The 72089-nt window shown below is 38.0% G+C and overlaps 2 protein-coding genes and 1 non-coding gene across 3 annotated transcripts; 1 reads left to right on the forward strand and 2 right to left on the reverse strand.

Moving 5' to 3' along the window:
* Positions 1-25875: 25875 nt before the first annotated feature.
* LOC140831398 (uncharacterized) lies at positions 25876-34041 on the reverse strand. Its single transcript, XM_073195151.1, has 11 exons — positions 32538-34041; positions 31905-32363; positions 31545-31790; positions 31096-31421; positions 30806-30951; positions 29837-30196; positions 27453-27588; positions 27001-27230; positions 26850-26914; positions 26125-26267; positions 25876-25935 (listed from the first exon to the last, which is right to left on the reverse strand). The coding sequence occupies exons 1-11, from the start codon at positions 34039-34041 to the stop codon at positions 25876-25878; spliced, it is 3675 nt and encodes a 1224-aa protein (XP_073051252.1).
* A 3716-nt stretch (positions 34042-37757) lies between these two features.
* Positions 37758-37863, forward strand: LOC140833198 (small nucleolar RNA R71). Its single transcript, XR_012118331.1, has one exon. It is a non-coding gene; the product is annotated as a small nucleolar RNA R71 (small nucleolar RNA).
* Positions 37864-38279: 416 nt separating this feature from the next.
* On the reverse strand, positions 38280-53456 carry LOC140831399 (uncharacterized). Its single transcript, XM_073195152.1, has 4 exons — positions 53242-53456; positions 52721-53124; positions 51906-52212; positions 38280-38403 (listed from the first exon to the last, which is right to left on the reverse strand). Exons 1-4 carry the CDS (start codon positions 53454-53456, stop codon positions 38280-38282), a joined length of 1050 nt encoding a protein of 349 aa, XP_073051253.1.
* Between the last annotated feature and the right edge of the window lie 18633 nt (positions 53457-72089).

The following is a 72089-nucleotide window of genomic DNA, read 5'->3' on the forward strand; positions in this document are numbered from 1 at the left end:
ATTTATTAAATAGATTATTTAAGGGAAAATATTCTCTTCTTTTGATTTAAAATCAGGATTCTACCAGATTCTTCTAAAAAAGGAAGATAAATATAAAACAGCTTTTACTGTACCATTTGGCCATTAAGAATGGAATGTAATGCCATTTGGATTAAAAAATGCTCCAATGGAATTCCAAAATATAATGAATGAAATTTATAATTCATATATAGATTATATTATCGTTTATATAGATGATGTTCTTATATATTCTGATAATATTGATCAACATTTTAAACATCTGAATATATTTAATCAAGTTACTAAAAAAGCTCGATTGACAGTAAATCAGAAAAAAGTAAAACTTTTTCAAACTAAGATAAAATTCTTAAGACATTATATTGAAAATGGAATAATAATTCCTATTGAAAGAGCAATTGTTTTTGCTGATAAATTTCCTGATAAAATTACTGATGTAAATCAATTACAAAGATTTCTTGGAAGTCTTAATTATATAGGAGATTTTTATAAAGATCTCGCTCAAGATTGTAAATTATTATTTCAATGGTTGAAGAAAATCCTCAACCATGGACTGATAGTCATACTTTAGCAAAACAGAAAATAAAAGAAAGAGTTAAAGAACTCCCTTGTTTATCTATTGCTAATCCTGAAGCATTCAAAATATTTGAAACAGACGCCTCTGATATTGGATATGGAGGAATACTTAAACAAAAATTAGATAATACATCTAAAGAAATTCTTGTGAGATATACTTCTGGAACTTGGAATAATACTCAAAAGAATTATTCTACAATAAAGAAAGAAATTCTTTCAATTGTTAAATGTATTACAAAATTTGAAAGTGATCTTTTAAATAAGAAATTTTTATTAAGGGTTGATTGCAAATCTGCTAAAGATATTCTTTTAAAAGATGTTAAAGTAATAGCATCTAAACAAATATTTGCTAGATGGCAAGCTATATTAGCATGTTTTGATTTTGATATTGAACATATCTCTGGAAAATCTAATTCTTTACCAGATTTTCTAACCAGAGAATTTTTGCAGGGATCAACCTTGGAAGACGGTTCTAAAGAGACCAGCAACCGGAAAAAAGCCGATGAACAAACCACCCTTTAAAAGAGGGAATGTTGTTCCTCAGCCTAATATGGCTTCTACAGAAGAAGAAATATTTGATCCAATTAAAGAATTTGCAGATGATGATACTGCTTATGAAATTCATTACTATCATAATGCAATATTTGCTTTAAAGGGTTCAAAAGAAGATTTAAAATATCCCTATTTAATATCAGGATGTCTTCATTGCTGTCCTGTTGATAAAGACCTTAAAGGTCTATCACCTATTCATATAGCTCAAAGCTATTTGATTAAAGATTTACAACCCATATTGGGTAGAAAAACCAGAGACTATTTTGAAACAATTTTAGTAGAAACTGGATCAGTGGAAATTCAACATATGGATCGCAATCGCGATTATGCATTTTCTAAAATGATAATAAAAAAGATTATCCCAACCGCTAATTGGGGTTTACCTCTTAGCCAAGCTAGACAATTAAACACTTTTCAGGCAATGCCTAATATGTTTAATTATCATGATTATATCATGGCTTGGGATACCATTGTATTATATGAGAATTCTAAAAAAAAACACTCTTGGTGGATAAAATTCCAATTAGACGATATTCATCAATTCATACCCACATGGTTCAAAACATTTTTCTTTTCATGGGGGGTAATAGCTCTTGGAGTTGCTAGAGAAACTATGAAGAATTTGAATCATGACACTCCAACCCAAACCACTTTGTTAAAAGAACTTTTTCAACATCTGGACAAGGATACCATTACTTCTATGTTTACAGAAGTTTTTCGTGAAAAATCAAATTTACCCACTCAAGAATCAACTTCCTCAAAAGGAAAGGAAAAAATAGAAGACGATACACAGATGACTGATCAAGATGATATACAAAATGCTCAGGACCCATATTGTAGGGACCCGGACGCTAATCATCTTCTTTAATCGTGATTGGGACTAATTAATCAATTATAACAAACAGGGTCTAATTTTTTTTTTAAAAAATGCGGAAGGTAATGGAATCAAACTCCTATACATATCAGTATAAAAGTATAAATCTGATAAAATATACAATCATACATACTCAGGTTCAACAACTACTATCAAGTGTTTAAACCCTAGCTCTAGTCCAAGTCCGGTATCACCACTCTAATCTCAGTCTGTCTTCATCTCTGTGACCCTGTACCTGTCCCACCTGTTGTCATGCACACATACAAACAAGACAACAGCCGGATAACTCCGGTGAGATATAAATATCCCAGTATAAACAATGTATTAAATGCAATCATATAAAACATATATAAAAGCATAAACAAACATCGAAGCATGTATCTAATCTGACTACATGAATCAATGACTTGTGATCTAATCTTATCTTATCTTAAATCTAGGGATACCAATCTAATTTAGACTTTGGCATGTTGTATCGAGTGTCTAAGATACACGTCGATCTACATCTAAAGCTCTTCGATACACCGTAAGTCTAGAGTCTTATCGGTTCTGAGAAAGACTCGGCGGTTCTGCCCTAGCTAGGCTGTCTGCCCTAGACTCGAACTCTGACTCTGTTCTAAGTCGATATAGCAACATATTAATCTGATAATCTGCAAATATCAATGCAATAAAATAAAGTATGTGATTTAGGGAAACTCAAGTCATACCTAACTCGAGTTGTGCAATCCCGAATCAACATTTATTTATACCTTTCTTGCTGTCGATCTGATACAATCAAAGTCTTGATTCAACGTCTGTCACTGTTCAATCTGGCAATGACAATATCAATATTCTATATCAATATTCTAATCAAATCACAACATCTCTGTTTTATCAAATTCTGACAGTACAACCGTACAATCTGGCGATACTGATAATACTATATCAGTCTATACCAATTCCAAACATTTACAATCAATCACCATACAAATCTGATATCAATTCTAGTCAATTTCCTTCTGAAATTCATAACAATTCCATGATCAGTCTGTTTCTTAATCTGACTTCGATTCTACGCTGTCTAACATGTCAAAAACAACATATATGACGTGTATTCAATTCCAACAACATCATAATTCCAAAACATGTCAAAACGTAATAAAACTTACGTCCTGTAGTAGCCTGCGTTGCTATGAACACAGTACCCAAGTCTGATTTAAAATCTAACGGACGGATTTCTCACAAAAGGCGTAAGGATTTCTTCGAAAGTTTCTCTGAACCTTTCCTCGATTTCCCTTCTTATTTGCTGAGGAAGGAGACGTGATATACATATATATATCAAGTTTGCATGTATGAGAAACGTGGCGTTTTTTTCATCAATTGCAGTCGGCGCTCGAGCGGTCGATCTTTACCGCTCAAGCGCGGAACCGTCTGTCCGTGATTTGCGCCCTTGGCGCTCGGGCGGTCAAAAACTACCGCCCGGGCGCCACCTCTTCTGCCCGAGATGTTTATTTGATGAACACTGGCGCTTGGGCGGTCACTTCCTACCGCTCGGGCGCCAGACTTTCTGTCCCCAAATGGTATAAATCATATTGGTCCGATTTGATCTCATAATGGCCTGGTTATACTCATAATATCTTAACTCCAATAATCTCATGTTAATATAATTAAAATCTCATATTAACAGAATCAAGATCTTGTCCCTTACATTTCTCCCCCCCCCCCCCCCCTAAGATACGATTTCGTCCTCGAAATCACAAGCATTTAATCGTATTCATAAGGATTATATATACAAAACTGTATAAGAAATTTACATCATCGAAACAACTCTGGGAATTCTTGTCTCATATCTGATTCAGTCTCCCAAGTTGCTTCTTCTACACCATGACGAGTCCATTGCACTTTTACAAGTGGAATCATCTTCGTTCTGAGCTGTTTTTCTTTGCGATCAATAATCTGAATCGGTTTTTCAACATAGCTCAGAGATTCATCCAGCTCGGCCTCGTCTGGTTGAATAGCATGTGAAGCATCAGGAAGGTACTTCCTTAATAACGATACATGAAAGACATCATGTATCCCGGATAATGAAGGCGGTAAAGCGAGTCGATATGCACGATCTCCTATCTTCTCGAGAATCTCATAAGGCCCGATGTATCGTGGAGACATTTCCCTTTCTTGCCAAATCTGACAACTCCTCTGAAAGGTGAAATCTTTAAAAATACTCGGTCTCCTATGTCAAATACCAACGGTCTACGTCGAACATTGGCATATTTGGCCTGTCTATCTTGTACTGCCTTCATTTTCTTTCGAATTAGCTTTACTTTTTCTGTCATATCTCTGATCATATCTGGTACAATCTCAGGCACTTCAGAGATATCATCCCAATACAGAGGGGATCGACATTTCTTTCCGTACAACGCTTCAAATGGTGCCATCTCAATACTCGTCTGATAGCTGTTGTTGTACGAAAATTCGCAAAGAGGCAATGCATCTTGCCAATTAGTGCCAAAATCTAGCACTACTGCTCTCAGCATATCTTCCAACGTCTGGATAGTCCGCTCTGACTGTCTGTCGGTCTGTGGATGATATGCGGTACTCAGATGTAACTTCGTACCGAGAGCCTGCTGTAAACTCTGCCAGAAGTGCGAAGTAAATCGAGGATCACGATCTGATACAATCGACTTCGGCACTCCATGCAATCTGACCACCTCTCTGACATAAATCTCTGCCATCTGGTCAAATCTGTACGTCATCTTGTACGGAATAAAACATGCGGATTTGGTTAATCTGTCAATCACGACCCAAATCGCATCACAACCTCGGGAGGAACGCGGCAACTGCGTCACAAAGTCCATGGAAATGTGATCCCATTTCCATTCAAGAATGGACAAACTCTGTAATAAACCTCATGGTTTCTTTCTTTCTGCCTTCACCTGCTGGCAATTCAGACATTTGGAAACAAACTCGGCGATATCAGTCTTCATTTGTTTCCACCAGAACTGTCCCTTCAAATCGTTATACATCTTTCTGCCACCAGGATGAATACTAAATCGACTGTTGTGCGCTTCTGACAATATTTGTCGTCTCAAATCTGAAACATTCGGCACAACCAGACGATTATTCACATATAAGACGTTATCACATACCTGATATTCTGATCGATGTCCTGTTCTAACCATCGATACTGATTTCTGTACATTCTGATCACCTCGCTGAGCTGCCTTAATTCTCATAATCAGCTCTGGTTCTACTTGCACCGTATAAAGTCTCAACGGTCTATAATCTGTTTCAAATTCTAATCCAGACAAACAGCAGTCTTCTATCAAATTTGAAACACCAATCGTCGATAAGGATAACGAACATACCTTTCGACTCAGTGCATCAGCTGCTGCATTAAACTTCCTGGATAGTATTTGATTTCACAATCAAAATCTTTAAGCAAATCAAGCCATCTTCGCTGTCTCATATTCAATTCAGATTGTGAAAACAAATATTTCAAACTCTTATGATCAGAATATATCTCAAACTTTTCACCATAAAGATAGTGTCGCCATATCTTTAATGCAAAGACAATGGCTGCCAATTCTAGGTCATGAATTGGATAACGAGTCTCATGTGGTTTAAGCTGTCTTGAGGCATAAGCGATCACATGCCCTCGTTGCATCAGCACACATCCCAACCCTCTGTGAGAAACGTCGCAATAAACCACAAAATCACCAGTACCGGATGGTATAGTCAACACCGGTGCACTGGTCAACCTCTTCTTTAACTCCAGAAAACTGGTCTCACAATCTTCAGACCAAACAAATGGAGCATTCTTCTGAGTCAGCTGAGTAATTGGTTTAGCTATACTCGAGAAATCTTTAATGAAACGACGGTAATATCCCGCTAAACCCATGAAACTGCGAATTTCGGGTACTGACGTCGGTCTTGGCCAAGAAATCACGGCTTCCACTTTACTGGGATCAACTGATAAACCATCTCCAGATATAATATGACCCAGAAATACTACCTGTCTCAGCCAAAACTCACATTTCGACAGTTTAGCATATAATTTCTCAGCTCTTAAAATTCGCAACACTGTTCTTAAATGTTCAGCATGCTCACTCATATTCTTTGAATAAATCAAAATATCATCGATGAAAATAATCACAAAATCATCGAGATATTTCTGGAATATACGGTTCATTAATCCCATAAACACAGCTGGAGCATTCGTCAGACCAAACGGCATGACAATAAATTCATAGTGTCCATACCTGGTTCTGAATGCCGTCTTTGAGATATCAGAATCTCTGACTTTCAGCTGATGATATCCCGATCTTAAATCAATCTTGGAATATACTGAAGAACCTTGCAACTGATCGAATAAATCGTCAATACGAGGCAAAGGATATTTATTCTTTATCATTGCCTTGTTCAGTTGCCGATAATCGATGCAGAGTCTCATCGAACCATCCTTCTTTCTTACAAACAGTACTGGAGCACCCCAAGGAGAAACACTAGGTCTGATGTACCCCTTGGCCAGTAAGTCTTCAAGCTGGTCTTTCAATTCTTTCAATTCAACTGGTGCCATTCTGTACGGAGCTCTAGAAATCGGTACTGTACCTGGCATTAGTTCAATGCTGAAGTATATCTCTCTAACTGGAGGTAATCCCGGGATCTCATCTGGGAAGACATCAACAAACTCACGTACCAATGGCAGATCTGCCACTGCTGGACTCGACATCAGTAAATCTACTGAATATACAAGGAATCCTTCTGCTCCTTTCTATAACAATCGAGTCATAGATAATACGGATACTAAAGGAATTCTCGATCTCGAACCCTTACCGTAAAATTTCCACTCTTCAGCCATATCTGGTCTGAATCTCACTATCTTGTGGAAACAATCAACTGTTGCTCTGTACTTGGTTAGCATGTCAATACCGACAATACAATCAAAGTCAGACAACCCAAGTAGAATGCAATCTAACTCAATCTCATGCCCGTCATACTTTAGTACACAATGGTTAACCGAATTCACGGATATTAAACCCATCCCCAACGGAGAAGAGACAGACACTACAGTAGCTAAAGACTCTACAGGCAATGCATGACTTAATGCAAATCGTTCCGAAATAAATGTGTGTGAAGCACCCGTATCAATTAATACGTAAGCAGAGTAACCACATAAAGAACAGTTACATGCTACAACGTCATCTGGTGCTTCCTGGGCCTGCTCCTCTGTCAAAGCGAAGACTCTGGCCTGCTATCTAGGAGGCTGACCAACTGTCTGGCTTCCTCCTGGCCTCTGCTGTGACTGAGCTGGCGCTGGCTGGAATGTATGAACAGCAGCTGATCGTCTCTCAGTCTGTGCTGCTGATCCCGATGACTCGGCCCCCTGAGTTCTCTGCAAACCTTTCTGTGGACACACTTTAGCAAAGTGTCCCGGCTGTTTACAGAAGTTGCAACTACCAGTCACTCCCTTGCATTGATCGGTAGCATGTCTTCCTCCGCAAGTCTTGCAATAAACTCCAATGTAACTCTGGCTCTGTCTGATCCCACCGGAGCTGGAAGAACTACTGCCAAATTTCTTGAATTGCTTTCCCCTGGCTTTCAAAAATTATTTCTTTCCTCCACTATTGCTGCCACCCTCAAATCTGGGAGGTGGTTGCTGTGGTCTCGGTGCTGGAGGCACAAATGAAGTCCCTTTCTGTCTCATCAGACCGGCTTCTGCTCCCTTGGCTCTGTTCAGGGCATCAGTAAAATTATCCGGTCGCCCTATGTTCACCAATGTGAAAATGTCGGGGTTCAGGCCATTGATGAACTGGTCAGCAGTAGCTTCTTCGCTGTCAGCCACATGTGGAGCAAATTTCAGCAAGGAGGAGAACTTTGACACGTACTCTTCTATGTTCATCTGTCCTTACTTTAAATTGGCAAACTCCGCCCCCTTATCCTTTCGGTACGACACTGGAAAGAATCGTTGATAGAATTCAGTTCTGAATATATTCCAGGTGATAATCGTACCTCTATGCTCCATGGCTCTCTTCCTCGTGATCCACCAGTCTTTTGCAGCATCGTGCAGCTGATGTCCAATTAATTTCACCCTCTTCTCATCTGTATACTCCAAGGATTCGAACAACATCTCTATATCATCGAGCCAACTCTCGCATTCCACAGCGTTCTCTGTGCCTTTCAGGGTTGGCGGATGAAATGACTGAAATCGTTTCAGTAACGTTTCCATTGGAGTCGGTGTGACATCCATTGGAGGATTGGATGTACTTCCCTGTTCTGGTATTCGTCTCGGAGGCATATCTAATAATCAAATAGATTAGTAACAGATACCACAATTCTGTTGCAATCCTCCTCTGATCATCTTACTGCTGATCTAGAATCAGTACTGATCCAATCTTAATAAAACATATTACTATATCAATCAGATAAACAAGTAACATGTAATAAAGCAGTAAGACATGCTAGCATTCAAAAGCAGGAAAGAAAACCTCAATCTACCCCGCTCACTAGCCTCTTCTATCTCAATCTAAAGGATCTATCGCTCTGATACCACCTGTTGTGGGGACCCGGACGCTAATCATCTTCTTTAATCGTGATTGGGACTAATTAATCAATTATAACAAACAGGGTCTAAAATTTTTTTTTAAAAATGCGAAAGGTAATGGAATCAAACTCCTATACATATCAGTATAAAAGTATAAATCTGATAAAATATACAATCATACATACTCAGGTTCAACAACTACTATCAAGTGTTTAAACCCTAGCTCTAGTCGAAGTCCGGTATCACCACTCTAATCTCAGTCTGTCTTCATCTCTGTGACCCTGTACATGTCCCACCTGTTGTCATGCACACATACAAACAAGACAACAGCCGGATAACTCCGGTGAGATATAAATATCCCAGTATAAACAATGTATTAAATGCAATCATATAAAACATATATAAAAGCATAAACAAACATCGAAGCATGTATCTAATCTGACTACATGAATCAATGACTTGTGATCTAATCTTATCTTATCTCAAATCTAGGGATCCCAATCTAATTTAGACTTTAGTATGCTGTATCGAGTGTCTGAGATAGACTTCGATCTACATCTAAAACTCTTTGATACACCGTAAGTCTAGAGTCTTATCGGTTCTGAGAAAGACTCGGCGGTTCTGCCCTAGCTAGGCTATCTGCCCTAGACTCGAACTCTGACTCTGTTCTAAGTCGATATAGCAACATATCAATCTGATAATCTGCAAATATCAATGCAATAAAATAAAAGTATGTGATTTAGGGAAACTCAAGTCAAACCAAACTCGAGTTGTGCAATCCCGAATCAACATTTATTTATACCTTTCTTGCAGTCGATCTGATACAATCAAAGTCTTGATTCAACGTCTGTCACTGTTCAATCTGGCAATGACAATATCAATATTCTGTATCAATATTCTAATCAAATCACAACATCTCTGTTTTATCAAATTCTGACAGTACAACCGTACAATCTGGCGATACTGATAATACTATATCAGTCTATACCAATTCCAAACATTTACAATCAATCACCATACAAATCTGATATCAATTCTAGTCAATTTCCTTCTGAAATTCATAACAATTACATGATCAGTCCGTTTCTTAATCTGACTTCGATTCTACGCTGTCTAACATGTCAAGAACAACATATATGACGTGTATTCAATTCCAACAACATCATAATTCCAAAACATGTCAAAACGTAATAAAACTTACGTCCTGTAGTAGCCTGCGTTGCTATGAACACAGTACCCAAGTCTGATTTAAAATCTAACGGACGGATTTCTCACAAAAGGCGTAAGGATTTCTTCGAAAGTTTCTCTGAACCTTTCCTCGATTTCCCTTCTTATTTGCTGAGGAAGGAGACGTTATATACATATATATATCAAGTTTGCATGTATGAGAAACGTGGTGTTTTTTTCACCAATTGCAGTCGGCGCTCGAGCGGTCGATCTTTACCGCTCGAGCGCGGAACCGTCTGTCCGTGATTTGCGCCCTTGGCGCTCGTGCGGTCAAAAACTACCGCCCGGGCGCCACCTCTTCTGCCCGAGATGTTTATTTGATGAACACTGGCGCTCGGGCGGTCACTTCCTACCGCTCGGGCGCCAGACTTTCTGTCCCCAAGTGGTATAAATCATATACTTGGTCCGATTTGATCTCGTAATGGCCCGGTTATACTCATATTATCTTAACTCCAATAATCTCATGTTAATATAATTAAAATCTCATATTAACAGAATCAAGATCTTGGCCCTTACACATATGATGGGGACGACATATTTGCATTATTAAATGCATGAGATAATGGATGTGTAAGCTGGAAGGCACGAGATGAGCTTTGAGAACTGTGTCTAGACTAAAAGTCATGCATTATTGTTGTGTATTATTAAAGTTTGTGCATTATTAAAGTTTGTAATATGTGGCAAGTTTTTATTCGTAAGTGTACTGTAGATAGTAGTGGTATTGCTCTATTTAAGGAGTCGACTCCCTTTGTGATCGACACACCAAAATTCTCTACTACTTTCTCAGAATAAAAGTTTCGAAGTTTTCTCCAGTTCTTGAGTTCCGAGTTTCGAGTTTCATCAAAATTTATGTAAGTTTATGTCATACGATTATATTTATGATCCTCCATTTGATTACATTATGCCGTCTGCAAATTATTTGAAAATCTTAAAAAAGAAAATTAAATTAATCAATAATCAAATTAAAGAGCTTGAAGATCGTTTAAAAGATCCAGAGATAAATCCTGTTTATAAACAGTGGTTTGTTTATCCACATTTGGAAAGATCCAAGATTACCTTAAAGGCATTTGAGAAGCAGAGCTCACAGCTTGCTGCTTAAAGCTGAAGATTTGAAGATTAAAGATTAAATCTTTACTTGTGATTTATTTGAGATTAAATCTCGTGTAAGTCTCGTGTGATTAAATCTTTACTTGTGATTTATTTGAGATTAAATCTCGTGTGTAAGTCTCGTGTAAGTGGTATCAGAGCCATTGTTCTTAAAGAACTCTTCAATAAAGTTTTATTCTTATAATATATCATATTCTTTTATCTTATTAAAGAAGATAGTAGCTCTACAAGTCGGGTACCATAAATCCTGTAAAGCCGAAGGGTAAGGTAGGGATAAATCCTGTACCGTATCTACTAAATTCTGGAATGGATAAAATAATACGATCTTTTAATAAGAATAAATCTTCAACTAGTAATACTAAAAATAAAGAATTAATTATTTCTGAAAATTTCGAGAAAAATATTCAAAACTGGAAATTGTCAGTATCTTCTAATACGAAGATATATAGATCTAAAGGATTTAATTTTAAATCTGACTATGTTATAAAAACTACAGAAGACGCTATTCCCCTAAAAGGAGGATATGATTCTTTCAGTTTATTATCTCAAAATCTTATAAATATTCATATGAAATCTTATAAATTTATGCATCTGGGTATGATTCAAGTATGTTTAAAACCTCTTACCAGATTAGGTTTAAATACTTCTGCCTTAATTTTAGTACGAGATCAAAGGCATAATAAATTTGAAGATTCCCTATTAGGAATAATAGAGTCTTCATTATGTGAAGGACCAATACATTTTAGTTGTTTTCCTAATTTCCCAATCTCTCTTTCTGATCCAAATATCATGAAAGCCCTCACATTAAATATAAAAACTGAAGGCTTTGATATGATAGATGGCACAGAAAATGTTGTTCTATTATATAGAATCTGTTATAAAGTTATAATGAATTCTACAATTTCTAATTTCAGAATTAATACTAATCAAATTAGTTCAAAAAGAGGTGAAACTACACTCTTTATAACTGATATTAATAAAAGTAATATTATGATTCCAAAAACAATAAATTGGAATCAAGTTACTTTACCAGAAATCTGGAAAATGGAGAATATTGCTCCTACTATCAAAGAAGAATCTAGAAAACTAGAAAGTATAATTCAATATGTAGATGGTAATGTTGAAATAAAATTCTCATCCCAAAGACATTTAAGAATTAAACTCCCAGAAGAAAGTAGAAATTCTACTTCTTCTATATCTGATTTTGAAAAAATCAGTATATCTGGTCTTCAAAAGACTAAAGATAATATATCTCAACCAGAATATAAGGTTGATCTTCCTGAATCTAGCACTTCTCGTTTTCAAAGAAGTTATTCTGTTAATAATAGAAAATCAGATTCTCCTACTTTTTCTAATATGGGTTATAATGTTATGGTTATTAATTATAATAATCCTATTCAAAAAAGTTTAGAAAAGGTTAAAAATTTACATAAGAAAAAATGGTTTTTAAGTTGCTTCAACTCAAAAAAACAAGATTTATATTCTTTAAGATATAAAGAATGGGTGGAAGAAAGTAAATTAAATTTAGATTTTTTCAAATGGTTAGAAAATTTATATTTTCCAGCAAGAAGTAAAATATTTCCCAATTTTACTGATGAGTCTTTTATAAATACTCTTGAATCAACATATAAATTATATGTTCATGAAACTGGAGAAGAATCTTGTGAGATTCATCCCCCTTTTACTACTTTACAAATTAAAAAGAGAAATAAAGAAATTTATGCTACTCCCATAAAATCTGAAATAGGACATGGTAATTTTGACCATATAATTCAGCAAAATAATTTTACTAATCTCACTTTACATTCTTTAAGAAATCAAACCACTAGGATAGAAGAAATTCTTTCTAAACCTAAACAAGAAATGTCTAGAGGAGAAAGTTCTAAAGCCTTGATGATAAAACCTCCCCCTAATCTTAAGCAAGAAAATTTCTTTTAATCTCTAAAAAAGATGAGGATTTTATGGAAGGTCTAATAGACCGATTACAAAAAATTAATATTAAAAAAAAAAGGTTCTATTTCGGTAATTACCAAAGATGAACAACTTGAAAATTTTTCAAGTTCTTCTGAATACGAAATGCAGATTAATAAAATGCATAAAGTATCAATTGTAAAACCTTTTTATAAAAAGGCAACACCTATAGATCTTCAAATTGAAGAAAAGAAAGATTATGTTCAGTTTAATGGCGAAGCCATTACTGAATGGAATATAGATGGGAAATCTGAATATCAGATTAAAACTGTTATTAAACAAATGTTAATATACTCTTCTGCCGCAAAAATTAAAGGTAATAATGATAGGCAGATTGCTCAAGCAATTATTACCGGTTTTACTGGCCAACTTCAAGGTTGGTGGGAATTCTATCTTTCAAAAGATGCAAAGAATAAAATTCTTAACTCTTCTATAATTGATTTAAATGGAAGAGAAGAGTTTGATGCGGTTAATACACTTATTTATACTATTCTATCTAATTTTATTGGAGCAAATGAACTTCAATTAGATAGATCTCAAGAACAATTAATGAATTTAAGATGTCCAACACTATCTGAATTCAGATGGTATAAAGATGTTTTTATGACAAAAGTTTTAACTAGAAATGATTGCAATGCAAATTTTTGGAAAGAAAAATTTATTTCTGGATTTCCAGTTCTTTTTGCTGAAAGAGTTAAAAATAGATTAAAATCTAAATCTCCAACAAACTCTATAGATTGGAGTATTCTTACTTATGGAGATTTATCTGCAGAAATAACTGCAGAAGGTATAACTTTTTGTAACGATATCAAGTTAAAAAGGCAGCTTGATATGCAAAAAGAAGAAAACCGAAATATTATTGGTGATTTTTGTGAGCAAATAGGCTTTCAACCAATACAATATCCTAAAAGAGATAAGAAAAGAAAAAGATTTCCTTTTAAAAGGAAGAAACATTATCTAAAAGATAAAGACAAATCTAAAAAATATTCTAAGAAAAAATTTAAAAAACCTATAAAAAATGATTCTACTAAGGTCCAGTATGCTGGAAATGTGGCAAAATTGGACATAAGGCTAATAAGTGTTATGTCAAGAAAAAGATTAATAATCTTAATATAAACAATGATTTAAAAGAATCATTGATAAATATTCTTCTTAATAAAGAAGAAAAAATAAAACAAAAAGATTTTTATATCAATATTATTGATAATGAATTCTCTGAATATTCTAATAGTAGTTCAGATAATGACTCTGAGATATCAGAAAACAAAATCTGTGATCCAGATTGTGATTGTGATACTTGTCTCATAAATTTTATGGGCTTAGAAATAAATGTTATATCAAATGAAGAAACTTTTATTTTAGATCTCATAGATCAATTAAAAGACCCTATAGAAAAAAGAAAAGCTATAGAACATTATTTAAATATGGCAAATCACAAGCCTACTAAACTTGTACAAAATACTGTACAAGAACATGAATTATATTCTTATAATAAAATATTAGAAAAGGCAAAACAAAAAGAAAGAAAACCAACTATCTCTGAATTAAAAGGAGAGATAGATCAGATAAAATCTGAAATAAAATATTTAAAAGAAAGAGTAAATACTCTTAGTATCAATAATGATCATATTTGTGAAAAAGATTCTACTTCTGATGATTTTAGAAAAAAAAATTCTAGTACTTTTTAAGCAAAACGAATAACAGACATTTTAGTTAGTATCAGAGCAAAGGTCCTGTAAAGGTTTGTTCCACCATCAGCGCCAGAAAAGATCAGTCGTCAAGCCTCAGATTTGTAAGTTTTACATGCTTTATATGATTTAATATGATGTTACCTGTATGATGACATGAACAATATATTTATGTTACATGTTTACAAGTTTTTTGAGTGTACATGCTTCACATGCTTAAATTGCTAAATGAATTAGGATATGTCACATGATTAGAAAACTTAGATTTAAACGCATGTTGGTTACGTTAGAATTTGGAAAACGTTCAGATAAAATGACTCTTCGACGTTCCCTTATTAATGAGAACCGAGTTGAGAACAGTGTGAACCAACAAGGGAATGCACCCCGACCTCCTAATGGGAATGCTTCTACTCATGCCTTAAAGGGGATGGCTCGTTTCTTTGAGCAACAATTACCGCAGCAGCATTTACAGCAGGCACCTAGGCCATAACATGGCAGATATGATCAGTTCAGAGGCTAGAGCCGAAGGAATTTTCTGGCACCACCGATCCCTTTGCTGCTGAGATTTGGATTCGTTCACTCGATGTACACTTTCGTTATCTGGATATGGAGGATGCAGACCGTGTGAGGTGTACCACTTATCTGTTTAGGGATGATGCTTCTTTATGGTGGGAAGGAGCCGAGCATGGTGTTAATCTTGCTACACTTACTTGGGTTCGATACAAGGAGATATTCTATGAGAAATATTTTTACTGCTGATGTTAGAGAGCGATTGAAGAGGGAATTTATGACTCTCCGTCAGGGAGACGCTTCTGTTGCTGATTTTGTGAAGAAATTTGATAGGGGTTCACTTTGTACCCTTTATTGTGAGGCATGCTGCGGAGAAGCTTCGACACTTCATCGATGATCTACGACCTACCATTTGAAATAATGTTATGATGATGCGTCCTTTGGACTATGCTACTGCTACTACCTATGCATTCTAGTCCGAGCAATATTTGAACGTTATTGAGTTTGAGTTACAGCGCAAGAAACAACAGCATCAGAATAATAATCAGCCAAACAAGAGGCCATATACGGGTCCTCCTAGACCTCAAGGGCCTCAAAAGCCCCAAGGTCAAGTCAAGAAACAAGCACCACAAAAGCCACCACCTGCAGCACCAAAACCTGCAGAAGGACAACCATGTAAGAAGTGCAATCGACTACACTATGGACCATGCGTGTGGGGTACCACTAAGTGAATGAAGAAGGGCACAAAGCTGCTGATTGCCGGTAGAAGAATGCACCTACTACTAGACGAGCTTATGTTATGAATGCAGAAGAAGCTGAAGGAGAGCCACACACTACTCTTATCACGGGTATCCTAGTCATTTAACAATTTTATATTGTTTTTATTGCATGAAATGTTAAATTGGTTATTAGAATTGAATTGGGATCAAGTTTAACCTAGTGGAAATTAGGCTACATGTTCTACCTTAGTTGGATTAAGATATGATTTTGAAACCATAGAAATGGTATTTATTTTGAGCCTTATTTTATTTAAAGGAAGAAATAATGCAAATAAAAAAGTTTTAGAGCAAAATTAAAGAAAAATCATAACTAAGGGTTTATAGGGGTTTCGAAATTTTTGAGGGGTCTTTGTGAAAATTTTTGAAATTTTGAGGACTTATATGCAATTAACCGAAATTTTAGGGACCTGAGTGAAATCTCCGAATTCTTAAGGGTCAAAAACGTAATTTTAAAAATTTAAGGAACCAAAATTGTAAATTTCCGAAAATATAAGGATCAAATTGCAAATATTAGAAAATTTGGGGACTAAAATGCAAATTTCGAAAAAAATGAAGGACTAAAAAGAAATTTTTCAAGAAATGCTTAAGTTCAACGTGTAATCTTCACCTAACTTTTGGAGAGTAATGCTAGATTTTCCTTAAGCTTCAACACGAAAAAGATTTAAAAGACATTTTCGCCACAGGGAGGATTATCATTCAAGGTGTAGCGACCTATGCACTGTTAGATTCGGGAGCTACGCATTCTTTCATATCAGAAAGCTTCATCAAAAGACTTAATGTTATTCCTGAGGATATATGTTTAGGTTTCAAAGTTTCTATTCCTTCCGATGATCAAATTCTCACATCTAAAATTGTCAAGAATCTGGAGCTTCGTTTATTCAAAGATGTAGTTCGGGCAGATCTTATTTTGCTTCATATTCCTGAATTTGATATCATACTTGGTTATCAGCGAATGGAGCTTCGATTGATTTTCTTCAGCTATCAGTGTCTATTCGACCGCCTAGTGGTAAATCTTTTGTCTTTGAGGCTGCGAGAAACAAGCAAATGCCGCACATTATCTCTTGTCTGTGCGCGAGGAAGCTTATTAGATGTGGATGCCAAGCTTTTCTAGTATGTGTCACTACCGCACATGCTCCTATCAGACAGAAATTGGAGGATGTTGATATTGTCAGAGACTTTCCTAGTGTCTTTTCCGAAGACATTTCTGGCATTCCACCTGATCGTGAGGTGGAATTTTCAATTGAGTAATGACAGGCACTGTTCCTATATCTAAAGCACCTTATCTTCTAGCACCTTCCGAAATGAAAGAATTAAAAGATCAAATCCAAGAATAGCTAGACCAGGGTTTTATTCTCCCTAGTTATTCTCCATGGGACGCGCCGGTATTATATGTGAAGAATAAAGACGGTAGCATGTGCATTGATTATCAAGAGTTGAATAGGTTCACCATCAAGAATAAGTATCCAGTACTGCTAAGAATTGAAAATTTATTTGATCAGTTGCAAGAAGCATCGATATTTTCTAAGATTGATCTTCGTTATGGTTATCATCAATTGAAAGTTAAAGAGTCGGATGTTCACAAGACAACGTTTCGGACTAGATATGGGCACTACGAGTTTATGGTCATACCATTTGGGTTGACCAATGCGCCAACGATCTTCATGGATCTCGTGAATCGTGTATTTCATTTGTATCTGGATCAGTTTATTATAGTCTTCATTGATGATATTTTGATCTATTTGAGGAATAAAGAGGAGCATAGTCGTCATTTGAGGCCAGCACTACAAGTACTGCAAGATAGAAAGTTACATGCAAAATTCATCAAGTGTGAGTTTTGGCTTGATCGAGTGGCATTCTTAGGCCACATCATTTCTAGTGATGGCGTTGAAGTTGATCCAAGTAAAGTTGAGGCAGTGAAAGAGTGGCCAGTACCAAAGAGTGTTACCGAGATTCGCAGTTTCTTGGGACTAGCTGGCTATTATCGCAAGTTTGTTCAGGGGTTCTCATCCATAGCGGTACACATGACCGCCTTGACAAAGAAGAATGCAAAGTTTGTATGGGGACCTGAGTGTCAAGACAGTTTTGATAAGTTAAATCAAGCCTTAATTTCAACGCCAGTGTTATTTATGCCATCGGGGAAAGAAGAGTGTGTTCTATATATCAACACTTCTAAACTTGGTTTGGCGTAGTTCTGATGCAAAATGATCGAGTCAGAGCTTATGCGTCGAGACAGTTGAAAACTCACAAGAAAAACTACCCTACTCACGATCATGATCTTGCAGCGGTAGTTTTTGCATTGAATATTTGGAGACATTACTTATATGGGGAGAAGTGCAAAATATTCACCGAGCATAAAAGCCTGAAATACTTCTTCATCCAAAAGGAGTTGAATATGAGACAGTGTAGATGGCTTGAGTTAGTAAAAGACTACGACTGTGAGATTAGCTATCATCCTGGGAAAGCTAATGTTGTGGCAGACGCATTGAGTAGAAAAGTCGCAGTTATCACTCAATTATCATTCCAAAAACCGTTGCAGTATGAGATACAACGGTTTGAGCTTACAGTTTATGCTAGGGGCAAGGCCCCTAATCTTGCCACATTATCAGTACAGTCAACCTTGAGAGATAGATTTCGCGAGGGACAGTCTACCGATGAGCAATTGCAAAAATGGAGAGCTAGAGATGAAGCCAAGGGCCGAAAGTTATATTCTGAGGTGGATGTTATAGTTCGTTATCGAGATCGTTTGTGGGTTCCAAGTGACGATTCTTTGAGATATCTCATTATGAAAGAAGCTCATGATACATAGTATTCCATTAATCCGGGAAGCTGGAAAATGTACAAAGATTTGCAGTTGTTATATTGGTGGTCAGGCATGAAAAGAGACATTCTGAAATTTGTATCAGTGTGTTTGACTTGTCAGCAAGTTAAAGCAGAGCATCACATGCCAGCGGGAAAACTTAAGCCACTTTCTATTCCTGAGTGGAAATGGGAAAATATTACTATGGACTTTGTTGTGGGATTGCCAAAGACTATTAAGGGAATCAATGCTATATGGATGATCGTGGATCGTCTTACGAAATCAGTTCATTTTCTATCTATCAAGACGACCTTCACCATGATTCAGTATGTAGAGTTATACATTCGAGAGATAGTTCATCTGCATGGGATTCCTGTATATATTTTTTCTGACAGAGATCCGAGATTTACGTCATCTTTTTGGAAGAGTCTGCATGCAGCGATGGAGACCAAGTTATTATTCAGTACAGCATTTCATCTTCTAACCGATGGTCAGTCCGAAAGAGTTATACAAATTCTAGAAGATCTACTGTGAGCTTGTGTTATTGATTTCCAAAGCAGTTGGGAACCAAAATTACCTCTAGTGGAGTTTAGCTACAATAATATCTATCAATCATCAATCAGGATGGCTCCTTTTGAGGCACTTTATGGAAGGAAATGTATATCTCCTATTCATTGGGACGAAGTTGGTGAAAGAAGAGAGATTGGACCGGATGTGATTGAAGAGACTGCCGAGCTTGTAGTCAAAATTCGTGAGAGAATGAAGAATGCGGAAAGCCGGCAAAAGAGTTATGCTGACAAGAAGAGACTTAGAGTTTACACTAGGAGACAATGTATTTGTGAAAATAGCACCTATGAAAGGTGTTATGCGATTTGGCAAGAAAGGCAAGCTTAGTCGAATATTTATTGGTCCATTTGAGATTTTGGAGAGGATTGGGACGCTAGCTTATAGAGTGGCATTGCCACTGATGCTTTCTGGAGTTCACAATGTGTTCCATATTTCGATGTTTTGGAAGTACATGTCTAATTCGTCACATGTACTAAATTATGAATCTTTACAATTGACTCCAAATACGACATATGAAGAAAGACCTGTCCAAATCTTGGGAAAGTGATCGAGCAAAACTTGCAATGTGGAATCCTCAATATAAATATGATTTTGTATGTCAAAAATTAATCGCAAGTGCACGATGTCAAATAATAGTATAATGTACGTGAGTATGAGTATCGTTCCACTGAAGACTGTGTTTGACAATTATTATTTTCAGTTATTAAATCTTTATCAACAAAAATTGGTTGATTGATTATTACTACTCTGATCAAATAAACATGCAAATAAAATTATTCAAGAATTGATTAATGAAATTGAATGCCTAAAATGGTTGATTAAAAAGTCAATGAGAGATGAATTTGTTGGGAATATCGGTTCACCTACCCCTCGTTAATTAATTAATTCGTTCGATATTGATTATATGCTTCCGACAGGATTTACTATTCAATTGAACATACTCTCTCGAGCTATGCCAAACTAATTCTACTCAATGAAGTAATTAAATGTGTTTAATTATTTATCAAGAGTGAATCGCATGTTAATCAATGGAATCCCCTAGTTTTCGACCCTTAGGACTATGACTATCGGCGCGTATCCAATTTCATATGTCTATGTAAATTGTAGATCCACGGATTATACTACTCGTTCCTATCACAAGTTATTCTCTCGAACTCAGTCAAAATATTAAAACGTTGTTAAAGTTATCTAGGCTCAAACAACCCTATAAAACAGTAGTATAATCAAGAATAACCCAATAATCGAAATGTGAATTAATTCAAATCAAAGTTTGTGGTAGGATCCTCTTAAAGCCCAACAAATAATAAAGTTAGCTACTCAAATTCATATTTAAAATGAACAAAACAATGTTTGAATGATAAAAATTATATTAGAAATACTATGCGTGACGAAAATGCGAGGAACGACGCCCGGAAATCTTCGAATCTTCAACTTCAAGCGCCAAGGTCCTCTCCAAGCTTGTGCGGCTGCTGAAATTATGTCTAAATCCATCAAAAACGTCCCAAGATCCTTCCCATATCATCCACCTCCCAAAATTAAGGTAAAGAATCGGCAAAGATAATTTTCCAAAAATAGGTGGCGCTCGCAGTAGAAAATTACCGCTCGAGCGCCACATCTTCTGTAATATTTCTTGAGGAATGCAGCATTCGCGCTCGGGCTGTAACGAGCGCCGAGTCTTCTGTAAGTTGCCCCTTCGGAAGATAAATCTCGCGCTCGGGCGGTAGAAAATTACCGCCCGAGCACCATACTTTCTGGACATTATCTTAGCTATTCACCTCTAGCGCCCGGGCGGTAATTTTCTACAGCTCGGGCGCCAGCCTTTCTGCCATTTTCCTCTTGGTTTGCGCACTTTGCTCCAGATTCGGTTTTCCGGTCATTTTTCCTGCAAATTTTTCACACACAAGTGAGACATGATCAAATTCAAATGTTTACTCTACAATGAACAAAATGTAAATGAAATGTACGCATACACAATGCAAACACACACATACTAATGCAATAAAATATGTAAAAACCACGTCTATCAACCCCCTCATACTAACCTTTTGCTTGCCCTCAAGCAAAATAGGTTACAGACTACAACTAAAACATGCAAAAAACACAAAGTGAACGTATTAAAATAACTAGATTGATGGTGAAGTAGCAAACTGACATCGCCTGCCTCAGCGGGTTTGTGAACCACATCCAATTAGTCAAAACACACATCCATTAATACCCCCTTCCAAACATCACACAACATTTGTACTTCTCTAAAAAGTGTGGTCGTGTGTGCTGTGGATTTTTCTAGCTTGTGTTTCAAACAGTATTATTCGCAAATCATGTGGGTCACTGAATCGACAAGTAAATGCAAGTTTCTCTCTCCTGAGTTCTGTTTATATTCAGGACCAACCAGTAAACACATAAAGCGGTAGAGTTTCATAGTTGTACAACAAATTTTAGGGAGTCAATAGTCATAAGTGCTCAAGTGGTTTAGAAAGATTGGGAGTACAAAATCATTTTCACTATGCACTTGTCAGAAATTTTCTTTGACATTCCTCAACACCTTACATCTCCATCTTTTTAGCCTTGGGATAGGATTTCATCCCTTTTTGGCTCCCCCACACCTTACATTCCCCTTTTTTATTATTATTATTTTTCTTTGGGTGCATAGTTTTCTCATACATACTCCCTACGCTTGGGATATAGGGTATGTTCATTTATCTGACCTAGAGATGAATTTTTAGGTCCTATGCACGATTGGGATGAAGGGATTTGAGGTGTACTTTTAATTTTCTACTCGAGTTCATGCTACTGGTCAGTCACTTTTTTCAACAGAATTTCATTCAAGTTCTACTCGCATCTATGTTTCTCCAGTTCCCCTCACATATTATTTTTAACTTAACTGTCATCGACACCACTATTAAAATCCACTATGTGTGCATAAAAAATTTTCAATTCACTTGGGGATCCCTAACGAGTGATAAGACTAAGCAACATGCAGTTCATTTAGCTCAAAATCATCATTGGCTACCAATTTACTAGTTTCCCCATCATCCGACACTCGTGAAAGACAAATACAAAAAACGACCCCCTCATATTAAAGGTGTGCAATATCCCCATTGCACAAAATAAAAACACAGAAGTGCACACACGAATGCAAACACAGAATAAAATTTCACACTACATGCTAGACTGAAATAATGGTACGAAATAAAAACTTAAAGCAGTAAAAGAAACTCAAATAAAAATGCGAAGAAAGGGGAAACAGTGAACTCCCCTGATCAAGGCTCCTCCTCATCGTGCTCCGGTGGTGGCATTCCTACGTCATCCCCTTGCAGAAGATAGTCGTACTGAAACTGGTAGGGGGAATGAACGGTGGACGTGGTGGTATGTTCCATTGATCTACCCCCCGTGGATGAGCATAGTGCGCATCATGGAGTCCAGATGGGCAAGATGTGCCGCGATGTTGGTGTTGACCTGCTCCTGGTGAGCCATGAAGGCAAGACTCTCGTCCATTTTGTCGTTCTGAGTGCGCCTGCGGGGTTGTGGCAACAAGGGATGGCGGTGCTTGATCCACCTGCCTCCTCATCCTGAGTGGGGAAGTCTACGTGTCGTTTTGCCCTCTTTCATTGTAATTCATCGACACAAATAGCCTTCATCGACTACAACCACTCCTCATCATCACGGAATACAACTCCCGCCCTCGCATACAATTCAGAGATGATGGTGGGGAAGAAGAGACCGACATGACTATTGTGAGCACTCAACATGATCTGAGAATGTATAAGTTTGCCCACATTTATGTTGTAACCAGCAGTCAAAGCATATAGGAGCACCGCCCGCTCTTTTTGCACCTCGCTCTTATGTGAGACCGGCACCATCCTTCGGGCCACAAATAGATACCAAAGGGCAATCCCCGCTTTCAAATACTTCTCGTCAAAGCAGCTTGGCGGTCCGCCCAACGGTTTCCACATCGCTCTCGGATGGCACAGCTCTAGGAGGATCATATCATAATCAGGGTCAGCGCCCAATGTCTCGAATTGAGAGTCATCCACTTCCGCCGTTTCTAATAGTGCGTTGATCGTAACAGAGTCACACGGGACTAGTCGACCCCTAACAAAGACCCTACCATCTTTTCCTTCTGCCGCATTCGCATAGAATTCTCTAACTACTGAAACTACCGTCGCCTTGGGTTGAGTCCCAAATTGTTCCCATCCACGCCGTTCAAAATCCACAAGAGGCCCTAAGTGTCTGTCCCCAAATTGTCTACGGAATCCCCTCTCGGCTATAGGGTTTCTGTGAATCTTATCATGATCGTATCTAGCCCTGGCCGCCTCACTCACAAACCGATGTCTATCAAAGGATGAAGATGAAGAGGAGGAATCGGGATTACCTCGTTGTTTCTTGGGAGCCATGGAGGAGTTGATGGAGATGGTTTCTTGAATCGGAGAAGATGACCTGAGTGATGAAGGTTCTTGTTTCCCTATGAAGATTGTTCCACCTTGCTGGGAATTTGAGTAGGGATCGACTTGCCTGCACAAGGAAATCGAAAAGGGGGTGAGAGGGTTTGTAGTGATTGAGAAGTTGCATAATGAGAAAAGAGGAAAGGGTATTTCGTGTTTTTAATTGCAGGCGCGCTCAAGCGGTAAAAAATTACCGCTCGAGCACCAAGTTCTCTGGAATTTTCACCTCGACTTAAGTGTTCGCGCTCGAGCGGTAAAAAATTACCGCCCGAGCATTGAGCTCTCTGTAATTTGTTTCCGAAATAAGTGTTCGAGCTGGAACGATAGAAAATGACCGCTTGAGCGCCGAGCTCTCTGGAAAATTTTCCCTTTTTCTTTTTTAAAATTGAAAACAAAACAATAAAAATAAATAAAACATAACTAATCATAACCAACAAAATCGAATTAAATGCAAGAAAAGAGAAAGAAAGGTAGTTCTCAATTTATAGTCGAGAGCTTGACTGTCGGTGAATTTTAGTTCGGATTGTCTTGGAACCAGATGATTCCAAGTTGTGGCTCAGCTGTGCCACCCATGTAGTGCTTCAGTCGCTGGGCATTGACCGTAAATGTCCCATCCTTGACATCTTGCAATTCAACAGCTCCCGATGGGTAAACTTTGGAAATCACAAATGGACCAGACCATCGTGACTTCAATTTTTCGGGAAACATTCGCAATCGAGAGTTGTAGAGCAGGACGTTTTCACCTTCCATGAATTCCCTCTCGACGATCCGCTTGTCATGAGCCTTCTTTGTTTTCTCCTTGTATGATAGTTCAAGATCGTATGTCAGGTTCCAGAATTCCTCCAACTGATCTAGTTGCAGCAGACGTCGTTCACCTGCAGCATTATAGTTAAATTTTAATGCTTTTGTGGCCCAGTATGCTCGATGCTCTAACTCTACAAGTAAGTGACATGCTTTATTAAACGACAACCTATATGGTGTAGTGCCTATAGGTGTTTTAAAAGCAGTCTTATATGCCCAAAGAGCATCATCTAACTTTATAGACCAGTCTTTCCGACTTACACCTACCATTTTCTCTAAAATTTGTTTATCTCTCGGTTCGACACTTCCACTTGACCACTCGTTTGGAGGTGATATGGGGTAGAGATCTTGTGTGTGACACCGTATTTGCTCAAAAGTTGTTCAAATAATTTGTTGCAAAAATGAGTGCACCATCACTATTGATTGTTCGTGGTGTCCCAAACCTGTTAAAAATATTTTTCTTTAAAAATTTCAGGACCACTTGAGCATCATAAGTGGCTTATGCTTCTGCCTCTACTCATTTAGACACATAGTCGACCGCAACCAAGATATATTTTTTTGTGAACAAACTGGGAAACGGTCCTATGAAATCTATCCCCCATACATCAAAAACCTCACACTCAAGAATATTATTTAATGGCATTTCAAGATGGTTAGAGATGTTACATGTCCGTTGGAATTTATCACAGGTTAGCACATAAGTACGAGCATCCTTAAAGAGGGTTGGCCAATAAAAGCTGCATTCTAGTACCTTAAATGTCGTCCTTGTTGGTACAAAATGACCACCTACCTCACGGTCATGGCAATGGTTGAGGATTTGATCAAAATTCTCCTCTGCTACACACCTTCTTATGATGGAATCTGCACAAATCTTAAACAAAAATGGTTCCTCCCAAAAATAATATTTCACGTCAGAGAAGAATTACTTTCGTTGGTGGATAGATTTGGTGGTGGTGTGCCTGTGACAAGAAAGTTAGCGAAATTCGCATACCAAGGGCAATGTCTCACCTTAAAAAGCTGCTCGTCAGGAAACCAATCATTTATAGCCTGATCTACACAGTCATTACTAATCAGCTCCAACCTAGACAAGTGATCCGCTACCACATTCTCGACACCTTTCTTATCTTTTATTTCTAAATCAAATTCTTGCAACAATAAAATCCACCAAAGTAAGCGTGGCTTTCCATCTTTTTTAGCAAGTAAATATTTCAATGCCGAGTGATCTGTGTAAACAATTACTTTAGACAAAACAAGGTACGAATGAAATTTGTGAAGCGCAAATACTACTGCAAGTAATTCCTTTTCAGTTGTTGCATAATTCAATTGAGGCTCGTCAATGGTCTTACTTGCGTAGTAAATTGTATGAAATACCTTATTTTGACGCTGGCCAAGCACAGCCCCCACTGCAGTATCACTGGCATCGTACATAATCTCAAAGGGCAGATCTCAATCTGGTGCCATCAAGACAGGAGTTGTCACCAAGCCTTCCTTCAAATCCTCGTACGCCTGTAAACAATCAGCATTGAAATCAAAAGGCACATATTTCATAAGTAAGGAAGATATAGGTTTGGCAATTTTTGAAAAATCTTTGATAAACCGCCTATAAAAACCGGTGTGGCCTAGATAACTTCTAACTCCCTTTATTGAGGTTGGTGGTGGTAGGTTCTTTATGACTTCTATTTTAAATTTGTCCACCTCAATCCCTTGTTCTGAAACCTTGTGCCCAAAAACAATTCCTTCTTGCACCATGAAATGACACTTTTCCCAATTCAGAACAAAATTTGTCTCCTCGCACCTCCTCAACAAGGTTCTCAAATTCTGCAAACACTCATCAAACACTGCACCAAAGATAGAAAAGTCATCCATAAATATTTCAAGAAAGGTTTCAATCATGTCATGGAATATAGCAGTCATGCAACATTGAAACGTAGCAGGGGCATTACAAAGGCCAAAAGGCATACAGCGGAAAGCAAAAGTTCCATAAGAACAAGTGAAAGTGGTTTTCTCTTCGTCCTCAGGTGCAATAGTGATTTGATTATACCCGGAATACCCATCTAGAAAACAGTAAAATTCATGCCCCGCTAGTCTCTCCAACATTTGATCAATAAAGGGAAGGGGAAAGTGGTACTTACGGGTGGCATCATTCAACTTCCTATAGTCAATACACACTCGACATCCCGTAACTATCCTAGTGGATATTAATTAATTTTTTGTTCATTTGTGATCGCAGTAATCCCACCTTTTTTCGGCACACACTGAGTAGGACTTACCCATGCACTATCAGATAGAGGATAGATAATACCTGCATCAAGGAGTTTGGTCTCTACTTTTACTACCTCTTGCATCTTTGGATTTAATCTTCTCTGAGGTTGCACAAGAGGTGAGTACTCGTCTTCCATCAAGATCTTGTGCATGCAGACTGATGGGTTGATCCCTTTTATGTCCACCACCTTCCACGCAAAAGCGCTCTTGTGCGCTTTCAAAACTTCCAACAGTTTGTCCTCCATCACATATGTCAAAGCAGCAGAAAAAATGACAGGTAAAGTGTTATTCTCACCTAATTATACGTACTTTAGGTGTTGAGGCAATGGTTTGAGCTCAAGCGTCGGTGGCTCCTCCAGGCTTGACTTCTGAGGGATCAAATCTCTTCGATCTCCTAAGTCCTCTAGTCTCATCCTTATTGACCTCTTCCATGGCTGGTTGGCATTGAAGTATGCCACTATTTCGGCTTTCTCTTCATCCAATTCATCTTCTCTCAGTTCAGTAGTGATAGTGGCTTCCAAAGGTTCTCCAATAGCACCCTGCACATAGTTGGACACAAGAGCATCAAAAACATCAATTCTATAACAACTATCAGAGTGCAGTGTGTGCTTGAGTGCATTAATAACATTGAAAGTGATCTCCTCTTCTCCCACTCTCAATCTCAGCTTCCCTTCTTGCACATCAATTAGGACCTTGCCAGTTGCAAGGAATTATCTCTCCAAAATCAAGGGCATCTCCAAATCCCCCTCCATTTCAAGTACCACAAAATCTGCAGGAAATATGAATTTGCCCACCTTTACCAAGACGGCCTCTATGATCCCTCGCGGGTATTTGACAGATTTGTCTGCTAGTTGCAAGGACATCCTTGTTGGTTTAGGTTCTCCTAATCCAAGCATCCTAAATACAGATAAGGGCATAAGATTAATACTTGCACCAAGATTGTAACACTCGTGACTAAAATGCATTATTAATGCGGAAGCTTTAAAATATATTTGGAGAAAATATGCTAATCAAAAAAAAAAAAATTGGGCAGCATCTCCCCGTAAATAGGACATGCCACATGTCTCAAACAACACATAATACACAAGCAAAAGATTTTCATATACATCAGATACCAGTAAGTAAAGTATCTACACATATTGCCAAAACCAAAGCGCAAAACAAGATTTTCAATGTTTTCCAAACTAGTCAAAAGCTTGACAATAACAAAATAACATCCAATCAAAATCTCCAAAGTTTGGCATATTCCCTTCTCTCGCTTCGACAACTCAGGGATGATCAGTCTTTCTTACATGTGCCTGCATCACATGAACATAACTTGAATGAGTATAAAACTCAGCAAATGGAATCAATAATAACAAGATACATATATATCATTTTATTGTAAAACATAAAAGGGATAGCCTCAATTTCATTTTCTTGAAAACATTATCCATCTCATTTCATAAACGTCGAATCACCATTAATATCATCCGTCAAGAATCATAATACAACAATACATAGGGATGATATTCATTTCATTTATCAACTGAAGAATTGATAGTTCTTATAAGATAGATCATTCATTGCTAACCCTCTTCGTAAAAACGAATCTTATAGGAGGGACACGTACCTCTGCATAAAATGCATCTTATAAGAGAGCACATGTTTTCATCGTTAATTGGCCAATTACATTACGGATTTAGAATTGCCAGAGGCAACACCGCTACTATCACTATCAATCCAATCATTCAATCAAATAAAACTTCATTCAAGCATTTTATCAAACACATTAGAGGCATCTTGAAAAGTTTAACTCCTTTCAATCAAAATGCATATAATTGCACTACCATATATACATATTTACATATATATATATATATATATATATATATATATATATATATAAATATATATATATATATCATGAATGGAATTTGAAAGGAGTTAACATCATAGAATCATCAAAATACATACATATAGGATCATGTGATGCATTGAAGAAATGATTCCACTTACAACACTTGGAGCACTTGTTTTTCTAAATCTTGATGGTGATCCTACAATAATAAACCCAATAACTAACCATCAACACCAAAATAACAACATTAGATGATCATTTAATCCAATACAACAATTACAACCATCATGCCCTAACTTCGTCATTTTCATTAACTCAAGAACAAGAAGAAAAACCACTTACCTTTGTACATCTCACTAAAAAGATGAAGTTCCAACTCCGGATTGAAGATTAATTGCTTGATTGAATAAGAGAAGAAGATGATGATGAAGAACCCTAGCTAAGAATCGATGGAGAAGAGAAATGAGGAGAAGGTAAATGAGAAAAATAAGAGTCCCAACCGATTTAATACCATAAAACACCCAAAACACGCTTTTTGTATGGTGCTGGGCGCTCGGGCGGTCATTTATTACCGCCCTAGTGCGGACCATACTGTCCAAGACCAAAATTTCAGAACCAATGGCGCTCGGGCGGTAGTTTCTTACCGCTCGGGCGCCGCTCTGCGCACAGCCTCCTCAAAGATCGCCTACGAAACGCCTCTTCCCGTCATAATTTGGAAAAATGGTAAACTAAAAAGTTGTAGCTCTATGTCTTATCTTAAATCCCTCCAAATTTCAGATCATTTGGAGGTCTGAGTAAACGGTTATGCTCAATCTCCCAACATGTGTCACTGGAGGAACGACGATACACACGACACACTTCGAGGCGCTTTTGGCTAGTCTTCCACAATGATTTGGACAAAACTCAAAATAAGAAAGTTATAGCCTTATGTCTTATCTTTCTAATGAAAGTGGCCTCACCTCATTTGGATCAATATACAAAACATTAAGCTAAAAACCACAACTATTGCCACAGTTTCATACCGTTTTAGCACTTCTATTACTTATTTGGCTAAATATCAACTTTCTATTCTACCCATACATTCTCGGTTTCATTCTAAATCATTAAATACCATTCATATCACATCTTGAAACCATAAACCATCACCATTACATCACATATCCCCGAACGATTATCATAATAAACCATAAAAGGAATAATGACCATACTTAATCATAATCATTACCTTACATCATATGCATACGAATGTTTGGGCATTACAAATCTCCCCTCCTTAAGAAATTTCGTCCCCGAAATTTCCATTACTGTGCGAATAACTCAGGATATCGCTGCTTCATTTCTTCCTCTGGTTCCAACGTTGCTTCTTCAACCAACTGATTACGCCAAAGAATCTTGTTAATGCCGATCTCCTTATTCCTTAGTACTTTAACCTTGCGATCTAAAATCTGGATTGGTAATTCTTGATAAGTCAAGTTCGGCATCAGATCCAACGCTTCATGTCTGAGAACATGGGAAGGGTTCAAGATGTACTTCCTGATCATTGAGACGTGAAATACATTGTGGACTCTATCCAAATCCGGCGGTAAGGCTAGACGATATGCTCTTTCTCCTATCCTGTCCAGGATTTCAAATGGGCCGATAAATCTTGGGCTCAGCTTTCCTTTCCTGCCAAATCTCATAATCCTTTGAGAGAGGCAATTTTTACAAATACATGATCTCCAACTTCAAATTCCAAAGGCCTTCTTCGGTTATCGGCATAAATTTCTGTCTGGTTTGGGCCGTCCTCATTCTATCCTGGATTAAATAATCACATCAGCTGTCTGTTGAACCAATTCTAGTCCTAACATCTTTCTTTCACCGACCTCATCCCAATTCAACGGTGACCTACATTTTCTGCCATACAATGCCTCGTATGGTGCCATGCCAATCGTTGCCTGATAACTATTGTTATAAGTAAATTCCGCAAGTGGCAATTTAGAATCCCAACTACCAGGAAAATCAATCGTGCAGGCTCGTAGCATATCTTCAAGAATCTGAATCACCCTCTCTGACTGCCCGTCACTCTGAGGATGATAAGCTGTGCTAAAAGCCAACCTGGTGCCCAAGGCTCTGTGCAAGCTCTTCCAAAATTCGGAAGTAAACATCGGGTCACGGTCAGATACAATTGACACAGGGATACCATGAAGTCTCACAATCTCAGCTACATAAGCTTCAGCATACTGGTTCATTGTAAACGTCGTCTTGATTGGAAGAAAATGAGCCGACTTGGTTAACCTGTCAAAAATCACCCAGATGGAGTTGTAACCCTTTGGTGTTCTTGGAAGTCCCGTTACGAAGTCCATGGTGATGTGCTCCCACTTCCACTGAGGTATTGGGAGGGATTGCAAAGTTCCAGCAGGTATTTGATGCTCAATCTTTACCTGCTGACATGTTAGACATTCGGATATGAATTTTGCGATATCAACTTTCATACCTGGCCACCAGTAGAGACGTCGGAGATCCTGATACATCTTGGTGCTACCTGGCTGTATCGAGTATGGCGCGGTATGAGCCTCTATCAAAACATCTCGTCGAATGTCATCACCATTGGGAACACATATCCGACTTCTAAACGTTAACAAATCATCAGTGTTCATCGCAAACTCTGTATTTCCTTTCTCATTAGCTTTAGATCGCAATTTCATCAACTGATTGTCATTAGGTTGCTCCCGTCGTATCCTATCTGTCAACGTATGTCGAATAACCAAAGCTAAAAGTCTAGCGATGGTCCCTTGTTCTACCATAGCGATCTCGCTCCTCTGAAGATCCAATAGCAACGGCTTCTGAATCAATGAGCTCAAAGAAGAAACTGACTTGCAGCTCAAAGCATCTGCAATGACGTTTGCTTTACCTGGGTGGTAGCTAATGGTCACATCATAATCTTTAACAAGTTCTAACCACCTCCTCTGCCGCATATTGAGTTCCTTCTGAGAGAATAGATATTTCAAGCTCTTATGGTCTGTGAAAACTTCACATTTCTCGCCATACAGATAATGCCTCCATATTTTCAATGCAAAGACCAATGCAGCCAACTCAAGATCGTGGGTGGGATAATTCTTTTCGTAATCCTTTAACTGGCGAGAAGCATAAGCGATTACTTTCCCACGCTGCATCAGTACAGCTCCAAGTCCCATCTTTGACGCATCAGTGTAAACAATAAAATCTTCAGTACCACACGGAAGTGCTAGGATAGGGGCTGATGTCAACTTGTCTTTTAACACTTGAAATCCGTGATGGCAATCGTTTGTCCACTCAAACTTCACCGCTTTCCTCGTCAGATTGGTTAATGGCAGGGCTATTTTTGAAAAATTGGCAATAAAACGTCGATAATAACCTGCCAAACCAAGAAAACTACGCACCTCGGAGACTGTCGTAGGAATAGGCCATTTCTTAATAACTTCAATCTTCATGGGATCCACAGCAATGCCTTCTCTCGAAACGATATGGCCCAGAAATGATACTTGCTCTAACCAAAATTCACACTTTTTCAACTTTGCATATAACTGATGTTCCCTTAATAACTGCAATACAGTTCCGAGATGCTCGACATGAAGTTCCCGAATCTTGGAATAAATCAGGATATCGTAAATGAAAACGATAACAAAGCTATCTAAATATGGCTTGAAGACCCGGTTCATTAGGTCCATGAAGACAGACGGAACGTTCGTCAACCCAAATGACATGACTAAGAACCCATAATAGCCGTACCTGGTTCTGAATGCAGTTTTAGGGACATCGGCTTCCCTAACTTTCAGCTGATAATAACCAGAACGCGGGTCGATCTTTGAAAACACTGTCGCTCCCTATAGCCGATCAAAGAGATCATCAATCCTCGGCAATGGATATTTATTCTTGATCGTGGCTTTGTTGATCTCTCTGTAATCAATGCACAACCGCAAAGATCCATCTTTCTTTTTGACAAATAAAACCGGAGCTCCCCACGGAGAAGAACTCGGACGAATAAAACCTTTGTCTAATAGATCTTGCAACTGATTCTTCATCTCCTTCATTTCAGTCGGGGCCATTCGGTAAGGAGCTTTTGAAATCGGAGCAGTACCTGAAACCAAGTCAATCACAAACTCAACTTCACGGTCAGGTGGCAATCCAGGCACATCATCCGCAAATACGTCACGAAAATCCCGAACTACCTCAATCTCATTCAACTCAATCTCCATCTCAGTATTCAAACCTATCACAGCAGCTAAAAGCCCATGACACCCCTTTGATAACATTTCATGAGCTTTGAGACAAGAAATATAAGGAGTGTCAAGCAAAATACCTGAACTCTGGAAAATCCCGCTATCATCAACTTCTGCAGGAAATCGCACTGTTTTAGCCACGCAGTCAATAACGGCACGATATGACGATAGCCAGTCCATTCCCAAAGTAACATAAAACGCCACAATGGGAATAATAATAAGATCAGCAAAATTGATTTTCTCATTTACTTGCACTGTACAACCTTTAAGAATACTAGAAGGCCATAATTCGTCTCCCAACGGCAACAAAATACTATAGTGGAGGGGTTCAAAAGATGGAACAACATTCAAAGAGCGCAAGAAAATTTCAGACATAAAGGAATGCGTAGCACCAGTGTCAATCAATGTAACAGCGGCCTTGCCTGAAATTAAGATAGTACCTGACATAACAGAAGAATCAGGATTTGCGCCTTCTTTGGTCATAGTGAAGATTCTGCCTTGAACCCTATCTTTCCCTTTCTCACCTTTCACTGGACAATTTTTGATAACATGTCCAACACCTCCACAACGAAAGCATCGATTACTTCCAACCAAGCACTCACCTGTATGCATTTTGCCACATTTTGGACATACAGGTCGATCATATGTAGGCGGTGGCATAGGAGCTTTGGGTCGATGCTCCTCTTTTTCTTTGCCTCTGAACTTGCCCTTACCTTTCCATCCGGAACCTTGGCCTTTAGTAGAAAAATCTTGGCGCTTCAATTGTCTTTCTCTTTCAATTTCCTTCTCGTCCTGCTCGGCCATCCTTGCTTTTTCAACAATCTCTTTATATGAAGCAGCTTTAGACATTCGAACGTCTCTTTTAATTTCAGCCCGGACACCTCTAAGAAAATGCTCGCCCTTTTCGATGTCATTGCTGGCCAGATATAAGGCAAACTGACACCCCTCTTCGAATTTGAGAATATACTCTTGCATTGACATATTTCCTTGCTTCAGTTCTAGAAATTCCTTCACTTTCTGACTTCGAACATCTCGAGGAAAATATTTGTCGTAGAATAAATCTTTAAACTCCTGCCACTTGAGTGCCGAGACATTAACAGATATCTTGGTGGCGTCCCACCAAGTCCTCGCCGTCTTGGTCAGTAGAAAAATGGCACAACTAACTCGATCTATATCTTGAAACTGAAGATAATCATATATAGCCTCCACAGCTTTGACCCATTCCAAGGCGACCATGGGATCAGTGCTACCATCAAATTCTGGTGGCTTCATCTTACGAAATCTTTCGAATGTGCCTTCACTACTGGGTTCGGGCCTCACTTTCTCTCTCTCTCTCTCCCTCGCCCTGCATTCTGCAATCGCAAGAGCTGCTGGATTTGCTCGCCGTGTACTTTGGCCTGTTCTTTCAGTAACTTGCTAAATTCACCAACCACTCTAGATGATGAACTATCCTCCCCTTCTGGTGCTTTACGCTTAGGCGGCATGATCCTATGATAAATATCAGTTTAAAACCATTTCCATACATAACATATCATAATTATTGAGGCTACACATCCATATTATATCAAATGATGCAGGTACATACATACCAAATTGTCGACAGCAGTCATATGCCAAATCATTGGTCCGAAAATCTCGGCTCTGATACCACTAAATGTAACACTCGTGACTAAAATCCATAATTAATGCGGAAGCTTTAAAATATATTTGGAGAAAATATGTTAATAAAAAAAATTGGGCAGCATCTCCCCGTAAATAGGACATGCCACATGTCTCAAACAACACATAATACACAAGCAAAAGATTTTCATATACATCAGATACCAGTAAGTAAAGTATCTACACATATTGCCAAAACCAAAGCGCAAAACAAGATTTTCAATGTTTTCCAAACTAGTCAAAAGCTTGACAATAACAAAATAACATCCAATCAAAATCTCCAAAGTTTGGCATATTCCCTTCTCTCGCTTCGACAACTCAGGGATGATCAGTCTTTCTTACCTGTGCCTGCATCACATGAACATAACTGGAATAAGTATAACACTCAGCAAATGGAATCAATACTAACAAGATACATATATATCATTTTATTGTAAAACATAAAAGGGATAGCCTCAATTTCATTTTCTTGAAAACATTATCCATCCCATTTCATAAACGTCGAATCACCATTAATATCATCCGTAAAGAATCATAATACAACAATACATAGGGATGATATTCATTTCATTGATCAACTGAAGAATTGATAGTTCTTATAAGATAGTTCATTCATTGCTAACCCTCTTCGTAAAAACGAATCTTATAGGAGGGACACGTACCTCTGCATAAAATGCATCTTATAAGAGAGCACATGTTTTCATTGTTAATTGGCCAATTACATTGCGGATTTAGAATTGCCAGAGGCAACACCTCTACGATCACTATCAATCCAATCATTCAATCAAATAAAACTTCATTCAAGCATTTTATCAAACACATTAGAGGCATCTTGAAAAGTTTAACTCCTTTCAATCAAAATGCATATAATTGCACTACCATATATACATATTTACATATATATATATATATATATATATATATATATATATATATATATATATATATATATATATATATCATGAATGGAATTTGAAAGGAGTTAACATCATAGAATCATCAAAATACATACATATAGGATCATGTGATGCATTGAAGAAATGATTCCACTTACAACACTTGGAGCACTTGTTTTCCTAAATCTTGATGGTGATCCTACAATAATAAACCCAATAACTAACCATCAACACCAAAATAACAACATTAGATGATCGTTTAATCCAATACAACAATCACAACCATCATGCCCTAACTTCGTCATCTTCATTAACTCAAGAACAAGAAGAAAAACCACTTACCTTTGTCCCTCTCACTAAAAAGATGAAGTTCCAACTCCGGATTGAAGATTAATTGCTTGATTGAATAAGAGAAGAAGAAGATGATGAAGAACCCTAGCTAAGAATCGATGGAGAAGAGAAATGAGGAGAAGGGAAATGAGAAAAATGATAGTCCCAACCGATTTTATACCTTAAAACACCCAAAACACGCTTTTTGTATTGTGCTGGGTGCTCGGGCGGTCATATATTACCGCCCTAGCGCGGACCATACTGTCCCAGACCAAAATTTCAGAACCAATGGCGCTCGGGCGGTAGTTTCTTACCGCTCGGGCGCCGCTCTGCGCACAGCCTCCTCAAAGATCGCCTCTGAAACGCCTCTTCCCATCATAATTTGGAAATATGGTAAACTAAAGAGTTGTAGCTCTATGTCTTATCTTGAATCCCTCCAAATTTCAGATCATTTGGAAGTCTGAGTAAAAGGTTATGCTCAATCTCCCAACATGTGTCACTGGAGGAACGACAATACACACGACACACTTCGGGGTGCTTTTGGCTAGTCTTGCACAATGATTTGGACAAAACTCAAAATAAGAAAGTTATAGCCTTATGTCTTATCTTTCTAATGAAAGTGGACTCACCTCATTTGGATCAATATACAAAACATTAAGCTAAAAACCACAACTATTGCCACAGTTTCATACCGTTTTAGCACTTCTATTACTTATTTGGCTAAATATCAACTTTCTATTCTACCCATACATTCTCGGTTTCATTCTAAATCATTCAATGCCATTCATATCACATCTTGAAACTATAAACCATCACCATTATATCACATATCCCCGAACGATTATCATAATAAACCATAAAAGGAATAATGACCATACTTAATCATAATCATTACCTTACATCATATGCATACGAATGTTTGGGCGTTACAAAGATCACATAAAGCCTTGTGAAAAACGACATCACCAATCATGAAAGGAATAGAAAAACTCTCTGGGTCTTTTAGTTTCGGTGGGATTTTGTTTTGCACCAAAGCAGAGCAATTTTCCGTTAAGTTCACCGTCATGTGATCCTCCAAATTCCTCTTATTAGCTAATATGTCTTTCAAAAATTTAGCATAACTAGGCATTTGCATCAAAGCATTGGCAAAAGGAATATTGATATGCAATTTTTTAAATACCTCAAGAAACTTACCGAATTGTGCCTCTAGTTTTGCTTTTTTCCGTGCTGCAGGAAAAGGGGGAGGTATAACAATTTTAGATTGTGCAGTGGGTGCTGGTGTAGAGTTAAAATGATTACCTTTAGATGTCTCAGTCAGTTTATCATGTGCTTGAGTTTTTTCTGTTCCTCTGGCCTCTAAGATATTTCCACTCTTCAACTCGATGGCCTTCACTTGCTCTTTTGGATTGATCTCTGTGTTACTTGGCAATGTGCCCGGCTCTCTATTTGTATCATCTTTGCCAATTGTCCAATCTGATTCTCTAGCCCCTTTATTGACGCATCTTGATTTTGGAGTCTAGTACATCATCTCCTCTAAGTTGAACTTTTCTTCTCTATGAGGGTCAGATGTGTACATCGGTTGTTTCCCATATTGTTGTCCTCCTTGTGGTCAATTCTGACTGATTTGACCACCCCATGAGAATTTGGGATGTTGCCTTCATCCAGGATTGTATGTGTTTGAGTACGGGTCATTCCTTGGATGGTTTTGGACTCCCACTTGATTCACAGGTGCCCCTTCTGGCACATAAAAAAGACCACTGTCTTGACAGTCCTTAACATAGTGTTCTCCTCCGCATTTTTCACAAAATATCTCTTGCAGACGCATAGCCGTCCACCCATATTCAAACCATCCAGTTTCCTGTTCAAGACATCAAGTTGTGCAGTAATAGCGGAAAGGTCAGTTACATGGTGAACTCCTGCACTCCTTCGCTGGTTGTTCCTTTCAGATTGAGGATGATAGCTGCTAGCAGCCATCTCCTCCAATAACTCGTATCCTTCCTCAGCAGTTTTCTCAAGAGGTTTCCACACGTAGCAGCATCTATCATAGTACGATCAGGATTAAGCAAGCCATAGTAAAATGTTTGAACAACTAACCCAAGTGACACTACGTGATGAGGGCATCTTCGTAATAGATCCTTTAATCGCTCCCATGCCTCATATAAATATTCCTGCTCAAACTGAGCAAAAGTGGTGATGTCTGCCCGCAGCTTCATGGTCTTAGATGGAGGAAGGTATTTAATGAGAAACGCTTTCGCCATGTCCTTCCATGTGGTGATCAAACCTATAAACAAACAATTCAACCATGCTTTAGCTTTATCACGTAAGGAGAAAGGAAATAAACGCAATCTAACAGCATCATCAGAAACTCCAAAAGTATCGCAAATTGCGAGAAAATCAGCGATGTGCGTGTTTGGGTCATCTACTGCAGATCCTTTAAATTGGACTGTGTTCTGAATAATCTGAATTATAGCTGGTTTGATTTCGAAGTGGTTTGCCCGCACAATAGGCCTCACAATACTGGGGCGTGCTCCATCCAAAGAGGGTTGGGCATACTCCAGCATTGTTATGCGGCACGGCATCTCAATATGTCTATCTTCACGATGTTCCTCCTCATGATCGTTCAAACTACCTCTCCATCAGTTCTTTCAGTCTCTGCTGTTGTCTTCTCCTGCGGAAATTTCTTTCAATTTCAGGGTCGAACTGCTCAAACTCCACGTCAAGTGACTTTGGCATGCACTGGAAGAAATATCTGTAATAGAATATGGAGTGTTAATTTAATAAAAATGAAACAATGCTAAAGAAAATAACTAAATAAAATTGTGAATTAACAGTCCCCGACAACGGCACCAAAAACTTGATCAAGCAAAACTTGCACTGTGGAATCCTCAATAAAAATATGATTTTGTATGCTCAAAAACTAATCGCAAGTGCACGATGTCAAATAATAGTATAATATACGTGAGTACGAGTATCGTTCCACTTAAGACTGTGTTTGACAATTATTATTTTCAGTTATTAAATCTTTAGCAACGAAAATTGGTTGATTGATTATTACTACTCTGATCAAATAAACATGCAAATAAAATTATTCAAGAATTAATTAATGAAATCGAATGCCTAAAATGGTTGATTAAAAAGTCAATGAGAAATGAATTTGTTGGGAATATCGGTTCACCTATCCCTCGTTAATTAATTAATTCATTCATTCGATATTGATTATATGCTTCCGACATGATTTCTTATTCAATTGAACATATTCTCTCGAGCAACGCCAAACTAATTCTATTCAATGAAGTAAGTAAATGTCTTTAATTATTTATCAAGAGTGAATCACATGTCGATCAATGAAATCCCCTAGTTTTCGACCCTTAGGACTATGACTATCGGCGCGTATCCAATTTCATATGTCTATGTAAATTGTAGATCCACGGATTATACTACTCGTTCCTATTACAAGTTATTCTCTCGAACTCACTCGCAATATAAAAACGTTGTTAAAGTTAGCTACGCTCAACAACACGATAAAACAGTAGTATAATAAAAAATAACGCAACAATCGAAATGTGAATTAATTCAAATCAAATTTTGGGGTAGGATCCCCTTAAATCCCAACAAATAATAAAGTTAGCTACTCGAATTCATATTTAAAATGAACAAAACAATGTTTGAATGATAAAAACTAGATTAGAAATGCTATGCGTGACGAAAATACGAGCAACGACGCCCGGAAATCTTCAAATTTTTAACTCCAAGCACCAAGGTCCTCTCCAAGCTTGTGCGGCTGCTGAAATTATGTCTGAATCCATCAAAAACGTCCCAAGATCCTTCCCATATCATCAACCTCCCAAAATTAAGGTAAGGAATCAGCAAAGATAATTATCCAAAAATAAGTGGCGCTCGGGCGGTAGAAAATTACCGCTCGAGCGCAACATCTTCTATAGTATTTCTTGAGGAATGCGGCATTCGCACTCGGACGATAAAACATTACCGCCCGAGCACCGAGTTTTCTGTAAGTTGCCCCTTCGGAAGATAAATCTCGCGCCCGGGCAGTAGAAACTTACCGCCCGAGCGCCATACTTCTGGACATCATCTTAGCTATTCACGTCTCGTGCCTGAGCGGTAATTTTCTACCGCTTAGGCGCCAGCCATTCTGCCATTTTCCTCTTGTTTTGCACACTTTGCTCGAGATTCGGTTTTCCGGTCATTTTTCCTGCAAATTTGTCACACACAAATGAGACAAGATCAAATGCAAATGTTTACTCTACAATGAACAAAATGTAAATGAAATGTACGCATGCACGAAGCAAACACACACAAACTAATGCAATAAAACATGTAAAAACCACGTCTATCAGAAGGCAAGAAAGAAGATTGCGAAAAAAAGTCATTCCAATGGTCGAGGACAAGTGGCTGAATCACTCGGAAGAAGAAGATACTTGGGAAACCGAGGGACTTGAGGAGTCACTATCCAGAGCTATTTTGTAAGTTATAATTTCGAGGACGGAATTTTATTTAAGGGGGGAGGAATTGTAAGGTCCAAAATTAAAACGGCGTAATTCAACTGCATGCAAATCTAGGAAATATGAAAAACGGTTAATTAAATGATTATTATTGCTAAATTGATTATGTGACATGATTATATGATGTTTTAGTAGTTTTTCTACATACATGCATTAAATGTATTTTTAGGGGTTATTCGAGTTGCGATCGAGGAATGGAGACCGAGGGCTGAAAAATAGAAAATATTTTTATTAAATAATTATTTTTAATTATTTAAAATATGAGTGATGCTTTTTCTTATTTTTGAAAATTAGGGGTTTTGAGGTGATTTTATACGCCAGGACGTAAATTTTGTCGGTGTTGATTTTTCAACAAAAATACGAACGTTTTGGCAATCCGACTAATAAATTCACGAACTTATTCAAACAAAATTATTTTTAAATATTCTAATTAAACACTAATGAGCTTGATTAATTGATTAATGGGCCTAAGCTTTGAAAGTAGATTAATTAAGTATATAATATATAAAACAACCCTTTAACCCTTCATAGAACTCAAGCCACTTTTCAGAATTTACTCTTCAAAATTTACCTCAAGTACACGGCACACACATACCACAATTTGAAAGAAAAAGTCGAGAATTTCAAGGGAAAATTCATCCGAGGGTTCTTGTCGTCGTTCTTTGCAATCGTCAACGAGAATTCGTGCGTTCAATACGCAAAGGCATGCCATAATTCTTCCCTTCAACCATCATCACATCATAATATGTTTTTATGTATGAATTGCAAGGGAAAACAAGTGACACTTTGAAGTATTTTTGTTTTTATGCAACACATGAAATTTCAAGCATGATTTTGATTCAAACTTTTGTTGTTTACATGTCTAAAGGGGCTGCCATGATTAGGGGGTGTCTAAGGAGGTTTTCACTCGAGTTAGAGAGTTCTAAATCACCCCAAAAACGATGTACACCAGAAACGATCAAGTTAGGAACCGTATGTTGTCATAGGCTCGGGTTGCATGGCTCGTCGTTGGTCAAGGATCTAGGACTCCCACTCGAGAAACGCATGCAACATGCGCAGGGTACATGGGCTTGCAGGGATTAAGGGGCTCGGCCAGGGGGCTCATCGCTGGGCTAGGGCGACTCCTTGGAGTCCTAGGTGAGCGCTTGAGAGGCTGGTTCAGGGTTTGGGCTCGCTGGTTAGGTCTTAGGTGCGAAACAAGATTCCAACATCTACTAGGATTTCTCGGCCATGCTTGCAGCTGATGTTAGGGCTTCGGGTTTGAGTTTGGGTTGGATCCTAAGGGTGCTAAGGGTCCAGTAGCGTCTATACAAGGGTTGGCTCAGGTTTGGCTCATGGTGGTTCAAGCTGGGCTCGAGAAAAATTAAAGATGGCTCGGGGGTTCCTAGTTTGGGCTCGGCTAGGGTTTTCTAGTGGAAATTAAATCAAAACACGGCTCACGGGAGTCGAGTCATGGTTCTCGAGCGCTAAAATAATATAAAAAGTCTAAGTTTTGAATTTATGAATTTTATATTAAAGTTTGAAATTTTTCGGGATTAAAACGCCTTCAAAACGACTAATTACAAATTAATTAAAAAGTCTATTATTTAAACTAAATAAAATTTAGGCTTAAATAATTATTTGGGACATGTTATAGTCAACGAAATTAAGAAAATGTCAAAAAAATGAAATTTTATGTCTAGTGGTAAAACGGTAATTATACACCCAAAAATTAGTAAACGTCATGGCAGTGTCACGAATGATGTTGTAAATGCTAATATGATTATTTCAAATGTTTATGAATTTTTATATGTTAAATTAAGATTTTCAAATGTTCATCGATTTTTATGGTTTTATGGACATTTAAAAGACATGTTGCATGCTTGGTTTAAAAGAAAAATGATAGTATATACATGTTTTTTTAAGTGATGGATATGCGAAATGTTGAAGGACATGAAGGGATTGTGACTAAATACGATGATATGTTGGAAATATCGTGAGGGTTATGGTGCTAGTGAGAGCCCGACGATCGTATTTCCTTAGATATGGATACAAATATGTTAATATGTTGGCTAAGGCCCAGTTGACCGGTGAGAGTGTTGCTGGTGTACGGCCGCCTAGTACTGTGGTTTTCTCTAGATGGATCTATCGCCCAATACGAATACGAATACGAATACGAATACGAGTCACAATCACGATCTGAATTCAACAAACACGACTACGAATACGAATACAAATATGAATATGAATATGAATATGTTGATATGAATATGAATATGTTGATATGAAATTATTTATGAAAGTGTTTATGTTTAAAGTTTATGCATTATTATGAAAATGTTATTTTAAGTACAAGTATTTTTCACTGTTGTATATGATCTATATATGTATTACTTGTTATCAAGAATATGATGTGTTGAGTTTTTAGACTCACTAGGTGTGATTTATGTAGGTGATGTTGATAATTATGATATTGGAGGTCTTGATGGTTGACTTTTCTGAACTGTTGGTGCACATAACCCGAGGACCAGTGCTTCTACTTTCCGCATTTAAGTTTATGATTTATGTTAAAGATTTAACAACTATTTATTTATGCTTTTTAAGAGATTTTTGAGAGGTTGTTAGTTGGTAGTGACTTCAAACGTTTGACGATTTAACGTTTTGACTATTTCCTTTGAGTTTCAATTACTAGTTGGTTGGTTTATTTTAAAAATGGTGCAAAAATATTTTATAAATATGTAACAGGTTCGGCCGATTCCTTAGAGGATTTAAAGAAAATTCAAGTACTTTTTAAGCAAAACGAATAGCAGACGTTTCAGTTTTAATTGCTCAAGTTTTGTGATCATAAAAAATGGTGAGATTGTTGGAATATTTCATGTTCGCAATATTGATTTTGATGTTCACAAAACTTGTTACTTTGTTTCTAATAATTTTACCTAAGTGCGCAGAAACTGGAACTGATCAGGATTCGAACTGATCAGTTATCGAGCCAAAACTGATGCTATCAAGACGCAAACTGAAAGCACCAACTAACACCCAAGCTAAACCAGTTCAACAGAAATATCAAAAGATTAGTTCAACTGATTGTCCAGCTGATAGACAGTTCAACAGAAAAACTTTAGAAGCCTGACCAGCTGATGAAGAGTGCAGCGGACCAGTTCAACTGAAGTAGCGAAATCAGTTCAGCTGACGAGCCAACTGATTTTATCGAACCAGTTCAAGATCAGTTCAACTGACCAGTTCAGAACATCAGTTAGGAATCAATCAGTTTGAGAACACGACAAACTTATTCAATAGAATCCTTCTGTGCGCACTAAGGAGAAGCTTTTGTCCAAGCAAAGGACAATAATAGACGTTGCAGCAGTGCTTAAAGCCAAAATGCTCCAGAATGGTTGTCGGAAAGTACAAGACAAATATCAAAGAACAGATTCAAACTGCAATGTTCATATTTGATGAGTCTTGGTGTGCGGTCTCATTGCATCTATAAATACCAGACCAAGATCGTCGATATAAAAGTGCGTGGAAAATAGACAAGTGTAGAAAACACACAAGTGTGTGAAGATAGAAGAAAAAAAGGGCATGCCAACTGCTTAGTATAGAAGCAAAATTCTCAGTGTGTGAGAACACTTCCATGTTGTATTCATAGTTCAGTTCTCACACACGCACACAGACAATCACTCACATATACAGACAGTTGAGCTTATTGACTAGTTGAGTGAGTCTTGCACAAAGACGTTAAACTTGTGTATGTAGTCTTTGTGTAATGCCCGAGATTTTTATCTGTTAATCTGCGAAATGATTTGTTGTTAATTGATATGATTAGGAGAGGATTAATCGGGACACGATTTGATTCGACATGAGAAGATGTAAGTGCGAGGACAGTACCTCTCGCGCACATGCTCGACATGATGCGCGAACATGCGCGAAATGGACAAAAGACCTCGCGCATTTGCACGAAGTCAGGGCGCGCATATACGCGAGCTGTGCGAGAAGTCAAATACAATTCCAGACGACCTCGCGCATATGCGCGGAAGATGGGCGCGCATATGCGCGAGCTGCCGAGGAGATTATTGCCGAGACCAGTAGGTCTCGCGCATATGCGCCGAGGAGGGTCGCGCATATGCGCGAGACGTGCAGTGCAAAGAACAAGCCACTTGTACCACATCATGCAATATATATATATATATATATATATATATATATATATATATATATATATGAACGTCTTCCTTGCCTTCAGAACAGCAGCTGGACAAACGAGGCGTGCTTTGAAGAGACTTATAGTTTTTTTATCTTAGAAATTAATTCACACAAGATCCATCCGTTCGATTTTGAATCCGAGTGCATTACCGTGTTTCTATCGACGCAGGCTTCATACGGATGTAAGTTTTCTTATGTTTTGATATGTCTTGAAATTATGATATTGCCAGAATCGGATATGATTCATATATGATGTTCTTGACATGTTAGACATCGTATAATCGAAATCGGATTGAAAAACAGATATTGTATTAAATTGTTATGATTTTCAGAGTTGATTTCATTGAGATTTGATATCAGAAAATTGTATTGCTGGGTATATTGAGATTATGCCATTATGCCGTTGAAACAAAATTTGATTTAGTTCTGATTATATCCAGTATTGATTGAGTGGGGGATTGATATTGTATTCCTCGCTATTGTCATTGCCAGATTGAGTATTGACAGACTTTGAATTCGAGATTTCGATTTCAGCAGATCGATAGAAAGAAAGGTATAAATCAATGTTGATTCGGGATTGCACAACTCAAGTTTGATTTAACTTGAGTTTCCCAAAACCACATACTGAATTGCCATTTCCTTGATATGTTGCAATGTGTGATATTGATATGCTTATTCTATTGATTTATAGCAAAGCATGAGTTAGAGTCTTGGACAGATATGCCTAGTTTTTGGCAGAACCGCCAAGTCACTGGACTTTTGGGTATATATCGATGTGCTTAGGAGTAGATCGACTTTTATTGCAGATATTCGATATAGATAGCTAAAGTCTGGGAATAAGGACGTACCACCATCTGTCTGGGGAAAGTATGTGGGAGAACGTTGCGTTCTTATTCAACCGGGATCCTTAGATTAGAAATGAATCGAGTATGAAGTGACGAGTCTAAAGTTTTATTTATTACTTGATATCGATACATGTCTTTCAGATTTGATACATGCTATCGATATGTGTTTCATGCTTTTATATATGATTTTATATGACTGCATGTTTACATTGTTTATACTGGGATTATATTCTCACCGGAGTTATCCGGCTATTGTCTTGTTTGTATGTGTGCATGACAACAGGTGGAGCAGGATCAGGATCAGGATCAGGAAGAGGATGAGAGATTCAGAATTAGCGTGGAGATTCGGACTTAGAGTAGATTGATTTTCAGTACTTGATATAGTTACTGAACTTTAATTGAGATAAATAAATGTTGTACAAGACTTGTATCTTTATATTTATATGTATATCAGATTGAGTACATTACGTTTCTGCACTTGTATTTTAAAAAAAAAATTATGTCCCACATTACTTAATTGATACATTTAATATTAATAACGATAAAAAAATGAATTAGGTTTGGGTCCCCACACTTTGACACATAGACGTTAAACAAGTGTTGGCTGGAAGGTGTTGCCTTCAGTCTAGGATAGAAGTTCAGTTAGGCAGTAGGGTAATTCCTAAGCTGAGTGGGTTTGTACAAGGTGTTGTAAATCAAAGTCTTCTGGTGGAACATACCCGAGGTGGTAGAACGGGTGACGTAGGAGCAGTTGACGTCTCCGAATATCTATAAACATATCTTGTGTACTTAACTTTTTAATTATTGTTTTCAAACTGATTTGATCGGTTTGAGCTGTTATCAGTTCAGTTCTCACAATAATTGTAACAAACCGTACTTTTGCTACTTAAAATTTGAGGAAAAATTTAAAATTTTCTTAAATAAAAACATCCATACGGTCGTCAACTCATCGCTCCTAAAAATATCTTGGAAAGCATCCATCACCAATAAAATTTACTAACAAAATACTTGTTCCAAACATCCCTCACCAAAACATAAAATCAGAGTATTTTAACCTTGCATAAAATATTAAAATGACGTGGGCGGTCCTCGGGTCTAGCCTCCCGCTCAGTCCAAGCCTGCTCCTTGGTCCCCACCTCCTGTCTCCTCATATACTTCGTCACCTGCATCGATCAAGTCTAGTGAGTCTAAAGACTCAACATGTATAAACTGGAAGTAACAAGTACTACATAATAAAACCACATGCAACTTTAAAATAGAACATACATACTTGAAGCTTGTCTTTGAAATGAACTTGAACTTGCATACATACATAGACGTGCCTTAACTTGAAAGCTTTCATAAACATGCTAGCATACTTGATCATACTTAAACATACACGACTTCATTTTGCGTAGAGGCGTGTTTCAAAGCAAGTGACCCATATATAATAAACGCCTGATCAGATAAACCACAGTATGGGGATGACAGGGACGTATCCACTGCCACATACATGAGATCCCCGTTCATATTTAACGGGCTGGTTGGTACTCGTTCATAATTTAACTCTTTACAACCACAATCTAACCCGTTCATAATTTAACGTGGTGGAGAGGTCCTCGGCCACGTTCACCGAATTCCAAACCCATTCATAATTTGGTCACAAGACATTTAGCATACCTCAAAAACTTAAAATATTTTCTTTTTGCACGTCAACATACTTACTTGGCGTTGAGGGATCCGTTGGACTTCGATCGGGGTTGTTGCTGCAACATACTAATGTGACTTCATAAACTCAACGGGTGTAACTTAGACGTAACAATCAAGCTTACTCACGAGTTCATACATTTCCTTAGGGCGTTCTAAAATTCCCCTGACTCGACATTGTTAAACATTGCACTAAACCAAGACGTCAACCTCAAAGCATACCATAATATTTCCCAAAAACTCAAGTACACGGACCCCGTGCCCAGGTCCGGCTCCGGGTCGTGTAGGTGCGGTGCAATGTGTCGTGAAGAAAATTAAAGGCACGGACCCCGTGCCTAGGTCCGAGTATGGGTCCGTGTAGACACTGGAAAAATGCACTCCGGAAGGACAAAGGCACGGACCCCGTGCTCTGGTCCGTGTGGGGGTCCGTGTCCGTGCGCAAAAATGGCACTAACGAGGAAACAAAGGCACGGACCCCGTGCCAGGGTCCGTCCGTGGGTCCGTGTACCTGCGAGAGGAGTCAACCTTCGGAATTACGGAACAAGATTTTATTTAACAGTCTAGACTCGATTCTACCGACCATGAATCGAGACCATCTTAGGATGCTATGTCTTTGACTCAAGCCTATACATTTATCCCCAAAACAATCATATGTTACAGTTAACCCAATCACCCGTGAACACGACTTCGATAACAACACGATTCATACGACCATTCGATCTCCCAAGTGCCTATCGACGCGAAACGAATATACTACAACCATACCCACATCATGCTAAACATACCTAGACACAGCAACGATCGCCCGTCGATCCCCAACGAAGCCTGCAACAATAAAATCTCAAGAACACACATCAACATCATAATTTCTGAAAAATGCAGTTTGAGCAGTTCCACGGAAAACACCATAACTCACTCAATTTTTATCCAAATAACTCGAATTTTATATCAAAGCGAAGGTATCAAAAAGTTCTACATTTTTTTAATTGAAAGTTTTCTCAAAATCTCGACTGAAAATTCGCAGTTTTAAGAAGAACAGTAAAAACATGATTTAGATCTAAAAATTTTCCTTCAAAATCGATCCAGTCAATTATTTGCTCAAACTACGAAAATCATACATGAATTTTACGCTTAAAATAACGCAACGCATAATATGACATTATCGACGCAGCAAAAGAGAGATTATACGTGCCTTATGATATTCAGAAATACCGTGACGACGATACCGAAGCGGAGATGACGTGAGGATTGATCCGGGACGAACGTGGCGCTAAAAATCTTGAAGAAAACTCGATTAAATCTCGCAGGATTTCCAGAAGAAGGGGCGGCTGCTATTCTTCTCTTAGAACCCTAGTTTTGTTCTCTCAAAAATAATAAAATTGATTGTGAAGTGAGTGTGTATGTTTAATCGTGTACAGGTGTGTGTAAAAATGCGTGTGTGCGTGTGTTTTAGTAAATTAAGGAGAGTAAAATTTGCTTAATTAATAATTAGCAACTAATTTAATTTACTAACTCTCCCTTAACTTTAACACAATCTCTAATTAAAAATAAAGAGGTACAAGTGCTAGACTTTAAAAGTTTTAAAATTCTAAAATTCACCTAATAATTAAATTAGGCTTCACAATACTTACAACTTAACAAATTATTTAAAATGCTCCATTCTTGACTAAAAGTTAAAAATACCACATTTTAAAATACCAAAAATCGTCACCAGTCTTTTCCTCAATCCTGCTTCGAATAATCGCCTGAAACATGAAACTTGAAAAATATTTTAACGTGCATCACATAAACATAAAAAAAAGATTTAAAATAATGCATTTAAATAAATCGGGTAAGGCTAAGACTTGTGTTAAATTTAAATAATAAATTTAACAACTAAATAAATACATGAGTTATACGTGTACTGAATTTGGGCACTACAGTTCCTCCCCCACTTATAAAAATTTCGTCCTCGAAATTAAGTCTTACCAAACAACAACGAAGTCTCATATCTGCCTCTGACTCCCAAAGTGCTTCCTCCACTGATTGATTTAGCCACCGGACTTTGACTAGCTTAGTCACTTTGTTCCGGAGTCTGCGCTCCTGTCTGGCTAGAATTTGAATCGGTCGCTCCTCAAATGACAGGTCTGGAGCAAGCTGCAATGGCTCATAGCTCAGAATATGCGAAGGAATCGCAAGGTACTTCCTCAGCATAGAAACGTGGAACACATTGTGTACCCCGGCCAGATTCGGCGGAAGGGCTACATGGTAAGCTACTGTCCCAACTCTGTCCAGAATCTTGAACGGTCCAATAAATCTCGGACTCAGCTTGCCTCTCTTCCCAAATCTCATTACACCCTTCATAGGTTCTATCTTGAAGAATATGTGATCACCAGCGGCAAACTCGAGATCTCTCCTCCTCTTATCAGCATAGCTCTTCTGACGGCTTTGGGCAGTCTTCATTCTGTCACGGATCTTGAACACCACATCGGCAGTTTGCTGAACTATCTCTGGACCAAGATCCGCTCTCTCACCAACTTCATCCCAATGAACTGGTGATCTGCACTTTCTTCCATACAAAGCCTCGTAGGGAGCCATACCTATAGATGATTGGAAGCTGTTGTTGTAAGTAAACTCCACTAGCGGTATCTTAGACTCCCAAGTTCCCTGGAAATCAATCATACAGGCTCGCAGTAAATCCTCCAAAATCTGAATCACTCGCTCAGACTGGCCATCTGTCTGCGGGTGAAAAGCTGTACTGAAAAGCAACTTCGTCCCCATGGCTGCATATAAGCTCTTCCAGAAGGATGACGTAAATCTCGGGTCCCTGTCGGACACAATCGAAACTAGGAACCCGTGTAAACGAACTATCTCCCTGATATAAAGTTCTGCCTACTGCGTCATGGAGAAAGTTGTCTTCACTGGAAAAAAGTGTGCTGACTTTGTGAGTCGATCCACGATAACCAAAATAGAATTAAATCCTCTGACTGACCTCGGTAATCCAACCACAAAGTCCATTGTGACATTCTCCCATTTCCACTGTGGGATGGGGAGTGGCTTAACCAATCCCGCTGGCCTCTGATGCTCTGCCTTCACCTGCAGACAAGTGAGGTATTCAGACACAAACCTTCGGACGTCTCTCTTCATCCCTGGCCACCAATAGAAGATCTGTAGGTCCTTATACATCTTCGTACCCCCTGGGTGAATAGAATACGGAGATGCGTGTGCCTCTGTTAGAATATCCTTTCTGATCGAATCAACACTAAGCACCCACATTCTGCCTCTGTATCTCACAATACCATCTGACACTGTGTACAGTAGACTGCCCTTGGCTTCATCCTTCAGTCTCCATTTCTGCAACTGCTCATCTGAAGACTGGCCTGTCCGGATACGGTCTAGCAGAGAAGACTGGACTGTCTGATTAGACAGCCTTGGTGCTCTGCCCTTATGGTAAACTTCCAAACCAAACCTCTGAATTTCAGACTGAAGAGGTCTCTGCACTGATAACTGAGCTATGACTGCAACTTTTTTGCTCAAGTCATCTGCCACAACATTAGCTTTTCCTGGATGGTAGCTAATCTCGCAATCATAGTCTTTCACCAATTCCAACCACTGTCTCTGCCTCATGTTCTGCTCCTTCTGCGTGAAGAAATATTTCAGACTTTTGTGGTCAGTGAAAATCTGACACCTCTCGCCATACAAGTAGTGTCTCCAAATCTTCAACGCAAAGACGACTGCGGCTAATTCAAGATCATGCGTCGGATAGTTCTTCTCATGCACTTTCAACTGCCTGGAAGCATAAGCTATAACCCGACCCTGCTGCATCAACACTGCGCCTAACCCGAGCTTAGATGCATCGGTATACAACATAAAATCTCCTTGCCCAGATGGCATGGCTAGCACTAGAGCTGAAATAAGAGCTTGCTTCAAAGTGTCAAAGCTCTTCTGGCATTCTTCACTCCACACAAACTTAGCATTTTTCTTGGTTAGTGAAGTGAGTGGCACTGCTATGGATGAAAATCCCTGAATGAACTTACGGTAGTAACCGGGTAGACCCAGAAAACTTCAGATCTCCGATGCATTCTTTGGCTCAATCCATTCCTTAACGGCTGCTACCTTTGTTGGATCCACTTCAATACCACTGCTAGACACTATATGACCCAAAAACGCTACTTTCTGCAACCAAAACTCGCACTTACTGAACTTCGCAAATAACTTGCGACTCTGCAAAACATGCAACACTGTCCTCAAATGCTAGCTATGCTCCTCATGACTCTTCGAGTATATGAGAATATTGTCAAAGAAAACTATGACAAATTGGTCTAAGTAAGGCTGGAATACTCGGTTCATGAGGTCCATGAAAATCTGGAGCATTCGTCAGTACGAACGGCATTACTAAGAACTCGTAATGCCCATATCTGGTCCTGAAGGCCGTCTTGTGAACATCTGCATCCTTCACCTTCAGCTGGTGATACCCTGATCGAAGATCTATCTTAGAGAACACTGTAGCTCCCTGCAACTGATCAAACAAGTCTTCGATCCTAGGAAGTGGTTACTTGTTCTTTATCGTTACCTTGTTCAACTCACGATAATCGATGCAGAGTCTCATGCTTCCATCCTTCTTTTTCACAAAGATTACTGGCGCGCCCCACTGTGAGAAACTAGGGCGGATAAAATCCTTGTCAAGAAGCTTCTGAATCTGCTGCTTGAGTTCTAACATTTCAGCTGGAGCTAATCGATACGGTGCCTTAGATATTGGCACAGTGCCTGGCATAAGGTCGATTGCAAACTCCACCTCTCTCTCTGGTGGAAGACCTGTGACGTCATCAGGAAAGACGTCTGGGAAATCTCTGGCTACTGGCACCTCCGATAAAGTCGGAGTGGGTATGTCACATGCAGAAATAATGCTGGCCAAGAAGGCCTGACACCCCTTAGAAATAAGTCTCCTAGCCTGCATGCAAGAGATCATGCGACGGAAACTACTCCACCTGGCTGGTTCAAAAAGAAACCGCTCCATGCCCGGCGGTCTAACCAATACTGACCTCTTCTGAAAGTCAATCAGAACCCTGTTTTTTGTCAGCCAATCCATTCTTAAAATAAGGTCGAACTCTGGCATCGGCAGTAGAATAAAATCCGCATATACTAGATGGCCCTGCAATTCCAGATCAATGTCTCTAATCACGCTAGTCACTAACAGTTCTTCCCCGGATGGGACTGTCACCGAAAAATTTATATCTAGGCCAATGGACTTGATGTCCAGATGATTAGCGAAAGTCTCTGAGATAAAGGAGTGAATGGCTCCTGAATCTATCAGTGCCGTTGTGGCTAATCTATTAATGAAAATATTCCCTGAGATGCGTTAGCACAACAAACTAACTTATATCCCAAAAATTCTACCATAAACCTCATGCAACAAAAGACACCCACAATTTCAACTAAAACACTAGTATTCCCAATTAAAATTAGACATGCAGGCAAAGTAATAAATATTGTACTGAATTAAATAAATTACCAGTCAAAAGGGTAGTGTCTGGATTCGCCTCTTGGGCATGCATGACGAATACTCTCCCTTGGGTTGGCAATTTCCAGTGTGGGCACTCTTTCAACATGTGGTCCGTAGCTCCACATTTAAAACATTTCTCGGATCCCCATAAGCACTGACCGGGATGCTGGCGATTGCATTTCTGACAGACTGGGAAATTACCGGGCCTCTGAAGCGCTCTCTGCTGCTGGATAGGACCCTTGCCTATCGGCGGTCCCTGATAGGGTTTCTTTCCCGGTTGCTCCTAGTAAGGTTTCTTGAACTGAGGCCTCTGATATTGTTGTTGTTGTGGTGGAGCCTGATAGGTCCTCTTGCCCTGCCTATCTGCCTCAATGTCCCGCTGGTCTTGTTCTGCCGCCAAAGCCCTAGATACGACGACTACATAAGAAGTGGGGCCAGCTACCCTCACATCACGGCGTAAGATTAGCCGCAATCCATCCATGAAATGTCTCAGCTTTGCATGGACATCATTCGAAATGAGGGGTACGAAGTAACACCCCCTCTCAAACTTTCTGACAAAGTCTGTCACGCTGCTGTCCCCCTGCCTCAGTGTCATAAATTCCCTGGTCAGGCGAGAGCGTACTTCCTCAGTGAAGTACTTGGCGAAGAACACTTCCTTGAATCCAGTCCAAGACAAAGTCTGCAAGTTCACTGCCACTGATGCGCTCTCCCACCATAGTCTAGCATCCCCAGTCAACAAGAAGGTGGCACATCTAACCCTGTCTGCATCAGTCAGTTCCATAAAGTCGAATATTACCTCAATGGATTTGATCCATCCTTCAGCTATCATCGGGTCAGTGGTACCCGAGAACTCCTTTGGACTCATCCTCCTAAACCTCTCATGCACTGCTTCCGGTTGGGGCCTCACCCCCACACCCACTGCTGTAGCCTGGTTCCCCGCAAATTGCGTGAAGAACTGCGTCATACATGCAAGCATTTGTGCCTGCATGTCTGGAGGTGGGGGCGGAGGTGGAGGAGCGTCTATCCTCTCCTCTCGAGCTTCTCTATCCTCGTCCCTTGCTTCACGGTCAACCACAAGTCTAGGAGGCATACTGTACCAATAATTTACCCAACACGTAAACCCAATATGCATGAACATGATATAAATAACATAAGATGCACATACTACAACTTGAAAATATGCACATACTGAAATCAGAACTTAATGCTTACTACATAACATAAATTTGAAACTTTAAAACTTACAGACTTGATGTGTGACTTCGTGAGCTTCTTGCGACTGGCAGTAGGCATAACCCTTTACAAGAACACCGCTCTGATACCAACTGTAACGAACCGTACTTTTGCTACTTAAAATTTGCGGAAAAATTTAAAATTTTCTTAAATAAAAACATCCATACGGTCGTCAACTCATCACTCCTAAAAATATCTTGAAAAGCATCCATCACCAATAAAAATTTACTAACAAAATACTTGTTCCAAACATCCCGCACCAACACATAAAATCAGAGTATTTTAAAATTGCATAAAATATTAAAATGACGTGGGCGGTCCTCGGGTCTAGCCTCCCGCTCAGTCCAAGCCTGCTCCTTGGTCCCCACCTCCTGTCTCCTCAGAGACATCCTCACCTGCATCGATCAAGTCTAGTGAGTCTAAAGACTCAACACGTATAAACTGGAAGTAACAAATACTACATAATAAAACTACATTCAACTTTAAAATAGAACATACATACTTGAAGCTTGGCTTTGAAATGAACTTGAACTTGCATACATACATAGACGTGCCTTAACTTGAAAGCTTTCATAAACATGCTAGCATACTTGATCATACTTAAACATACACGACTTCATTTTGCGTAGAGGCGTGTTTCAAAACAAATGACCCATATATAATAAACGCCCGATCAGATAAACCACAGTATGGGGATGACAGGGACGTATCCACTGCCACATACATGAGATCCCCGTTCATATTTAACGAGCTGGTTGGTACCCGTTCATAATTTAACTCTTTACAACCACAATCTAACCCGTTCATAATTTAACGTGGTGGAGAGGTCCTCGGCCACGTTCACCGAATTCCAAACCCATTCATAATTTGGTCACAAGACATTTAGCATACCTCAAAAACTTAAAATATTTTCTTTTTGCACGTCAACATACTTACTTGGCGTTGATGGATCCGTTGGACTTCGATCGGGGTTGTTGCTGCAACATACTAATGTGACTTCATAAACTCAACGGGTGTAACTTAGACGTAACAATCAAGCTTACTCACGAGTTCATACATTTCTTTAGGGCGTTCTAAAATTCCCGTGACTCGACATTGTTAAACATTGCACTAAACCAAGACGTCAACCTCAAAGCATACCATAATATTTCCCAAAAACTCAAGTACACGGACCCCGTGCCCAGGTTTGGCTCCGGGTCTGAAGGCACGGACCCCGTGCCTAGGTCCGGGTATGGTTCCGTGTAGACTCTAGAAAAATACACTCCGGAAGGACAAAGGCACGGACCCCGTGCTCTGGTCCGTGTGGGGGTCCGTGTCTGTAGCGTACCGTACTTTTACCGTTCAAAATTTGCGGAAAAATTTAAAATTTTCTTTAACATAACATAACCTTCAAAGTTTGCCATAAAATATCTCAACCAAGTCCCCCATAAGACATGGTTGCTCAAAATAACTTCAATAAAATTTGCTCACAAAAGGTTTGCTCAAAGTGTTTCCCTCAAAACATGAAATCAGAGTAAATTAACATTTGCATAAAAACATAAACACTGCGGTCCTCGGGTTAGCCTCCCGCTCAGTCCAAGCCTGCCCCTTGGTCGCCACCTCCTGTCTCCTCATCAACATACTCACCTGCATCGATCAAGTCTAGTCAGTCTAAAGACTCAACACGTATAAACTGGGAAATAGCGAGTACTACAAAATAAAACCACATGCAACTTTAAAAATAGAACATACATACTTGAACTTGAATTTAACATGCTTGAAATTTGAACATCGTGAGCTTAACTTAGACGTGCCATCAACATGAGCTTTTCTTAAACATTCTCGTAACATAAACTTGAGCGTATAAAGCATAATTTTTTATTTTTGCGTAGAGGCATGTTTCAAAGTAAGTGACCCATAACATAATAAGGCCTGATCAGACACACCACAGTACTGGGCTGACAGGGACGTATCCACTGCCGCATACATAAATCCCCGTTCATAATTTTAACGGGTGGATTGGTCCCTGTTCATAAGTTTAACGCTTTCCAATCCTGATCTGAACCCGTTCATAAATTTAACGGGGCGAAGAGATCCTCGGCCACGTTCACCGACTTCCAAACCCATTCATACATTTGGTCACAAAGCAATTAGCATACCTCAAAACTTTAAAATGTTTTCTTTTGCACGTCATCATACTTACTTGGCGTTGAGGGATTTGTTGGATCTCGTTTGAGGCCGCTACTGCACATACTAACATGAATTTAAAAACTTAACTTGCATGTCTTAGACGTAGGTACTTGAGCTCACCACCAAAGTGAATAAGTAGCTTATGACATTCTAGTTCGCTCCAGACTTGACCTCGTTTAATCATCGTACTAAACCATGACATGAAAACCCCAAACAAATCCTATATTTTTACATAAATAAATTTTAACCATCGTACTAAGCCATGATATAGAACCCCGAAGAAAATCCTAAAAAAAATAATTTTTTTTAAGAGGGGGTACATGGACCCCGTGTAGGGGTCCGGGTACGGGTCCGGGTAGGCTCTGGAAATTCGTATTTTTGAAGGAAAAAGGACACGGACTCCGTGCCGGGTCCGGGTACCCTCTGTATTTGCAAATTCACGAAAACTCACTAACTTAATCTTTCACCCTTTCAATCCAAGCCTAAGGACCATGAACCAACGCCTCGAGACTCATCCTAGGATGTTATTACATTGATTCAAACCCGTAAAAACGCCCCAAACGTCCCTAAGCATCAACAATTAATTCCAACACAACAATAACCCGTAATTAGGCATCGTTCCGCTTCCTACGACTTCTATTACATCCCAAGCCAATCCCGACCCAAACGAACCACCAAATAACACCTAAATACATCTCGTAACATATCTAAATGCAGTACTACAAGCCCGGCGATGTCCAACGAAGCCTGCAACAAATAACTTCAAGAACACAATTTACATAAAAGTCGCAGCTTGAGCAGTCCCACGAAAAACTCCATAACTCACTCGATTTTTGTCCAAAAATTTCGAATTTTATATCAAATCGAAGGTATCAAAACGTTCTATGTTTTTTACGTTGAAAGTTTTCTCAAAATCTTGACCAAAAATTCGCAGTAACTCAAAATACAGTTAAAAACGGGATTTCAGATCTAAAAACTCTTTCAAAACGCATCGATAAATTTCCTGCTCAAACTACTACACATCATACGTGGATTTTACTCATAAAAACAACGCAACATATACTATGACATGATCGACGCAGAAAAGAGAGATTATATGTGCATTTTGATATTTAAAAATACCGATACGACGATACCGAAGCGGAGACGGTGCGAGGCTCGAACCGAGACGATTGTGGCACTAAATCTTGCAATAAAACTAACGATAACTTGCTGGAAAATCGAATGGAAGGGGGCGGCTGCTTTCACCTCTTAGAACCCTAGTTTTCTCCTCTCAAAATAAAAAAAAAATCTGATTTGTGAAAGTGTGTGTGTGTTAAGCGATTTTTAGTATGTGTAAAAGTGTGTGTGTGTGTGTGTGTTAAGGTAGTAATTAGTGAATAAACTTGCTTAACAAAAATTTAACAACTAATTAAAATCCTAACCTTCCTCTAACTTTTAATAATATCTCTAGATTTGAAATAGAATGTACAAGTGGTAAATATTTAAAAGTTACCATCATAAAAATCATCTAATCAAGATATTAGGATTTTAAAATACTAAAACTCTATAATTTATTTAAAATGCCCCAACTTCAACTTAAAATAAAATACCACATTTAAAATTTGTCAACTCGTCACCGGTCTCTTTTCCTCGGTCCCGCCTCGAATAATCGCCTGAAACGTTAAACTCGAAAAACATTTTAGCGTGCATCACATAAACATAAATAATTTAAAATAATGCATTCAAATAAATCGTGCATGGCTTAAAACTTATTTTAAATTAATTAAATGATTTAATAATTAAATAAATGCATGGGTTATGCGTGTGCTAAGTTTGGGCTCTGCAGTGTCCGTGCGCAAAAATGGCAATAACGAGGAAACAAAGGCACGGACCCCGTGCTAGGGTCCGTCCGTGGGTCCGTGTACCTGCGGGAGGAGTCAACCTTCGGAATTACGGAACAAGATTTTCTTTAACAGTCTAGAATCGATTGTACCGACCACGAATCGACACCACGAGACCATTTTAGGATGCTATGTCTTTGACTCAAGCCTATACATTTATCTCCAAAACAATCATATGTTACAGTTAACCCAATCACCCGTGAATACGACTTCGACAACAACACGATTCATACGACCATTCGATCTCCCAAGTGCCTATCGACGCGAAACGAATATACTACAACCATCCCAACATCATGCTAAACATACCTAGACACAGCAATGATCGCCCATCGATCCCCAACCAAGCCTGCAACAATAAAATCTCAAGAACACACATCAACATCATAATTTCTGAAAAATGCAGTTTGAGCAGTCCCACGAAAAACACCATAACTCACTCAATTTTTATCCAAATAACTCGAATTTTATATCAAATCGAAGGTGTCAAAAAGTTCTACATTTATTGTATTGAAAGTTTTCTCAAAATCTCGACCGAAAAATCTCAGTTTTAAGAAGAACAGTAAAAACGTGATTTAGATCTAAAAATTTTCCTTCAAAATCGATCCAATCATTTATCCGCTCAAACTATGAACATCATACATGAATTTTACGCTTAAAATAGCGCAACGCATAATATGACATGGTCGATGTAATGACCCGAATTCTTATTTTGAATGAAGTATTAATTAAGACATAATTAATGAGTTGTTAATTAAGTATTATTAAGGAATTGATAATTCGGGATTAAGCTGTTGGTATCCACCGAATTTTAAATGGAAAACCCGACCTACTTCGGATTACATTATCTCGAGAAATCCAACTAGACCAATGAGATTCTGACACGTGGCAGATAAGATTGGTTCAGATTTTCTGAAATAGTGCGGATGCAGCCTATAAATGGAAGCCGATTCTTTTGTTTTCTTCACCGCATTCTTCAGAGAGAGCTCTAGTTGTACCTTAGGTTTTCTATCCAGTTTCTAGGGCACTTTGGTGTCGGGAAGTTTCGGAGCTAGTGTCGACTCGAGGAGGGTCGGTGAACTGAGATCGAGACATCATCAGCGGGCTGACGACGGACGCAGGTATAATCCTAAATCCTTAGATAGTGATTTAAGGATCATTAGGGATATCTTTGTAGCATGTTTGATCTGGTTTGTTAGTGATTTCATTATGTTGGTATTGTCTAGGTTCAGAGCTTTCTGTCAGATTGTTTTAGTGAGGTACGTGATGTACTGACTGAGATATCCAAGCGTAGTATACACACTTATATGCTGCATATTTATCTGTTGCATGATATATGTTTTACTGCTTTGGCATATTATGCATGACATATCATGTTGAGCCTGATATCTTTTGAGATATACCTCGTTTGTTGGAGCCGCTCAGCTCTATTCTGTATTGTGGGCGATGGGGCATCGAGAGCTACAGTGTCCGACGGGACCCGCGGGCTCTGATGACCTGGACATTGCAGGTCCACGTCTTGATGATGAGTGTGGGAGCCAAAACATGCCTAGGGCAGATCAGAGACAACACACTCAGGCGCCTCTAGACTGAGCATGAGATTCTTGACTTGATCCTTGATATCCGAGCATATTGCATTTTTCATGCATCATATCAGTTTGTATACTCGTACATTCTCGTATTGGGCGATTGTCGCTCACGTCCTTGTTTTCATCTTGGGCACCCCATTCCACCGGGCAGGTCTTAGGTTGGACGGTTCGGACGACCAAGGCAGTGGCTAGAGCAGTTGGGTTTTCGGTGGTGATCCAGTGGAGGTTTTCTGTGGTTTTTCGTTTTCTCGTTCAGAATTATGTTATGGTTGTAATAATGTTTAAGACTGATATTATTGCTCTGTTTTCGTTTGGGTTGTAAGATGATTAAGTATTTGGTTTCCGCTGTTTAAATGTTGGTATTAAGTTTAATGTTGCATGTTTATTATTCTGTTTAGTAGTGGCTCGGGTAAGGACGCTACATTTGGTGGTATCAGAGCATGCAAAGATTTTTGGGACATTAGTAATTCTGTTTTGAGGATTTAGAAGTTGATTTTAGTTTCCTTTCAGATGTCAGGAGATGGAAGCAGTCACGGTAGTGTGGGACATGGCCGTTATGGCGATGATGAGGCTGGCCGAGAACATTGTCATAGAGATCGTTACGGAAGGCGTCACCGAGATCATGATGAAAGGAGACGTAGGAACCGTGTCAACATTATGGATTTCATGAAGATTGGACCTACACCGTTGACCGGAGATGAGAATGCTGATGTTGCTGAAGCTTGGGTTGATATCATGGAGCAGTGTTTTCGAGTGCTGCACTATGACGAGGATGAGAAGATGGAGGTAGCTGATTTCATGATCCAAGGAAAAGCTCGGAAATGGTGGAAACCTGTTTCTGCCATTCTAGTTCAGCAGCATGGGCGGATTCGTTGGGAACATTTATGTCAGGCCTTCATGAATCATCACTTTCCGCCAGCTCTTCGTCAGGCGAAGGAGATGGAACTATTGACCATTAAGCAAGGAGATTCGAAAATTGAGGATTATCAGAAGCATTTTACGGATCTGTTGTCGTACGCTCCTCACATCAGTGAGAATTCTACAGCAAAATATTCTCACTTTTTGAATGGTTTGAACCAGGAGATTTTTGATCGGGTTTCTGTCTGTGATGATCCTACTTCGTACGAATGATTAGTGAATCGTTGTCGTCAAGCCGAGATCATTATTGCTAGGAGGAAGGCTATGCAAGCTAGCAAAAGTTCTAGTTCGTTGGGACCAAGGGGTCAGTCTTTCAAGAAGTCAGTATCTTCTTCTTCTTCCGGTTCTGGAGGAGTACACAGCTTTGGTAGGAAAAAGATGCAATGTGGCCACTGCGGAGGCAATCACCCGACGGAGAATTTTCGAAGAGCAACAGGTGCATGTTTCAATTGTGGTGGTTTTGGTCACATGAAAAGGGATTGCCCTAATTTGGAGAATCAGAGTGGAGGCGGAGGTCCTATGACAGGGTCTTATAGTGGAAAACAGTCTGAGGCCACTGTTCAATAGAAAGGTTTTCCTGCTCAAGGTTCTCGTCGTGGAGGAATGTCACAAGGATATCAGCAACGCCCACGAGTTCAGGGGCAAGTGTTTGCCTTAAACCAAGAGCAAGCTGTGGAGCATAACGAGAGAGTCATTGCAGGTAATTTTCTTTTATGTGGTATTCCTGCATATGTATTGATTGACATTGGGGGCATCGCATTCATTCATAGCATCAACGTTTGTTAAGAAGCATAAACTACCCTACGTGTCATTAGATGTTTTGTTGTCGGTGTCTACACCGATAGGACAAGAGGTTTTAGCTAAGCGACTTGTAGTAGAATGTTTGCTAGAGTTTGAGGGAAATTAATTTTCTGCCAATTTGATGATATTGGCTATGGAAGATTTTGATTGTATTATGGTAATCGACCTATTGACTAAGTATAGAGCGACGGTGGATTGTTATCAACGTCTCGTTCAGTTTCGTCCAGAAGGAGACGAGAATTGGTTCTTCTTTGGTGAGGGAGCTCGACCTCTAATGCCAGTTGTGTCTGCTGTAAAGGCACAACGAGCTTTAGCAAAAGGAGGAGAAGGATACCTCATTGATGCTGTTGACATATCAAAGGATGTAATCGACGTGAAGAACATTCCAGTTGTCGATGAATTTCTTGATTTTTTCCCGATGAAATTCCTGGATTTCCTCTAGAGAGAGAAGTGGAAGCGGAGATAGAGTTGGTACCAGGAACCGCACCTATCTCCAGAGCGCCTTATAGATTGACACCAACAGAGATGGAAGAGTTGAAACAATAGTTGCAAGATCTTCTTGACAAAGGGTACATTAGACCCAGTGTGTCTCCCTGGGGAGCACCATTGTTGTTCGTTAAAAAGAAGGATGGGTCTATGCGGCTTTGCATAGATTATCGGCAGTTGAACCGAGTAACAGTCAAGAATAAATATCCGTTACCACGGATTGATGATTTTTTTGATCAACTGCAAGGGACTTCAGTGTACTCGAAGATCGATTTACGGTCTGGATATCATCAACTTCGAGTTCATCAACGTGATATCCCTAAGACTGCATTTCGAACAAGGTATGGGCATTACGAGTTTCTAGTGATGCCGTTTGGTTTGACGAATGCTCCAGCAGTATTTATGGATTTGATGAACCGAGTATTCCAGGAGTATCTTGACAAGTTTGTCATTGTCTTTATTGATGACATACTGGTATACTCTCGTAGCCTTGAAGAGCATGCACAACATTTTAGGATTGTGTTGCTTACCTTAAAGAATCACCAACTGTATGCTAAGTTGAACAAGTGCGAGTTTTGGCTCGACAGAGTTGTCTTCTTGGGACATGTTATATCCAAAGATGGGATATCAGTGGATCCTAGCAAGATCGAAGCAGTGTTGAGTTGGGCACGACCGGAATCAGCTCAAGAGATAAGAAGTTTTCTAGGTTTGGCAGGTTATTACCGGAGATTCATTTCAGGATTTTCTCAGATTGCCAAACCATTGACTCAACTGACATGTAAGAATGTGCAGTTCGAATGGACTCATGATTGTGAAAATAGTTTCAATGAACTGCGTCAACGTTTGACAACTGCACCAGTTTTAGCTCTGCCATCTAGATCAGGAGGGTACATTGTGTACACTGACGCATCACTTCAAGGACTTGGGTGTGTTTTAACCCAGAATGGTCATGTGATTGCATATGCATCCAGACAGTTGAATAAGCATGAAGAGAATTATCCAGTTCATGATCTGGAATTGGCAGCGATTGTGTTTGCTTTAAAGATTTGGCGACATTATCTCTATGGAGAGAGATTTGAGATCTTTACAGATCACAAGAGTTTGAAGTATATCTTCACTCAATGATAAAGATAAAATATTGTATATTAATTAAATGTTTTATTATATAAATATATAGTTTTTGTTTTATTAAATGTTTAAATATTATATGTTTTATAATAAATTGTATGAAATATAAGTTGTTGTGTATTATAAGTTTTTACTATTTTTACAGGTTCGATAAAACACGAATAAACTTGGCGTTGCAAATGGGATTAAGATGATTCTTGGACCTGTAGAAATTTGATGTTAATATCTACAATATTGATGGAAAGCATGAGATAAAAATCTTCTTACAAGTGGGATCAAATTATGCAACAAATAAAGTTACCAAAGGAGTGGCAGTTTTACCATGCTCTAGTATTTTGACCATATCTCTCAAATTACTTGGTCAAATGGTTTGAAAAAATTACCACAACTAGACAACTCAATTATCCACATGTTTCTTTTTATGTGAAGAAGCAAATTCGGAGAAGAAGATTTTCAAAAGTGATGTGTATTAAAATATTAATTTCTTGGAACACCAATGAAGACTTATGTGTAAAAAATAATATTTTATTTGTGGTTGTCTCCCCAAATTTGGCTATAAATAGGGGTGCATTGTAATGTATTGAGATATCCCTCATTCTATGAACAAACCTTTGAGTTCATAATATTTCTCTCTATATTTTTCCTTTATTTCTTCATTTAAATATAATTAGCATGTTAATTTCATATTCAAAGTTTTACACTTTGAATAATGAATAGCTAACTTCCTAAAGTTGAGATAATAAGGTGAAACTCTTGGCATGATAATAAGGTTATTAAAAGGTAAGAATCTATGTTTTATATTATTTAATCATTATTTATTGTTTATGTTATATTTATTTCTTTAAGCATTTTTATACCCTACTTATAAGTGGAAGTTTTGATTTATTGTTGCTATATGTTACACTAAATTCTTGGAACCATTTAAATGTTAGTTTGGTATTACCAACCATTTAAAGTGGATGCCTTGATTTATTATATATAAATATATTATAATATTAAATTCTTGGAACCATTTAAATGTTAGTTTGGTTTTACCAACCATTTAACTTGGATTCCTTGATTTACTATATATAAATATATCATAATAATATTTTCTTGGTACCATTTAAATGTTAGTTTGGTTTTACCAACCATTTAAAGTGGGAACCTTGATTTAGTGTGTGGGGACCCGGGCTCTAACTCTGTTCTTTGGGATTAAATGGATCATAAATATGAAAAGTGGGTCAAATTTTTGCTTTACAACATCAATTCTAATGTATGTACACAAGCACAAGTTCTTTATTTATATTACAACATACAAACATACCTTGTTCTAGTACATTCATTCAACTAGTGTTTAATACAATAAAGCAAATACAAATAGTCCAAGTCTACTAAAAACCACTAGTCCTCTGCTGCGCCCGTAGTCTCCACGCTATATCAATCTCGTCTCTGTCTCGACCCAGATCCTGCCCCACCTGTTGTTATGCACACATACAGACATAACAACAGCCGGAAACTCCGGTGAGAACAAATCCCAGTATAAACATGTAGACATGCATATATCAAGCTAAACATGAAACATGCTATAATGAATGTCATCCATATAAACATGCAATGCAATGCGAATCAAACCATGCCTGGACTCGACTCGACTAGAACTCTAGGGATCCCGGTGTGAATAAGACGATCTATCACCTACCCTCCCAATCGGGGTGACGGTACGTCTTATTCCTAGACTTCGGCCTGATCTGTATCCACATCTACAATAGGAGACGAATCTTCTCCTAAGTTGTGATATCACCGAACATCTAGAAGTTTGACTGTGTCTGTCAAGACTCCCTATCTTAAATGCAATGCATAACAATCTGTAAACAATGCATAAACATCTCAAAAGATTTGAATACAATTCTATAAACAAATCACAATCATAATTCAAAATAAATGATAAATCTAGTATGTGATTTTGGTTGGGAAACTCAAATGTGATCTCATTTGAGTTGTATCTCCCCAAACAAAAACATGCATTATACCTTTCCTGTCGTAGTCGAAGTCTCTAAGACGAATCTGTCAATATCAAATCCAGAATGAAAATGTTGATACATATTCCATCAAACTCTCATCTCAATCAACATATATCTAATTCTATAATCAATCTTGATATTATTTGACGACCTAACAGCGTAATTTCAGTATATCTAGCAACACTAAACAACAAATATCAATTCTCTCAATTCCTAATCAACAACGGTACAAATCTGATACCACGTCCCAGTTAATTCTACTCTGAAATTCATAACAATTCTATACGGTGTCCGTTCTCCAACCCGATTTCAATTATACGATGTCTAATATGTCAGAAACACCATATATGAATCATATCTGATTCTTTTAACATCATAATTTCAAGACATATCAAAACATAGTAAAACTTACGTCCACTCGTAGCCTGTAACGCTAGGAACACAGTACTGAAGTCGGATTCAAAATCTGACGGACGGATTGCAATATAAAGACGTAAGGATTTCAAAATCTTTCTTCGTAACTTTTCTCTCGATTCTTTATCAATTCTGAAAGAAGGAATTCGTTTAAATATGTCTCCTTGCATGCTTAAGCTACGTGTCACACCTTTCTTGAATCCTGATTGGCGCTCGGGCGGTAAGAAAGTACCGCTCGAGCGCGGCACTTTCTGTCCCAGCATTTCCGTAATGCACCTTGGCGCTCGGGCGGTCACAATCTACCGCCCGGGCGCCACATCTTCTGCCCGAACATGCTACATTGGCGCTCGGGCGGTCATTTTCTACCGCTCGGGCGCCAATGGTTCTGCCCAAAACTTGTGTAATTTATATGCTTTGCCCAATCTGGTCTCGTAATAGCCCGTTTATAATTATATCTATTCAAATTCACTAATCTCATAGCAAATTACGATAATCAAATTCTCGGGCATTACATAGTGTTTACAAATATATATATATAGCACAATAAATACTTGACCACATTTATAAGTTTTGGTATATATAATATTTATGAGATAATAATTTATAACATAATATAAATATGATTATTTAATATATTGGAACCATTTTATTAAGTGGATTTCAATATTGTTCGTTAATGTTAACTTTATTAAAATACCAAGAGTGGATCCTTTAATCTCAACTACTTAAATTAAAATTTGAACAATTAAAATTTACCCATTAAATATTCAAAAAATTAAAATTAAAAAGAAACAAAAACAAAAACAAAACAAAAAGACATTGTAGTGGACTTGTAATTACCTTAGCTTCCCTGTGGATACGATATTCGGACTCACCGAATTATATTACTTGTGGACAACCTGCTATTGGGAGTGCAACAATCAAAGTCGCAACAAGTTTTTGGCGCCGTTGCCGGGGAAGTATAATTTAATTTCAAGTCTATTTAATTTTGTTTATAGTTTATTTTTCTTTATTTGAATTTTTTTTGCTTTTGTGTGTTTTTATTCTTTTGCATTTGCATTTGCATGAGCATTTGGTCACGTACACTTAGTGGTCGACTCATTCGAAATAACCTTTTACTTTTACAAAACATGGCGGAAGAACCCATCCAAGAAAATGAAGATGAAATTCAATCTCAACATGATCATGATAGACGAAGAACACTTAGAGATCACATGAATCCTACACGTACTAGTGCACCTTCATGTCTAGCTTTTCCCCCTGATGCATCTCATTTTAATTTTAAGCATGGTATTATCCAACTTTTACCCAATTTTCATGTCTTAGATTCTGAAAATCCATACATGCATTTACGAAAGTTTGAAGAAGTGTGCAACACATATAATGATCTAAATTGTAGCATGAACACCATTCGACTTAAGATTTTTCCTTTTTCTTTAAAAGATAAAGCTAAAACTTGGCTACAAAATCTTAGATCGGGATCCATTCGAACTTGGGATGAATTGCAACAACAATTTTTGAAAAATTTTTTTCCATCTGATAGAACAAATTCTTTCAAAAGGCAAATCATCACTTTCACTCAAAAACAAGGAGAAACTTTTTATCAGTGTTGGGATAGATACAAAGAATTGCTTAATCTTTGTCCACATCATGGTTTTGAAATTTGGAGAGTTGTTTCTCAATTTTATGAAGGCTTAACACCTAAAGATAGGCAAATGGTTGAATTTATGTGTAATGGAACATTTGAAGATAAAGATCCAAACGAGGCAATTGAGTATCTCGATTCATTAGCTGAAAATGCTGAAAATTGGGACACTATAGGTACAATCGAACCCTCAAACAAGATTCAATCTCCTACATCTGGTGGAGGTATGTACACTCTGAAAGATGAACATGATCTTCAAGCTAGATTTACCTCTTTGGCAAGAAAAGTTGAGGCACTTGAATTGAAAAAGAATGGTCAATTAAAATCTGTTCAGGAAATTGTGTGTCACATCTGTGATATAAGTGATCATTTTACAAAAGATTGTCCCACTTTGCCCTCTTTTAAAGAATGTCTCCATGAACAAGCCAATGTTTTGAACAATTTCAAAAGGCCAAATTTTGAACCATTTTCTCAAAATTACAATTCAGGTTGGAAAAATCATCCAAATTTTAGTTGGAGGAATGATAATGCTGCACAATTTCCGCAACCACATTTCCAAAATCAACAAAATTTTCAAAATTATGCACCTTATGTTCCTCCACCTAAAAGAAATTTGGAAGATACATTGAATTCTTTCATTGCAAAGCAAGAGTCTATCAATAATCAAACTGCTCAAACCATAACAGATTTGAAAGATACTCTTGCTAAATTTGCATCTGCACTTAATGTTCATGAGAAAGGTAAATTTCCTTCACAACCTCTGCCTAATCCCAAGGATCATCATTCACAAACTGGAACTTCTGGAACTCAACCGATGGATCAGGTAAAATCTGTTATTACCCTTCGAAGTGGTAAGGTTGTGGAAAAATCCATTCTTGAACCTTGTGAAGATGATGATAAATCAACTTCAAAGGGTAAGGAAGTGGAACCCATAACTTTCGAAGAGGAGGTTCAACAGACAGTGTCGCCACCATTCCCTCATGCATTGAAAAATAAAAAAAATCAAATTTGAATTCTGATATATATGATATTTTTAAACAAGTAAAAGTTAATATTCCTTTATTAGATGCAATAAAACAGGTACCATCATATGCTAAATTTTTGAAAGACTTGTGCACTGTGAAAAGAAAATTGAATGTGAAAAAGAAAGCATTTTTAGCTGAACAAGTAAGTGCAATCATTCAAAATAATAATACTTTGAAATACAAAGACCCTGGTTTTCCTACTATGTATTATTGGAGAACGAAAGATTAAAAAAGCCTTGCTTGATCTTGGAGCTAGTGTGAATTTACTTCCATATTCAGTTATCAAGAACTCAATCTAGGCGAGTTAAAATCTACTTCGGTAACACTTTTACTTGCCGATAGATCTGTTAAGGTGCCAAGAGGTATGGTAGAAGACGTATTGGTCCAAGTTGATAACTTTGTATATCCTGTCGATTTCATAGTTTTAGATACACAACCTATCGAAGCTTGTAATGCAATTCCTGTAATTCTGGGTCGTCCATTTTTAGCAACTTCTAATGCTCTTATAAATTGCAGGAATGGAATAATGAAGTTGTCATTTGGTAACATGACCTTGGAGCTCAATATTTTTAATCTTTGTAAGCAACCACATGACAAAGGAGATGAAAGTGAAGATGAAAATCTTATTGAAACTCTTGTGGAAGAAAACATTCAAGAAGGGAGTACTCGTGATCAATTAGATATTTGTTCAATTGAAACTGTTAAAGAAAATATTGAAATTGATCTTGATGATTTTATCAGGTATCACTCGTTACCAGGATCAGAGAAAGAATTTGATGCAAAATATGAGAACAAAGACGAACCACCCATATTGGAGTTAAAACCCTTGCCAGAAGAATTGAAGTATGCATTTCTTGGAGAAGATGAAACATATCCGGTGGTAATTTCTTCCAAACTAGAAAGTGGTCAAGAAGGTAAATTAGTTGATATGCTTAAAAGACATAAAAATGCAATTGGTTGGACACTAAAAGATCTCAAGGGCATTAATCCACTAATTTGCACACACAAAATTCATTTAGAAGAAAATGCTAAAACATCTCAACAACCACAAAGGAGATTAAATCCACACATGAAAGATGTTGTGAAACTGAAGTTCTCAAACTACTTGGTGTTGGGATTATCTACCCTATTTCTGATAGTAAGTGGGTAAGCCCAACACAAGTAGTTCCGAAAAAATATGGCATCACAGTGATAAAAAATGAAAAAGGTGAATTGTTAACAAGTCGAGTCCCATCTAGTTGGCGGATGTGTATTGATTATAGAAAATTAAATGACGCCACTAGAAAAGATCATTTTTCATTACCATTTTTGGATCAAATTTTAGAAAGAGTAGCAGGTCATCCATACTACTGTTTTCTTGATGGATATTCAGGTTATTATCAAATTCCCATTGCACTCGAAGATCAAGATAAAACTACATTCTCATGTCCTTTTGGAACATTTGCATTTAGAAGGATGCCATTTGGATTATGCAATGCCCCAGCAACATTTCAAAGATGTATGCTAAGCATTTTTTGCGACATGGTTGAAAATTGTTTGGAAATTTTCATGGATGATTTAACTATCTTTGGGAATACATTTGATAATTGTCTTGAAAATTTGGAAAAAGTTTTAAAAAGATGCGAGGAAAAAGGTCTTATTTTAAATTGGGAAAAATGTCATTACATGATTACTTCTGGAATTGTTTTGGGACATGTCGTGTCATCTCATGGAATTGAAGTTGATAAAGCAAAAGTTGATGTCATTGCCAATTTACCCCCTCCAAAAATCATTAAAGAAATTCGCTCATTTTTGGGACATGCTGGATTTTATAGGAGGTTTATAAAGGACTTTAGTTTAATCTCTAAACCCATTTGTAACCTCTTAACAAAAGACACTGCAATTGAGTGGACTCAAGAATGTCAAAATGCTTTTGATAAAAAAATCATTTCGACATTTAACATCAGCTCCTATCATGCAACCTCCTGATTGGTCTTTACCATTTGAAATCATGTGTGATGCGAGTGATTATGCAGTCGGTGCAGTATTGGGTCAAAGAAGAAACGGTAAGCCTTATGTGATATATTATGCAAGTAGAACTTTAAACAATGCTCAAATGAATTACTCCACAACTGAAAAAGAACTACTTGCTGTAATATTTGCATTAGATAAATTTCGTTCTTATTTGATTGGATCAACGACTATTGTGTTTACTGATCATTCTGCTATTAGATATTTGTTGACCAAACAGGATACAAAGCCACGACTGATACGATGGATTTTGTTGCTCCAAGAATTTGACATTGTGATCAAAGATAAAAAAGTAACCGAGAATGTCGTAGCCGATCATTTATCGAGACTAGTAACAGGATCATCTTGTGAAATGACACCAATTAACGATAATTTTCCTGATGAACATCTATTTTCAGTTACTACTACACCTTGGTTTGCTAACATAGTAAATTTTCTTGTGACAGGAAAAATGCCACCGCAATGGAGTTCTCAAGATAAAAGAAAATTTTTGAATGAGGTAAAAAACTTTTATTGGGATGATCCGTATCTGTTCAAGTATTGTCCGGATCAAATTTTTCGACATTGCATACCCGAAAATGAGGTAAGTAGTGTCATTAAATTTTGTCATTCAGAAGCATGCGGAGGACATTTTTCTTCAAAGAAAACGGCTGCAAAAATCTTGCAGTGTGGATTTTATTGGCCCATTTTGTTTAAAGACACCCACGAAATCTGCAAGATCTGTGAAAATTGTCAAAAATTGGGTGCGATTTCAAAAAGAAACATGATGCCTTTGAATCCTATCATTGAAATTGAAATTTTTGACTGCTGGGGAATTGATTTTATGGGAACTTTTCCACCGTCGTGTGGATACTTGTATATTTTAGTTGCAGTTGATTATGTTTCTAAATGGATAGAGGCAATTCCATGTCGAACAAATGATCATAAAATCGTCATCAAATTTTTAAAAGAAAATATTTTTAGTAGATTTGGAATTCCTCGAGCCATGATAAGTGATGGGGGAACTCACTTTGTTAATAAACCCTTTGCTTCATTAATGAAAAAATATGGTATTACTCATAAAGTAACTACTCCTTATCATCCCCAAACAAATGGACAAGTTGAATTAGCTAATAGGGAGATAAAGCAAATTTTGGAAAAAACTGTTAACTCAAATAGAAAAGATTGGTCTCTGCGACTTAATGATGCACTTTGGGCATATCGAACAGCTTTTAAAACATCATTGAATATGTCTCCCTATAGGTTGATTTATGGAAAACATTGTCATTTGCCTGTGGAATTGGAACATAAAGCTTATTAGGCGATCAAAACTTTAAATTCAAGCATGGATGATGCCAACAAATTGCGTAAATTGAAACTTAATGAACTTGATGAACTCAGAAATGACGCGTATGAGAATTCAAGGATTTATAAAGCAAAAATCAAATCATTTCATGATAAAACAATTCTTAGAAAATCTTTTGATATTGGTAAAAAAGTTTTGCTTTATAATTCTCGACTTCACATATTCCCAGGAAAATTACGATCAAGATGGACAGGCCCATATGTTGTAAAGCATGTGTATCCTTATGGAGCTGTGGATATTGAAAATTCTAAAAATGATGATGTTTTTAAAGTGAATGGACAAAGGCTTAAACCATTTTTGGAAAATGAAATCTTTGAAGAAGAGTTTATTTCCATTTCTGATCCTTCAATTTTTATGTTGCATTTAATTTTGTTTGTTTTTATTTCAGGTTTCCTTAATCTTTTTATTTTCCCGGTTAAATGGCGGATAACGGTACTCCGTGACTCTCATAGTCGGTTAAATCAGTTTCCCACAATTGCTGATACAAATATAAAAAAAAATCATTTCTTTTCTTTTCAAAATGGATGAAATTCTCTCAAAAATTTGTAAATATTTTCCCTCTGTTTCTGAAAATGTTCTAAGAAAAATTTATGCAGGAAGGTGTGAAAGATTGAGATTGCTAATGCAAAAAGGAATTCCAGAAGATATTCGTCTTGTAATAGAAGCTAAGGTCCGATTAGGAGGAGAAGTTCCAAAATCATTGCTCATTCGGTATTTGCCTGGATTAGGAAAAAGCACTTATGCGAAAAAACGAAGGCCAAAAGGTTAGGGGTTTGTCATAAGTGTGCAAGATGGACTTGTGACAAACGATGCAGATCTTTGGGATGTGTTTCCGATAACAGAGAAGATAAAATTGGTTTCATTAAGAATGGGCTGAGTAAGGAGTCTTTGGATAACATCTTATTGACTCTTGAGACGCATTCTAGTGGACATGTGCATATTGAACTTCTCCGTTTATGGAAACAATTCCAAGATGAGCGTCATAGTCTTGGGAATCCGACTAAAAAAGACCATGTTTGCCAATTTATAAGAAAATTGGATGGGAAGCATATCCTCGACTCATAGAAGGCGTTG

This window comes from Primulina eburnea, chromosome 5 (genome assembly GCF_022965805.1).
Source record: "Primulina eburnea isolate SZY01 chromosome 5, ASM2296580v1, whole genome shotgun sequence".
NCBI lineage: Eukaryota > Viridiplantae > Streptophyta > Magnoliopsida > Lamiales > Gesneriaceae > Primulina > Primulina eburnea.

Coding starts and splice junctions, on each gene's coding strand:
- LOC140831398 (XM_073195151.1), bottom strand. CDS start 34,041: ATGAAGCCACCAGAATTTGATGGTAGCACTGATCCCATGGTCGCCTTG. Junction 31,422..31,544: donor TTATCTGTATGGCGAGAAAT/GTGAAGTTTTCA, acceptor GCTACCACCCAG/GTAAAGCAAACGTCATTGCA. Junction 26,268..26,849: donor TAAAAGGGATCAACCCATCA/GTCTGCATGCAC, acceptor TCTTTGGTGCAG/TGTTTGATGAGTGTTTGCAG.
- LOC140831399 (XM_073195152.1), bottom strand. CDS start 53,456: ATGCCTCCTAGACTTGTGGTTGACCGTGAAGCAAGGGACGAGGATAGA. Junction 53,125..53,241: donor CCGGAAGCAGTGCATGAGAG/GTTTAGGAGGAT, acceptor TGATGCAGACAG/GGTTAGATGTGCCACCTTCT. Junction 52,213..52,720: donor CATTGAGGCAGATAGGCAGG/GCAAGAGGACCT, acceptor AACGCATCTCAG/GGAATATTTTCATTAATAGA.